We start from the raw sequence: 72,089 nt of genomic DNA on the forward strand, positions 1-72,089 counted from the left end.
GCCATGACCTAATCACAGTTTAATTAATTGCTTGTGTGTGTGTATGTGATGCATGCTAGAGTAGAGTAATTAATTAGTGCCTTGATGATTAGATTAGATCTAAATCGTGTATATGATACACATCAACGATTATATTAGATCTTAATCGCGTCAACTCAAAATGTCTACCATGCTGTGATACCCATCACTACCTTGATCACATGTTGTTGTTGAATCTGCCAAAGCAGAGCAACGCATATTATCTTGGTAGGGTGCGGAGGGAGAATCTTGGTCCCACCTATCAATGCCTGGGTGAGTACAAACACAATCAGATTGAGTATAACTAGTTAACTCAATTGGATTGGGTATAACTATATCCAATGGTTGGAAGATAGAACAAAATCACATTTATATTAACTCTTGGGTAATTTAGCCAAAGCTAACTCAAGTTTTAATATAAATGCGGATCTTGATCCTATAAACAAGAGTTGCATAGAGATGTAATTGATAATTAGTTATCTACCGATCATAATAAGTCTTGGGCGATTTAGCCAAAGCTAACTCAAGGCGTAGTATGATGTGGATCTTGTCCCGTAAGAATTATAGCTAGTTGGTTAGAATCTAGTAGGTGTGGTTTGACCATATCCATGACTTGATTCTACAAAAGTTCTATAATTCAGTGGGAGCATCATTTAGTTAATGGCCTAATTAAATGATTAGTGGAATATGATATTTATTTTTTTCCCATTTTTTGTTGTAGATTGCCATGTCGTCAAACACGAACACCTTCTCCCTGCGTTCTGTCCTTGATAAGCACAAGCTCAATGGAGCTAACTTCCTGGACTGGTACAAGAACCTGAGAATTGTTCTCACACAAGAAGGAAAACTGTACGTCCTAGAGCAGCCCATTAGATGTGTCCTGTCTCATGCTCACAACCATGAACTCTGAGCTTCAGAAGCAACACGAATTGATGGGTGCTTATGATATGGTTGAACATCTTCGTCAACTATATCAAGGACAAGTAAGGCACGAGAGATTCAAGATCTCTAAGGCACTGTTTCAGTGCAAGATGCAAGACGGGACTCCCGTAGGTCCATATGTACTCATGATGATTGGGTACATAGAAAACCTAAAAAGGATGGGATTCCCACTTGGCCAAGAGCTGGCCACTGACTTGATCTTGTAATCCTTGCCGGATAGTTACAATCAATTTGTTCTAAATTACAACATGAATGAAATTGATAAACCCCTGCCTGTAACGCCCCACCCCACCTGCTAAGGCCACGGGGGTTACTTTACCCTACTTAACAACTTATTAACTTATTACAGCGGAAGTCTTACTTGTAAATTTTTGAAACATAGAATCCATATGTCATACCTTACATTATTTCAAGACATATAAGAACTAACATGATAAATGTCATGGAGTTACAATCATAAAAATATCAAACAAGCATAACTCATATTTAACGAAAGCAGGTCTTTTCTTCTTTATCCAGTCACTACCACACACATCCTGCTAGCCCCTCCTGCTGCTCCCCTAGTCCATCCAAACTTTGCCCTTATCTGTGGTACAAGAAAGTAAGCTGTGAGCACTCATGGCTCAGTAAGTTCCTTTCCTACTCACAAAATCCGTATATCATGTCAAGAATCACAAAGCATATATCAAAGCATAAAGTATCATAGCATATCATACATGATCATCATATATATCATGAGCACAATCATAGATATCATGGCATAATCATGGTATAAACACAAGGTAGCATGGCATATCATAACATGATCATCATATATATCATGAGCACAATCATAGATATCATGGCATAATCATGGCATAAACACAAGGTAGCATGGCATATTATAACATGATCATCATATATATATCATGACATATTCATAAAGCATATGAAAGGTGAACTTTTAAAACATGCATCATGAGTTTTTAAAACGTATAGCATAGATACTTAAACATAATCTCAACATAAGGGGATCCCGGCTTGTACCACGTACATAAATGCGCGCGTCCTAGTAGGTCCAAGGTATCAAGTCTTGAACCCTACAAGGCATATACTAGGCCCGTTTCTTAGTCCATCGACCTAGGGGAACTTAGGAGCCCATCCCTAACGAGGCCCGTTTCTTAGTCCATCGACCTCGGGGCTCTTATGGAGCCCACCCTTGGTACAAGCCTTAAAAGTAAAATAGCATGTCATATTTACATAGTCCATATCACTCATGTCATATTCATGTCATGAAGAGTGCTCTTGATCCCACTTATAGGGAAGCAACTCTTTTAGGCATAGCTTAAAGCATGTATAATTGAGCACACAGCATATCATGATTTTGAGCCCACAGCATATCATGAACACATGCATAATTAAGCATACAACCTATCATGATCTTAAGCACACAGCATATCATGAACTTGAGCACATAGCATATCATGAGTTTAAGCACATATCATATCATGAGTTTGAGTACTTAGCATATCATGAGTTTAAGCACACAGCATATCATGAACTTGAGCACATAGCATATCATGAAATTTAGCACACAACATATCATAGACTTGAGCACATAGCATTTCATGAAATTTAGCACACAGCATATCATAAAAATAAGCACATAACATATCATGAAACTTAGCACACAGCATATCATGAATAGGACCTAAAATATATAAATGAACCTCACAGCATGTCATACTCTCCACATATCATAAAGCATTGCATGTGAAGTTCATGGAAGAACACAAAATTAGGCCTCTATCCCTAGTGACAAGTGGTGGCCGAAACATATAGAGGTGGTTTAGGTTATCAAGCAACAAAAGAACATGTGAACCCTAAACATCTATCATTTCTTATGACATAAGAGGCATCTTAAGCATGTTAGGTATAGGTTCCAAGCTTTCTAGGTCCCTTTTCATAACCTGGCCAAAGCTTATTAAGCCTCCTTTTGGGTTATTAACAACATATAAGCATGAACAACCTTAACAATTTTCATATCATATTCCATAAGAAACCACTTGAACATATTTGATTTAGGTTCCAAGTTCTCTAAGCCTTTAACCCTAACATGGCCGAAACCCTAGCAACATGTTTCTAGGTTACAAGCAACATGAAAAGGTTAAACATCATACTAACATATCAATACATATCATGAGAATCACCATAAGTACATTTAGTCTAAGTTCCAAGCTTCTCAAGCCTTTTAATCTAATGTGGCCGAATCTTGTAAGCATGGGTATTAAGTTCCTAGTGGCATATTAGCATGAAGACCATAAGAACTTTCCTAGCATTCATTTCAAAGATTAACATGGACCACTTAGTTTAGAAATTTAAGCATCCTAGGTCAAAAAAGACAATTGTGGCCGAATACTAAAGAACAAGAATTCAAGTTTCAAGCAACATGTGAACATTAAATTATTTCATATCTCTTCATCAAGTAGAGCATAAGTATCTTAGACTTGATTTAAACCTTCCTAGGGTTCAAGTCTTGAAATGGCCGAACCATCATTTATAAGAAATATTGTTCAACTTAACCAAAGATCATGGCATGTCACATTAGCTTCATATCTTGTCTTATAAGAATCATAGCATGCTTAAATTTTTAGGTTTAAAGCCCTTCTAGGCTCTCAACTCTATCTTGGCCGAATATACATGAATATGGAATCAAGTTTAAATTGACTTACAAGTGGGGAAAAACATCAACAACACCACTTATCATTAGGTACATATCATAAAAACAAGGTAGCATGCTTGGTTTAGATTTAGAGCTCTTCTAGCTCTTTTGTTCCTTCTATGCCGAAAATCCAAGTTCATAAATTTATGTTCTAGCCAAACATTCTAGCATGAAAATATTAGTTTATCTCTCCTACCATAAGGTACATAACATAAGCAAAAATCATGAACATATTTTAGTTGGTTTTCAAGGTTCTTTAAACTCTCTTTTTTTTTCTTTGTTTGGCCAAAACCCTTATGAATTAACCATAGGTTTTTAAGCAATATTTTTCATAACAAACATATAGCTATTGTACCACAGGTGAGGGGAACTTACATCCTTTTGCTTGTAGTTTTTCTTAAGGAGGAAAGTGTTCTAGTTGTTAAGGAAGGGAGAAGTTTCTTCCTCTTGTGCCTCCTTTGATTTCCTTTGCTTGGGGAGGCTAGAACTTGAAGGTTTCTTCTTGAAAATTGGCTTCCTTGGAGAAGAACTTGACTTAGTGTTCGGATCAAGGAGTGGGTGGATCTCCTAGTCTCGGTGAAGAAAGAAAAGAAGGAAGGAGGAGGAAGAATGAGGAAAACGAGAGGTTTACTTCTCATTTTTTTCTATTTATTCATCATGATAGAAATTTATGTCCTCATTAATTTTTCCCTTTAATTCATCCATTATTCTTTCTCTTGATTCCCACGAAAAGAATGAGGAGAGGGAAGGGTGAGGAAAACAACTTGCTTCTTCTTATTCCTTCTCTTAATCAAGAGGGAGAAGAGGTGAGCAATTTGGTTTTCTCTTGCTCCTTGTTTTATTTTTCTTCTCTCCTTTAACTAATATTTGTATTCCTTCCTATGCATATGTTACTTTCTATCCTAGTGGTGATCATGCCATTAATCTTTCTCCATTATTGGTGGGAGGTTCAAGGTTCAATCCTTGGCCTCCACCTCTTACCTCTTATTTTTATTTTGTTTCTTACTCTTCTTTTTCTCTTATCCTTTTTATTTATTTCATGCTCTTAATGAGAATAATACCTATGTATTTATATAACAAAAATTCATGGGTGTTACAGTACCCCATACCTCATAGAAAGTTCGTCCTTGAACTTAGAATAGCGATATCATGTGGTGCCGGACTTTCTACTGAGTGCATCGGCTACCTTGTTTACTTTTCCCGGATGATACAAGATTTCGCAATCGTAGTCCTTGACTAACTCGAGCCATCTACGTTGCCTCATATTTAGGCCTTTCTGCGTGAAGAAATACTTCAGGCTCTGATGGTCTGTATAAATTTTGCACTGGGCTCCATATAAATAATGTCTCCATGTTTTCAGTGCGAAAACCACCGCTGCTAGTTCTAAATCATAAATGGGATAATTCCTTTCATGTTCTTTGAGTTGTCTAGAGGCATAGGCGATGACTCTGCCATCTTGCATGAGTACCGCTCCAAGCCCTAGTAAGGAAGCATCGCTATACATATCAAAGCCTTTGTTACTTTCCGGAAGAGTAAGGATCAGAGCACTGGTCAGTCTCCGTTTTAGTTCCGTAAAACTCCTCTCGCAGTCATCTGTCCATTCGTACTTTTTGTTTTTCTTGGTAAGACTCGTCATAGGGGCTGCAATTTTAGAAAAACCTTCTACGAACTTCCTGTAGTAGCCTGCTAATCCCAGAAAACTTTTGATTTCGCTGGCATTCTTTGGTCTGTCCCAGTTACTTACGGCTTCGATCTTGCTTGGGTCTACCATGACTCCATTTTTGGAGATGACATGACCCAGGAATACTACTTGATCTAACCAGAACTCGTACTTGGAAAATTTTACATACAGTTGTTTCTCTCGGAGAATCTGTAGTACAATATTCAGATATTCAGCATGTTCCTCCTGGGTTCTTGAGTAGATGAGGATATCGTCAATGAAGACTATCACACATTTATCAAGATATGCTGCAAATACCCGATTCATCAAATCCATGAATACCGCAGGGGCATTTGTTACTCCGAAGGGCATAACTACGAACTCATAGTGTCCGTATCTTGTTCGGAAGGCTGTCTTGGGTATATCATCTTGTTTCACTTTCACTTGATGATAGTCGGACCTTAGGTCAATCTTCGAGAAAACAGTTGCTCCCTTCAATTGGTCGAAAAAATCGTCGATTCATGGAAGAGGGTATCTGTTCTTAATTGTTGCGTTGTTCAGCGCTCGATAGTCTATACACATTCGCATAGATCCATCCTTCTTTTTCACAAACAGTACCGGAGCTCCCCATGGAGAGTGACTAGGTCGGATAAGTCCTTTGTCGAGTAACTCCTGTAGTTGTTCTTGAAGTTCCTTCAATTCAGTTGGTGCCATCCGGTAGGGTGCTTTGGAGATTGGTTTAGTACCCGGAACTAGCTCAATCGTAAACTCTACTTCTCTATCGGGTGCTAGTCCTAGTAGTTCATCAGGAAATACTTCCGGATAGTTGCATACTACTCTGACCTCTTCTAGCTTTTGGCTCCCGGTTTGTCTTGCATCAACCACGTGTGCTAGAAATCCAGCACACCCTTCGTCTAACATTCTCTATGCCTTTATAGCTGATAAGAATCCTTCAATTTCCTTCCCAGATTCCCCAATAAATTCAAACATTGGTTCAGCTTCAGGTCGGAAAACTACTTTCTTCTTACGGCACTCGATTGAGGCACCGTACTTGCTCAGGAAATCCATGCCTAATATAATGTCATAGTCCCGCATATCGAGTATTATCATATTACTGTAAAATTCCCTGTCTGCGATCCGGATAGGTACGGTCCGCAGCATATGATCTGATAGCATAACTTCCCCGGAAGGTAAGGTTGTTAAGAATGTGATATCCAGTGTCTGGGGTGGTATGTCTAGTCTCTTGGTAAATGATGCCGAGACGAACGAGTGTGTCGCCCCTGTATCAAACAATACTAAAGCATACTAACTGAAAATAGGCAGCTGACCTGTAACGACAGTAGAGGCGTTTGCCACATCCTCCTTAGTGAGCAAGAAAACCCTGGCATTTGTCGTCGCTGGCGGGGCTTCCAATCTTCCTTGGCTGATTGATGTCCCTTCTATCGCAGTTTGCATCTGGTGTAGTTGTGGAGGGGCACTCCTGTTCTGGTTATTCTGCTGGGGTGGCGCTTGAACTCGGTTGGTGCAATCTCTAGCCAGATGTCCTTCCCCTCCGCAATTATAGCACTTCCTTGAACCCTTGTGACATATTCCGGGATGCAGCTTTCCGTAAATAGTGCACTGGGGGTATCTCGGTTGCTTATTCGTTGGGCCACCTTTAGCATTGTCCCATTGTTTCCTTTTTCCGGTAGAGGTCCCCTTCCAGTTTGTCTTGCTGCCTGAGGTTCTCTGTTCGTCTGTTCGGGACTGGCTCTTATTCTCGTTCATTGCTTTCTGATAGTGCTCCGTGATCAGGGCACTGCTGACTAGTTCCTCTGTAGTCTGCGGTCTATTAACTCCGCCAGCTACGTTCAGTGCTATCTCAGGTCGGAGTATTTTTAGCATCAGTCTGACCCTTTCCCTTTCTGTGCGAACCAACTCCGGACATAGCCGTGCCAATCGGTTGAAGCGTTTAACTGCCTCGTTCACTGATAGGTCACCTTGCCGAAACTCGGTGAACTCGTCATAGTGTCGATTCGTCACTTGCATATGGAAGAACTCCTCAAGGAACTCTGTCTCGAAGTCTGTCCAGGTCATCAGATTAATCTGTCTCTTTGCCTTACTCTTTTCCACCACATCCTTGCGTCTCCGAAAAAACAGAACGATACACATTTGATCTTCTCCGGTACAGGCCAGTCCAATAGCTCTACTATGCTTTCTACTGTCTTGAACCATGCAGGTGTCCATGGCTCATAGCACACGAAATTCTCGGTTTCAACCTTAGCGATGGATCGGTAGGTCTCCTGTCGGACTACCTACAATAGGGGTTATCGGTGTGTCTTGGTGCTCTCGAATAATGGGCATTACGTTCGATTCCGTGGCGGGATTTTCTTGTTCCCATTAAAGTCGTGATCACGTTGTTGCTCCGTGATCTGAGGTCGTGGAAGCATCCGATCGAACTCGTGTTTGATGCCAAAAGAATTTAAAGTTAAGATGTTTTTAGTCTAACAAGTCTACTTGAGGATTTCAGGAAAGTCCAAGCTGCGTTAGCAAGGGAAAACCCTAGGGCGGTAACCCTAGGTCATAGGGGTGGTAACCCTGTCGGAAAGTCTTGGCGGTCGATGGCCGAGTGCAAAGTCCTGGGGGTGGTAACCTAGGTGAAAAGAGTTCCGTGTCGTCGCATGACCGGGTGAAGATGACTGGGAAGCGGATGTCCGTGAGAAGGAAGCTCCGTGTCTTGAGAGTCAGTCCGTCTGGTGCGACAGTAGCGAATAAATCTCTGAGTAGTAGGTGAGGGAGCCGTTTCCCGTAGAGGGAGGCGTCGGTCGACCTAGGGCTTCGGTGGAAAATCCAAAGTCGGACACGATCAGAAGGCATCAATTATTATTACTATGTTTTATCAGATTCTAACATTGTCTGCAGGGTATTTTGCTCGGACTAACCTTTGTTTGCGGTGAGGAGCCTTGGAAAAACCGTCCGGGCGGGATGGATCAGGCGCCGGAGCAGTCCGGCGCGGGACCAAACTTTATCCTGCGACTTCGCCACGTGGAGCATCGGTTGGTTGGCCCACGTCACACTCCGCCGGAAGGATCAACCGCATATAAAAGGAGGTTGAGGTGCACTTGAAATACTACAATTATCAAAGTAATCTCCTTGCGACAATGCGCTATCAATAAGTGCTACAATGACACCCGACAACCTGGAGCTTGGTTTAATCTTTTGTTGTTGGTATAATCTTTTACAGCTTTGAATTGTAATTAGTTTGTAATACTCTTAACGAACTTATAGTTGTTGCCCACGAAGCGATCAAGGATCGCGGGCATTCAGTAGGAATCGTCAGGCTCCAACGAAGTAAATCCATGTTTATCGCTTGTATTTCTTTCATTTCACTGCGTTTTACTCGAGTGTTTCGATTTCGATAATCGAGCGAAATAGCCACGGCTATTCACCCCCCTCTAGCTTCTCGATCCAACAATTGGTATCGGAGCGGGGTCTTTAGTGCAACCACTTTCGAGACAAGTTTTTCGTGGTTTTGTTGGAATCGATTAGAATTTAGCCTCATAGCTATATTCTAATCTCTTTTCCGAATCGATTTTCTGCTCAAAGTGGTCAATACCACTTGATCCTGTTATTTTTCCTTCCTCACTACTAATCCAAGACTTAGTCTTGGAATAGATCTTGTTGCTTTTTTTTAGATCTAAATGGCCCAACAAGAAGGATTTAGCACTCGTCCCCATTATTTTCCGGAGAAGACTTTGGATATTGGAAGGCGAATGGAAATTATCTAAAGATCGATTCGACACGGATGATCGTGAAACAGTTGCAACTACCATTGACGGTAAGCCTATATCACATGAAAGCGGGATTTATCAAAAGGTGGAAGAGCGAAAGCCACCGCACAATCCGGCGGCCTTACCAACAAGAGCTCAGCAGTCGGTCCATTCTCCTCCATAAAGGAACTATGAGAGAAATTGATCGAACTACAAGGCACCTCTGAAACTAAGGTGAGTAAGCGTGATTTGTTACTAAATAAACTATATAATTTGAAAATGCAGGAAGGCGAGGCGGCAAGTTCTTTGCACGCCCGAATTCAAGATATTCTGAATTCTCTACATGGAATCGGACGGAAGGTAGAAAACAGAGATATAATAAGGTATGCCCTTAACTCATTTCCTAGGAGTACACTATGGGCATCAATGGTAGATGCCTATAAAGTCTCTAAGGATTTGTCCTCCATGAAATTAGACGAATTATTTAGCGAATTCGAACTCCATGAACAAACTAATGCACCATCCGAGAAAGGATTGCTTTGGTTGCGAGAGCAACGAACACGGGAATCAAGAGGGCGGTGAAAAATTGAATCGAATCGGAAGATGAACCGACTCGGAAGATTGGAAGATGGTGAACTTTTGAATCTTGTAAAGAAGCTCTACAAGAAGGAGGACTACAAGAAAGATCTAAAAGAGGCTCAATCGTGGAGGCCCAACAAAACTCCAAGGTGAAGTTGAAGTCACATGTTACGTGTAAGGAAAGGGCATATCAAGGCCATTGTCCCAACCAAAGGAGGCCAAAAGCAAAGAAGAAAGAAGGCCCTAAAGGCAACACAGGACGAATCTTCTTGGAGGGCGAGCAGACGAACTCGACCAAACGAGTTTACTGCATTGATGGGGACCGGGACCCGAATCATCGAGCGGTCGGAGCAGGTCGACCCGACACCACGGATCCGCATCCGTTTCGAAGGGAGACTCCCTAAGTATTCCTAGGCTTAATAATTTAGTCAATTATTTACTTCGCAAATTAGCCAAGTCAAATTTGAAAATTAAGTCACTTTTAAAAGAAGTAACCATTCTTAAAGGAGTAACTAACTCAAAATCTTTAACTGAAGACTCAAATTAAGTACAACAACTTGAGAAAGAAAATTCAAATCTGAAAAATCAGTTAAATGATTTAAAAATTACTTTAGAAAAGTTCTCTCTGAGCTCCAAGAATTTGGATCTAATTCTTGGGACACAAAGAGCCATCTACAATAAGACTGGGCTAGGATATAAAAGTAAAAAGAAATATAAATCGTATTTATCCTTAATAAACAAACAAAGTAGTAAATCAGTCCAAGCATGGGTCCCCAAGTCCAAATTGATAAATCAAAGTGGACTTGGCTAATCTGGGTTCGAAGATCAAATATACTTCCTCGACAGACCATATCGAGGCCGTGATCCAGGGAAAGCTAAAATGAAAACGATCAAAATTCAAAATTCGAAATTAAATTAAAAATCTAAGATCAAAATTCAAAAGTCGAAATTAAATTAAAAATCTAAAATCAAATTCAAAATTTGAAATTAAATTTAAAATCTAAAATCAAATTATAAATTTAAAATTTGAAATTAAAAATCAAAATTATAAATGAAAAATAGAAGGAGGGTCCAAACTAGCTGGCACCTCCAACTGAACCACACGTGGATGTGAACCTAATTTACTGGGTAAGACGATAAGACAATAATACAATGATGGTATTTATTAGATTAGATAAGTTTAACTTGAACCACAGTATCGGTGAAGTTTTGGATGATAGTACGTTAGGGAAACTTGGGCATCGCATGTCTAGGAAGATATGGCTTCGACCTGGTGCATTTGGCCAAGTGGAACTGACCGAAGCTACCCTTAAATGGATCCTAACTAGTTAGACCAAGTTTTAGTATTAAGTTCAATGGGTAGGACTATTTGGAAAACCTCAAAGGCATGGTTACTTTAATGAGCTCCTTGTGACTCACCATAGCCCAGAAGTTTATCCAAAAAATGCTTACTTGTTGAATCCAAAGCTAAACCTGAATCTAACACAAGACTAAACAAAACCCTTAAATTGAACCTCAATTCATCTCACAAAAATTATAGGATTCCCTGATTGAGAAATTAGATCTGGTGAGATGACTAAGTAATTTCAAAATTATTTTAAAAACTTCTAAAAAACTTAAATTTCAAAATAATTTAAAAACTTAAATTTCAAAATTATTTTAAAAACTTAAATTTCAAAATTATTTTAAAAACTTAAATTTCAAAATTATTTTAAAAACTTAAATTCCAAAATTATTTTAAAAACTTAAATTTCAAAATTATTTTAAAAACTTAAATTTCAAAATTATTTTAAAAACTTAAATTTGAAAATTATTTTAAAAACTTAAATTTCAAAAATTATTTTAAAAACTTAAATTTCAAGATTATTTTAAAAACTTAAATTTCAAAATTATTTTAAAAAACTTAAATTTCAAGATTATTTTAAAAACTTAAATTTCAAAATTGTTTTAAAAACATAAATTTCAAAATTATTTTAAAAACTTAAATTTCAAATTTATTTTAAAAACTTAAATTTCAAAATTATTTTAAACTTAAATTTCAAAATAATTTTAATGCTTAAATTTCAAAATTATTTTAAAACCAAAATTTCAAAATTGTTGTTATCTTGAATACAATAGAATAGAAAATTTAAGGAGACAATAAACATAGTGTCTGCTTCAATCACGCTATCTTTAAATCCATTAAAAAGAAACCAATTCAACTACTTCATGTGTAGGAATTGGATCAATGGATGTTGGATAGTGGATTCTTCAGACATATGACTGGAGACAAGTTGAAGTTTACCAAACTCAAGTACAAGAGTCTAGGATCAGTTGCATTCGGCAACAACGGTAAACTTAAAGTAATCGGAAAAGGTAATATTGAACTTAGTTCCGATTTCGTTATTCGAAATGTTTTATTGGTTGACAATTTTAACTTTAATTTACTAAGTATAAGTCAATTGTGTGACAGTGAATATCTAGTTAATTTCGATAAATCCGGATGTCTAGTTAAAAATATTGAAAATCCAGAAATTAAACTTAAGGGACTTAGAAAAAATAACATCTACATAATTAATTTATCAATATTCTCTATAAAGTGTCTTCTGACACAACAAGAGGAAACCCAACTGTGGCACAGAAGGCTGGGTCACACACACACAAGACTTATTTCAAGAATAAGTCAAAATGGTCTAGTTAGAGGTTTGCCCAAATTAAAATTTATTGAAAATTCAATCTGTGATTCATGTCAAAAAGGAAAACAAACCAAGTCAACCCATAAGTCAACTAACCTAGAGAGATCCAACACCATACTTGAGCTCCTTCACCTTGATCTATTTGATTCACATGGAGCCAAATCACTAAACAAGAACCAATATTGCTTAGTAATAATTGATGACTACTCCTGGTACACTTGGGTAAAATTTCTAAAAACAAAAGATGAAACCTATGAAATATTTAGTAATTTTTGCAACTTAACGGAAAATGAAAAAGATACTAAAATTAAAAGAATAAGAAGTGATCACGGAGGGGAATTTGAAAATCATAAGATCACCCAATTTTATAAAATAAATGGATACCAACATGAATTCTCATGTCCTAGAATCCCCCAACAAAATAGACTAGTAGAACGTAAAAATAGGACACTACAAGAAGCCGCTAGGACAATGTTAAACGAATATGAGTTAAGTCACCAATTTTGGGCTGAAGCAATAAATACAGCAAATTATATTCAAAACAGAATTTTAATAAACAAATATCACAACAAAACACCGTATGAACTCTACTATCATAAAATTCCCAATCTAAATTATTTAAAAGTATTTGGTTGTAAAGTTCACATTTTAAATACTAAAGATTACTTAGGAAAATTTACACCCAAATCTAACCAAGGAATCTTCTTAGGATACTCCTCTACCATAGAGCCTTTAGAGTATATAATCAAAATACATTGAAAGTTGAAGAAACAACTAATGTAATATTTGATGAAGAAAACAACTTACCTAATATAAATGCAAATATTAACACTAATCCAAGAGATGTAGATGATGATGAAATCCAAACTAATCTTAATGAGTCTGAAGAACCAGTTTCTGACTTACAAATAAGACCAACTAGAACAAACACCTCTCACCCACCTGACCAAATTTTGGGTGACCCAAACCTAGGAGTCAGAACTAGATCGTCCTATAGAAACCTTAGTCAGATTGCTCTAATTTCAAAAATTGAACCTAAAACTATAGAAAAAGCCCTGCCTGATCCAAACTGGATCATTGCAATGCAGGAAGAATTAGCCCAATTTGAGAGAAACCAAGTCTGGGACCTTGTACCTAAACCCATAGATAAATCAATAATAGATACTAAATGGGTCTTTAGGAATAAGTTAGATGATCACGGTGATATAGTAAGAAACAAGGCAAGATTAGTAGCAAAAGGGTTTAGTCAAGTTGAAGGCCTAGATTATGATGAAACCTATGCTCCAGTAGCTAGACTCGAGCCCATTAGGATGTTATTAGCTTATGCAGCCAATAAAGGATTCAAATTGTACCAAATGGATGTTAAGTCAGCCTTTTTAAATGGTTTTATCAAGGAAGAAGTCTACGTAAGCCAACCTCCAGGGTTTGAAGACATAGACTATCCTAATCACGTTTTTAAATTAAAAAAGGCACTATATGGACTAAAAAAAGCTCCTAGAGCATGGTATGAAAGATTATCTAATTACTTAATATCCAAAGAATTTAACCAAGGACAAATTGATCCTACTTTGTTCGTGAAAACTATAGGAAAAGACATCTTTATAGCCCAAATCTATGTTGATGACATAACTTTTGGCTCAACTAACTCAAAATTTCTAAAAGAATTTATTAAGTTAATGGAAAGTGAATTTGAAATGAGCATGGTTGGGGAACTCAACTTTTTCTTAGGCTTACAAATAAAACAAACGAAAGATGGAATTTACATTTATCAAACTAAGTATGCTAAGGAGTTAATCAAAAAATTCAGCATGGAAAACTCAAAAATTATAACTACTCCAATGGCAACCAACATAAACATTGACTCTGACCCTGAAGGAAAACCTGTAGACCCAAAATACTATAGGAGTGCCATAGGGAGTTTACTTTATCTAACTGCAAGTCGACCTGACATACTGTTTGCAGTAGGTATGTGTGCAAGATACCAATCCTGTGAAAAAGAGTCACACCTAACATATGTTAAAAGAATACTGAGGTATATTAAAGAACTCTAAATGTAGGACTTTGGTATCCAAAAACTTGCACTTTTGACCTTTATGGCTATTCTGATTCAGACTATGCCGGGTGCAAGCTAGACAGAAAAAGTACAAGTGGTAGCAGTTGGTCAAGCAGAAAGCAACATTGTGTTGCTCTATCCACTACAGAAGCTGAATACATAGCTCTAGGAGAATGTGCATCCCAATTGTTATGGATGATGCATACACTAAAAGACTATCAACTAGACTATAAAAATACTAAAATCTTTATTGATAATATCAGTTCAATTAATCTGACCAAAAATCCTATACACCACTCTAGGACCAAACACATAGAGGTAAAACATCACTTTGTAAGGGATCATGTAGCTAAAGGTGAAATTGCACTCAACCACGTTGAGTCCAAATCAAACCTAGCTGACATTTTTACTAAACCCTTACCTGAACTTGAGTTCAGTGGACTTAGAAGGAAAATAGGAATGTGTTGGGTAGAATAGATACCTTACTACTATTATTTTGTTAACTTCTAGGCAAAACAGTTTTCAAAACTCCAATTTTACTAGACTTTCAAAAGTTGGGTTTAGTCTAGAATTTCCCCCTAGATATCATGTTCCCCTAGAATTAAGCCAAAGCATCTCATAAAACACCTAGGTTTACCTTGATTATGGTTGAAAAACATAGAATGGCGTGAGATGCATAGGGTATAGCCTGGACTCAAGAATGCTTATATCTGTGCATCAATATGAGTCTGGGCGTTAAATATGCAATAAACATTAATCAAGTTAAAGTTCTCCAACTCTAGTCAAGTCTATCTGGACCTAAATAACTTAACTTGACTAACCTGGTAAAAGCTATTGTCCTATAGACAATCAGCAAGTAGCTAAAGGTTAGACAGTTGGCAAAGGATACTCAATTTCTTTTTTTAAAAGAATGTTTTGTTCTCTATGGCTCAGATACCTAATATATAAACATGACTTGTGCTTGGACTTAAGGACCAACTGAACTTAAAAGAATAATCTTGTTCTAAAAACTTAAATTCCAATTAACCTTGAACTTCCAAACTCTGTTGAATATTGCTAACTTTAATCATGTACAAATCTTTACACATTGCCCATTTTTTTAATTATGGCAAAGGGGGAGAGTAGCAAAAAGTATACATACATAAAAATTTCAAATTAAGGGGGAGCAAAAATTAAGGGGGAGCCAAAGTTAAGGGGGAGTATATAGGGCAAAATTTACTTTAGTTACCTTGTTCATCTATAATAAGCAAATTTTGCCTGTGTTTAAAATGACTATCTATTCGCTTGTTTACTTAACTTCGAATTCGTGTTGCCATAATCAAAAAGGGGGAGATTGTTGGTGCGGGAAGCATCCGACGATCGAACTCGTGTTTTGATAACGGCAAAGAATTCAAAGTTAAGATGTTTTTTAGTCTAACAAGTCTACTTGAGGATTTCAGGAAAGTCCAAGCTGCAGTTAGGCAAAGGGAAAACCCTAGGGGGCGGTAACCCTAGGTCATAGGTGGTGGTAACCCTATGCGGAAAGTCCTGGCAGGTCGATGGCTTCAGGCAAAAGTCCTAGGGGGTGGTAACCCTAGGTAAAAACAGTGTGGGTGAAAGATGGACTAGCCGGAAGCGGATGTCCAAAAAAAGTCCGAAGCATCAGTCTGAGCAAAGTCGATCGATCTGGAGGATCTCACCGCAAATCTCAGTGGAGTAGGTGAGGACGCGTTCCCCGCAGAGGGAACAATAGGCGTCGGGTCGACCTAGGGCTTCCGGTGGGAAATCCAAAGTCAGACTCGGATAGTCCGAAGACTGTCAATTATTATTTACTATGTTTTATCATATTCTAACACTGTCTTGCAGGGTATTTTGCTCGGACTAACCTTTGTTTGCAGGTGAGGAGCCTGCTGGAAAAAGGCCGTCCAGGCGCCCGGGATGGATCCGGGCGCCCGGGACCAAACTTTATTCCTGCCGCGACTTCGCCACGTGGAGCATCCCAGTTGGTTGGCCACGTCACACTCCAGGCGCCCGGAAGGTATCCAGGTGCCCGGAACCGCATATAAAAGGAGGGTTGAGGTGCAGCTTCGAAATACAACAATTATCTAAGCAATCTCCTTGCGACAAGCAGCTAACGACTCAATCCAGAAGTGCTGCAACGACACCCCGACAACCCGGAGCTTCGGATTTAATCTTTTTGTTGTCGGTATAATCTTTTTACAGCTTTGAATTGTAATTAGTTTGTAATACTCTTAACGAACTTATAGTTGTTGCCCACCGAAAGCGATTAAGGATCGCGGGCCTTCGAGTAGGAGTCGTCACAGGCTCCGAACGAAGTAAATCCACTGTGTTCATCTGCTTGTATTTCTTTCATTTCCGCTGCGTTTTTACTCGAGTGTTTTACGATTTCGATAATCGAACGAAATAGCCATGAGCGCTATTCACCCCCCCTCTAGCGCTTCTCGATCCAACAGTAACTACCTGGGTCAGATCCGGTGGAGTCGCTGTCTCGTCAGCTCGAGTAGTGCGTCTCCTAGCCATGCTTATCTTCATTTAATGACAATAAATTATCATTATTTCTATCCAATTTAACATAAGGTCGTTAACATTCTTATTCTACCAGCATGCATTCCGATCCTAAACTTGTGACTATCATAATTAAACAGAATAAGTAAACATGCATAATCTTAAAGCATCATAATAAAAGAATTTAACTTAAACATATAAATTCTTACTTGGAACGGCAGGAGGAAGGCTTGACATGTTTGTAGTGAGAAGCTAACCTGGCTCTGATACCATACTGTAACGCCCCGCCCCTCCTGCTAAGGCCACGGGGGTTACTTTACCCTACTTAACAACTTATTAACTTATTACAGCGGAAGTCTTACTTGTAAATTTTTGAAACATAGAATCCATATGTCATACCTTACATTATTTCAAGACATATAGGAACTAACATGATAAATGTCATGGAGTTACAATCATAAAAATATCAAACAAGCATAACTCATATTTAACGAAAGCAGGTCTTTTCTTCTTTAGCCAGTCACTACCACACACATCCTGCTAGCCCCTCCTGCTGCTCCCCTAGTCCATCCAAACTTTGCCCTTATCTGTGGTACAAGAAAGTAAGCCGTGAGCACTCATGGCCCAGTATGTTCCTTTCCTACTCACAAAATCCGTATATCATGTCAACAATCACAAAGCATATATCAAAGCATAAAGTATCATAGCATATCATACATGATCATCATATATATCATGAGCACAATCATAGATATCATGGCATAATCATGGTATAAACACAAGGTAGCATGGCATATCATAACATGATCATCATATATATCATGAGCACAATCATAGATATCATGGCATAATCATGGCATAAACACAAGGTAGCATGGCATATCATAACATGATCATCATATATATATCATGACATATTCATAAAGCATATGCAAGGTGAACTTTTAAAACATGCATCATGAGTTTTTAAAACGTATAGCATAGATACTTAAACAAAATCTCAACATAAGGGGATCCCGGCTTGTACCACGTACATAAATGGGCGCGTCCTAGTAGGTCCAAGGTAGCAAGTATTGAACCCTACAAGGCATATACTAGGCCCGTTTCTTAGTCCATCGACCTAGGGGCACTTAGTAGCCCATCCCTAACGAGGCCCGTTTCTTAGTCCATCGACCCCGGGGCGCTTATGGAGCCCACCCTTGGTACAAGCCTTAAAAGTAAAATAGCATGTCATATTTACATAGTCCATATCACTCATGTCATATTCATATCATGAAGAGTGCTCTTGATCCCACTTATAGGGAAACAACTCTTTTAGGCATAGCTTAAAGCATGTATAATTGAGCACACAGCATATCATGATTTTGAGCACACAGCATATCATGAACACATGCATAATTAAGCATACAACCTATCATGATCTTAAGCACATAGCATATCATGAACTTGAGCACATAGCATATCATGAGTTTAAGCACATATCATATCATGAGTTTGAGTACTTAGCATATCATGAGTTTAAGCACACAGCATATCATGAACTTGAGCACATAGCATATCATGAAATTTAGCACACAGCATATCATAGACTTGAGCACATAGCATTTCATGAAATTTATCACACAGCATATCATAAAAATAAGCACATAACATATCATGAAACTTAGCACACAGCATATCATGAATAGGACCTAACATATATAAATGAACCTCACAGCATGTCATACTCTCCACATATCATAAAGCATTGCATGTGAAGTTCATTGAAGAACACAAAATTAGGCCTCTATCCCTAGTGACAAGTGGTGGCCGAAACATATAGAGGTGGTTTAGGTTATCAAGCAACAAAAGAACATGTGAACCCTAAACATCTATCATTTCTTATGACATAAGAGGCATCTTAAGCATGTTAGGTATAGGTTACAAGCTTTTTAGGTCCCTTTTCATAACCTGGCCGAAACTTATTAAGCCTCCTTTTGGGTTATTAACAACATATAAGCATGAACAACCTTAACAATTTTCATATCATATTCCATAAGAAACCACTTGAACATATTTGATTTAGGTTCCAAGTTCTCTAAGCCTTTAACCCTAACATGGCCGAAACCCTAGCAACATGTTTCTTGGTTACAAGCAACATGAAAAGGTTAAACTTCATACTAACATATCAATACATATCATGAGAATCACCATAAGTACATTTAGTCTAAGTTCCAAGCTTCTCAAGCCTTTTAATCTAATGTGACCGAATCTTGTAAGCATGGGTATTAAGTTCCTAGTGGCATATTAGCATGAAGACCATAAGAACTTTCCTAGCATTCAATTCAAAGATTAACATGGACCACTTAGTTTAGAAATTTAAGCATCATAGGTCAAAAAAGACAATTGTGGCCGAATACTATAGAACAAGAATTCAAGTTTCAAGCAACATGTGAACATTAATTTATTTCATATCTCTTCATCAAGTAGAGCATAAGTAAGTTAGACTTGATTTAAACCTTCCTAGGGTTCAAGTCTTGAAATGGCCGAACCATCATATATAAGAAATATTGTTCAACTTAACCTAAGATCATGGCATGTCACATTAGCTTCATATCTTGTCTTATAAGAATCATAGCATGCTTAAATTTTTAGGTTTAAAGCCCTTCTAGGCTCTCAACTCTATCTTGGCCAAATATACATGAATATGGAATCAAGTTTAAATTGACTTACAAGTGGGGAAAAACATTAACACCACCACTTATCATTAGGTACATATCATAAAAACAAGGTAGCATGCTTGGTTTAGATTTAGAGCTCTTCTAGCTCTTTTGTTCCTTCTATGCCGAAAATCCAAGTTCATAAATCTATGTTCTAGCCAAACATTCTAGCATGAAAATATTAGTTTATCTCTCCTACCATAAGGTACATAACATAAGCAAAAATCATGAACATATCTTTGTTGGTTTTCAAGGTTCTTTAAACTCTCTTTTTTTTTCTTTGTTTGGCCGAAACCCTTATGAATTAACCATTGGTTTTTAAGTAATATTTTTCATAACAAACATATAGCTATTGTACAACAGGTGAGGGGAACTTACATCCTTTCGCTTGTGGTTTTTCTTAAGGAGGAAAGTGTTCTAGTTGTTAAGGAAGGGAGAAGTTTCTTCCTCTTGTGCCTCCTTTGATTTCCTTTGCTTGGGGAGGCTAGAACTTGAAGGTTTCTCCTTGAAAATTGGCTTCCTTGGAGAAGAACTTGACTTAGTGTTCAGATCAAGGAGTGGGTGGATCTCCTAGTCTCGGTGAAGAAAGAAAAGAAGGAAGGAGGAGGAAGAATGAGGAAAATGAGAGGTTTACTTCTCATTTTTTTCTATTTATTCATCATGAGAGAAATTTATGTCCTCATTAATTTTTCCCTTTAATTCATCCATTATTCTTTCTCTTGATTCCCACGAAAAGAATGAGGAGAGGGAAGGGTGAGGAAAACAACTTGCTTCTTCTTATTCCTTTTCTTAATCAAGAGGGAGAAGAGGTGAGCAATTTAGTTTTCTCTTGCTCCTTGTTTTATTTTTCTTCTCTCCTTTAACTAATATTTTTATTCGTTCCTATGCATATGTTTCTCTTACTTCTTATTTTTATTTTGTTTCTTACTCTTCTTTTTCTCTTATCCTTTTTATTTATTTCTTGCTCTAAATGAGAATAATACCTATGTATTTATATAACAAAAATACATGGGTGTTACACTGCCCGAGCTGCTAAGCATGTTAAGAACTGCTCAGCTCAACCTTAAGAAGGTAAAACCCAACTCCATTTTGATGGTACAAAGGCATAAGGGCAAGGGTAAGCCTAAAGGCAAAGGAAAGTCCCAAGCCAAGGGAAAAGGCAAGGTACTGAAACCCAAAGGAGGGGTTGCCAAGGATGTTACCTGCTTCCACTGCGGTCAGACCGGGCATTGGAAGAGGAACTGCAAAGTGTACCTAAAAGATCTTAAAAAGAAGAGAAGTGAGACTTCTATTTCAGGTATATATGTTATAAAAGTTAATCTCTCTATTTATTCATCATGGGTATTAGATACCGGATGTGCTTCTCACATTTGAACTAATGTGTAGACATTGAGAAATAGCAGGGTGATATGGGTTAGGTTTTATGGGTTTCCAGATAAGGAAAGAAAAGGAAGAAAAAATCAAAGAAGGTAAGCCAATATCGGTCGATACATGTCTGCCGAATGAAGGTGGGCCAATATCGGTCGATACATGCCGGTCGTACGAAGGTAAGTCAATATTGGTCGGGACATACCTTCAGAGCAAAGATAGACCAATATCGGTCGATACATGCCTGCCATATGAAGGTAAGCCAATATCGGTGGAGACATACCTTCGGAGCAAAGACAGACTAATATCGGTCGATACATACCTGCCGTATGAAGGTAAGCCAATATCGGTCGGGACATACCTTCAGAGAAAAGATAGGCCAATATCGGTCAAGAGGGTTCTTTCGAGCAAAGAACCCACACAGTTGCTTCAATAAATACCTTAGAAACATGTTGAATAAAATATTATTTTTTGGACAAGACAAAAGTCGCAGGAAGAAGAATCATGCATGAATATATCGAATAGAATAATTCATGATAGAGAATATATATTTTGGCGGGAAATATGCTTTCAGATTGTCTTGCAGGCGTTAAACGACAACGAAGGTACATCTGGGGTACAAAAAAGATTCCTTAAAAATCATTTTCCCCAAGTACGCAGCTGATGTCATAACGAACTTTAACAAACCGGGGTCCACTTCATGACTGCGAAGGTTATATGAAGTGGTATAAAAGGGGGAATCCTTTCCGTTGGCTAGGTAAGTTCACATCATTGTGTACTTTCACAACCCTAATTTTCTGGCTACTGTTCATCTTCTTTCTTCTTCCTTCCTTGACATCAAGAGGGATCACTAACTTGAGCGTCGGAGGGCCTAGCCAGGGATTCCCACCCCGGTCTTAGGTCACTGACGATAGCGTTGGTTGGTCTCTTGTGCGCAAGGAGCCTCGGGAGCTTGGGAGTTCGACTTTCTCCTATCTGGACGGGAATTTCTTCCTACTTATCAGATTTGCTTCGGTGACTCTGGTTTTCTTCCGATCCGCTTTGGGTTTCTCGGGTCGAGGTTCTACCGGCATTATTCTTCATCAGTACGGTGGGTTTCCTTCTTCCGGATCTCCTTCACGGTCAGCTTTTCAGACAAGATCAAATTTGGCGCCGTCTGTGGGAACTTCACCTGAATCTGAGACTACGTGATGGAAGAAGCTTGGAAGTCGAACCTACTTACTATCAGTCGCGAGGATTTGGATCTCCTCATTAATTCTCATGTTCAGAAAGCCCTACAACAACAGCAGCAACAACTGCAAGCTCATACTGGGGCCACTCTGCCGACGGCTCATCATCCGGCGATATCAACTACTGAACCTCGGAAAGGAAAGGAGATAGAAGAAGAAGAACATTTGTATTTTCCTCCAGCTACTGTTTCTCCAACCATGCATCCACAAGCCTTCCTTCGCACTCCCTTAGATCCAAGGGGTAAGAAGCCTGTGTTCCAAGAGTCCTCTGGCGAGGTACCGGACAGAGAGAAGCGTAAAGTCAAAATGATAACTAGCGATAGTTCACCAGAAAAGGTCATCTCCCCATTTTCACAAAGTGTATTAGATGACCCACTTCCTAAGCGATATCAGAATCTTCAAATTGGAGAATATACCGGAACCACAGATCCGGAAGATCACTTGTTGAAATTTGAGAATGTAGCCTTGTTGCAACAATTCTCTGATGGGATGAAGTGTCGGATGTTTCTCACTACTCTTGGAGGAGCAGCACAACGCTGGTTCAAAAGATTACCTGGAAAGTCTATTCGAAAATTTAAAGATTTCAAGAAAGTCTTTCTACATCATTTCTCCAGCAACAAAAGGTATCATAAGACCCCGTGGAGCCTATTCTCAATTAAGCAAACATCTAAAGAATCTATCCGGGCATATATTAAAAGGTTCAATCATGTAGCTATAGATGTACCTAATGCTACTACTGAAATATTAGTAAGTGCTTTATCTCAGGGTCTAAATGATAATGATTTCTTTAAAGATTTGGTAAGAAATCCTCCTGTTAATTTTGATTTCTTGATTGAGCGGGCTACTGAGTTCATTAACGTAGAAGAAGCCCAAGCTGCTCGTAGGAAAGAAGGTGTTCCCTCTTCTCCTACTCATGCTAAGGAGAAAGCTCCGACCCAGTACCCCCACCAAGAGGGCCTAGAATAACTCATCCACCTCATCGACAACCAGATTATCGTCCACAAGCTGTACAACATGTAGAGATGCAGCCGGAGACTGTTTTGTTTTGAGAAATAGACGAGTCAATAAAGAGCGATATCAGAGACAGAACTATTACCGGCAACCGTACCCTAGGAAGCAGAGTCCGCTCAAGCCGAAATATCGCCCGGATGGAACCCGTCAAGAAGGAATACCGGTCCCGGCGGGTACTAGCCAAGTATCCGAGAAAGCACCTTCTGAAACCACAATAACCCGTCAGGAAGAGAATAAAAACAATGCTGCTAGGGGCAATATCAACATGATTACGGGCGGACCCACTGATGGGGATTCTAACAGAGCCAGAAAAGCACATGCCCGAAGATTGGAGATTCATGTTGTAGGGTGCAGCATGGAAAAGAGCGGCCGGTCCTGAAATAAGCTTCGGGCCCAAAGATCTGGAGGGGGTAGAGATACCTCATGATGACGCATTAATCATCAAAGCTGTGATAGCTAACTACGCCATCGCTCATACCTTCATAGACACGGGCAGCTCTGTCAACATTATATTCAAAAAGGCTTTTGATCAGCTACAAATTGATCCAATGGAACTTCAACAGATTGCAACTCCTCTGTATGGATTCACAGGCAATGAAGTGTAACCTCTGGGGGAGGAACCCCTGATGAGAACCAGGAGATCTTATTTTATGGTGGTAGATGCTCCATCTTCTTATAATGTGATATTGGGTTGGCCTGCCCTGAATGAGTTCAGGGCGGTCATTTCTACTTTCTGTCAGAAGATTAAGTTTCCTGTGGAGGATCAGGTCGGAGAAGTACGGGGCGATCAAAAGACAGCCCAGAAATGTTATGTAGAAATCATTCGGACCGAGGCTAACACCGCCCGGAAAATTCAAAGAATGGAAGTTAATGCCATTCGGGAAAAGCAGCCCGTCCTGGTTTATGAAGAAAAGGAAGAAGTTCAGATCCAGACCGAGCGGCCAGAAGCTACCACCTATGTTGCAGCCGACCTTGATCCTGATCTTAAAGCTGAGTTGGTGCAATGTTTGAAGAAGAACAATGATGTGTTTGCCTGGACTCCCAAAGAAGTTTCGGGCATTTCTCCTACTGTCATGGAACATTCCTTGCATGTCTTCCCGGATGCCCACCCAGTCATGCAAAGAAAGAGAAGTTTTAGTGCGGAACAGAATCAGATTATCAAGGAAGAAATAGCCAAGCTTATGGTGGCCGAATACATCAGGGAAGTTCAATTCCCAAACTAGTTGGCCAATGTGGTATTAGTCTCTAAACCCGGGAATAAATGGCGAGTGTGCATTGACTTCCGGGATCTCAACAAAGCTTACCCAAAGGACTATTATCCACTACCCAGAATCGATCAACTGGTTGACTCCACTGCCGGATGCGAATATATCTCTATGTTGGATGCGTATCAAGGTTATCATCAAGTCCCCTTGGCCAAAGAAGATCAAGAAAAGGTTAGTTTTATAACATCTGAAGGCACTTATTGCTATAATGTTATGCCCTTTGGACTAAAAAATGCAGGAGCAACCTATCAGAGGCTTATGAATAAGGTCTTTCAGAAGCAGATTGGTAGGAATATGGTCTCTTCAAGCTACTAATCTGTGCAGGGATGTGGAAGAAACTTGCAAGACATTAAGATAGTATGGGCTCAAATTAAATCCAAACAAATGCTTGTTCGGCGCGAAGGGAGGAAAATTCTTGGGATATATGGTGTCCGAGAGGGGGATAGAAGCCAACCCGAGCAAAGTCAAGGCACTATAGATCATGGAGCCACCTCGCAACATGAGGGAAGCTCAAAGATTGACAGGCCGAATCACAGCCTTGTCTAGATTTATTTCTAGATCAGCCGATCGTAGTTTCCATTTCTTTAAAATACTCAGAAAGGCTAATAAGTTTCAATGGAATGAAGAATGTGATAAGGCTTTCCAAGAATTGAAAGATTATTTGGCTACCCTCCCTGTATTGGCTAAACCTATAGCAGGAGAAACTCTGTGGGTGTATTTGTCGGCTAATGAAAACGCCGTGGGTTCTGTATTAGTCAGGCAGGAAGGAAAAGAGCAACAACTTGTATATTTTTCTAGTCATTTATTAAAGGGAGCTGAGTGTAGATACACAACACTAGAAAAATTAGCTTATGCTCTAATATTGACTGCTCAGAGGTTGCGCCCATATTTCTTAGCACATGAGATTATTGTCTTAACCAATAGCACTCTTGGATGGGTATTACTCAACCCCGAGGCGTCGGGATGCTTAATTAAATGGACAACCGAGCTTGGGGAATATGACATTCAATATCAACCCCGCTCAGCCATCAAGGCGCAAGCTCTAGCAGATTTCATCATAAAGGTTCAAGGCCCAGAAGAAGAAGATACCTAGAAGGTTTATGTGGATGGCTCTGCAACTAGACAGGGCAGTGGAATTGGTATTCTCCTTATATCCCCGAAAGAAGATAGACTCCAACTTTCCATCAGGTTGAACTATAGAGCTACCAACAATGAGGCAGAATATGAAGCTTTAATAGCTGGCTTACAAGCTGCTCGGCATGTAGGGGCAGCTCGAGTCCTTATATATTCTGATTCTCAGCTAGCAGCTCAACAATTATCAGGTAATTTTGAAATCAATAATGACAGGCTTAAGTTATATGCTGAAGCATTGGATAAGTTGAAGTCTCAATTCCAAGACGTAAACATACAAAAAATTCCTCGATCTGAGAATCAGGTGGCAAATGAATTAGCTAAACTAGCCTCTGCTGTAGTGCCATGGAGTCTTGATCGACCAGTGGAACAGACTCTGTTAATTTCCTATATTGAGAGACAAATCGATATAGAAATTCAGGTTGATTGGCGAACTCAAATCATATTATATTTACAGCAAGGTCTTCTTCCGAAAGATACAGAACAAGCCAGGGTATTCAAGAAACGAGCTGCTCAAAATACTATGGTGGGGGAGCAATTATATAAAAGGGCTTTTTCCAGACCCTTGCTCAAGTGTGTGGGCACAGAAGATACACAATTAGTTTTACAGGAGGTGCATCAAGGTTCTTGTGGTAGTCATATAGGAGGAAGATCTTTGGCTTGTAAAATCCTCTTAGCGGGATATTTCTGGCCTACTCTACATGAAGATGCCGCTAAACTGGTAAGAACTTGTATTTCTTGTCAAAAGCATCAGAATATATTACATCACCCTACCCAGTTATTGAGAACCTCTATAGTCTCGTGTCCCTTTGATCAGTGGGGTATGGACATAGTGGGTTTATTTCCTATGGCTGCTGCACAGAGGAGGTTCTTGTTGGTGGCTGTGGATTATTTCTCTAAATGGGTGGAGGCAGAACCACTTGCTAGGATTACAGAAGACCCGGTCATTAAATTCTTATGGAAAAATATAATCTGCAGGTTCGGCATTCCTCATAAGTTGGTCTCTGATAATGGAAGGCAGTTTCAAGGCGATAGAATCCTAGACTGGTGTCAAAGTTATGGGATTACCTAGGCCTTCACCTCTGTAGCTTACCCGCAGAGCAATGGTCAAGCAGAAGTAACTAATAGGGAGATTATTAGAGGACTGAAAACCAAGCTAGATCATATCGGAGGTAGCTGGGTAGACGAGTTACCCAGTGTTCTCTGGGCATATCGTACTACACCTCGTGAAGCTACAGGAATCACTCCTTTCCAGTTAGTCTATGGAGGAGAAGCAGTAATCCCCATTGAGGTAGGAGTAGAGTCTGACAGAAGACAATTGTATGATGAGGATAATAGAGATCGACGACTTATGGAGCTGGACCTGATCGAGGAAATAAGAGATAAAGCTGCTATTCGTCTTATATCTTATCGACAGTGGATGAGACAGAATTATAACAAACGAGTCATCCCCAGATTCTTCCAAGTAGGGGATTTGGTTTGGAAACGAGTTAAGCCTGTGGGAGATGTCAGTAAGTTGGCACCACAATGGGGAGGGCCTTATAAAGTGATAGAAAAGCTCGCGTCAGGCTCATACTATCTCCAAGATGCCGAAGGAAGAATGTTGGAACGCCCTTGGAGCGCTAATCATTTGCAACCCTATCGAACTTGATTTGATCCTACTGCTTTAAATATGTTCACAGTGGTGAATTGAGATACTTGCAGTTTATGTACTTTGTTTCTTTTGATGAAAGCCAAGCAAGATAAATATTGACACAGGAAATAAATGTGGTTCATACAAATTGATAAGTATCAAGAGAAGCCTCCTTTCTATTTTTCAAGCAGTAAAATAAGGGGAAATCCTAAAGGCCTATTCAGCTCCCCTCAAGGAATTACGATCCAACATGAGGTTAGCCCAAATATTATACTTTCGTATAAACCAAAGTCAATCGGAAAAATTCTATGAAGTAACCCGGACGGGACTTCATAGGAAGAACCGGAGACTATAAACCAAAGTCGATCGGGAAAATTCTATGAAGTAACTCGGACGGGTCTTCATAGGAGAAACCGGAGACTATAAACCAAGATGAAGCAAAAGTCGATCGGGAAATTCTGTGAAGTAATTCGGTCGGGTCTTTGATGTGCGTAGATTATATACTTTGAGCATGCTTGATCTATGCATTTTTATACTTCCAGCTTTCCTTTTAGCATATTTACTCTTTTGGTTTCCGAGATCTGCTTTTTGTGCATTTTCTGTACACAGGAGTCGAAATTGGTGAAGATTATGCATCCTCGGGCAAGCTTGGAAGTAATTAAAGGGAGAGAACATCAGGCCGTGTACCACACATGGCCGTGTAGTCTTAACAGGAAGGGAAGAGGACATGGCCGTGTGAATCTCACACGGCCGTGTGAGGTTTCCAGAGGCCAAGCAGGTGGTGGCCGTGTGCATCACACGGCCGTGTGAAGTTTCTAGAGACCAAGCAGGTGGTGGCCGTGTGCACCACATGGCCGTGTAGCATTTCCAGAGATCAGAAGGGTCTTGGCCGTGTGAACCACACGGCCGTGCAGCTTTAGCAGAGAAGGAACTCGACATGGCCGTGTAAATCTCACACGGCCGTGTCGTGGTCTATTTAAACCTTCCTTCATGAATTGAAAGGGGATCTCTCCCCCTTTGGGAGAAGGCAAGATTTGGTGGTTTCCTCCCATTCTTGGGAGGATTTCTGGGCGATTCTAAGGGAGTTCTTGACAATTTCGACTCCGGAGCGAGGATTGGATCCGAAGACGAGGCTTCTTCGTAGATAAGTTTTCTCCTTCCCCTTTTCTTGGTTTCTTGGATTGGGGATTTAAGAAATGCTTGTAATCTTTATTTCTTCGGGTATTCTTCCTCGATTCATGGAGTAGATCTTGTATTCTAGGATTAAGGGAGTATTTGTATGATGGATTGATGTAATCTCATATGGATTTGCCATTTTCTTGTTTCAATGACATTGTCTTGCTTGTATCAATTAGATCTTGAATGATTAATGGTGATTTGTACTTAATTCTCATTCTTGATTGATTGTTTGGATTTCTTTGTGGACTTTGTAAAGATAAACTCTCACTCGATCATCCGAGGGATCCACGTGACAGGTGCAAGCCCGTGTAAGGACGTTTGAGAGATAATCTTGGAGAGGGAATAGGAATATTCAAGAGAGTAGGATGGATTTTGTGATTAGTTTCTTGTATCTTGATAGATTAATAAGTTGTGGGCTTCTATGTTGATATCCGAGGAAGGCATAGTAATAGGTGTGCTTCTGTGTAAGGACAACGTAGGTTCACGTCTAATTGATCATATTTAGATACATTTCTCAGTCCTTAGCCGGTTATCTATTGCAAGAGAGAACCGACAACTTTCTACAAGTGTTTGGCAATTGAGAACCATTTACATTCAAGAAACCTTACAAAGAAACCGAAACTCCTAGAATCTCCCTTTATCATAACCCAAAACACTAAACTCTTGTTTGTTGATCTTTAATATTAGATTTGTTTACCTTCACTTTGCATTTGAACCGATTGGATAGTTGTTTAGCTAATTCGCATTGAGACATTTCTAGTGCTTATTCCAGTCCCTGTGGATACGATAATCTTTTATATTACTTGCGACATTTCCGTACACTTGCGGAGCGTAACAAGTTTTTGGCGCAAGTGTGTAACACTTAATGGTAATGTAATATAATGTGCAAATTCGCAAATCATTGATTATTCTGTCCTTAGGCAACTGTGAGGAAAGATGCTAATTACATCAACACTGGTCAGCCATCAGTTGTCTCGGCGATTGTGTGGTGTTGCAATCCATATGGATTCCATCGTCGTCTCTATCTGGATGGATCAATCCTGTCCGGCTTCTCCTCAGAAACGGTGTCAGCGAATAAAGGAGGGGTCGGGCGCGTCTGACCACCACTGAGCGGCGGGTGTGTGACCCTGCTGCAGGTGATGCAGACCACTGCGGTTGTCTGCAGGATTTGCTGTGCTGACTCTGACTTCACTAATTTCGCCTCCTGAGAGTAAATATGCTAAAAGGAAGATGGAAGTATAAAAATGCATAGATCAAGCATGCTCAAAGTATGTAAATGTGCGTAAAACATGCATAAAAGAGTATATAATCCACATCACACCCCAGACTTAAACCTTTGCTTGTCCTCAAGCAAAATGCTGCGGTCTAAATTCATATGTTCTACAACACATTCATAAAACCTAGTGCACTTTCCTAATTCTATCAAAAAGTTTCATTAACAAGCATGATCATGGAAACAAGTAAAGTATGGTTCAAGCATAAGAATCTTGTGCACAGTGTAAAAGTAACTCAACACCCTTCAAGTTTCAATCCATGTCCTAGTCAAGTCGTCATCAAATTTGAATTCCTAATGTTTCCAGTGAAAGACAAGTAACCAGTGATAGGCACTTACTCACCATTCACTTGGTTCATATTTCTCAACTAACCCAAGGTCTCAAAGGTGTGCTCAATCTCAAGGGAAGCTAAGCAGTCATTTCCCCAGTAACCTAACTCGGTCTCAAAGGGGTGACTTGCTAGATTCCACTCATGACAACTGTTTTTTATATCCTTTTTTTTTTTTTATAAGTGTTTGCATTGTGCAAAACTTATTCACAAATGTACTTTTAGCACACATGTTGGGATATTTTGATTTTTCCAAATGAGCTTTAATGATTTGAGCCTCATCCAGTAACCAAAATGAAAGTTGAGAAATCACCATGGAAACCAAGTACTAAGCAAACAAGATGAATCATGACTATTTCAATGACATCAACTATTCAAGCATCAAGCACAAGTGTAGTGAAGATAAAATCCTTAAGGTTGAACCAAAACTAAAACTCATCACCATAAGATTCTTAGCTTATTAATGCTTCCCAAGATAGAAAAAAAAACTACACAAAATTTACTACTAGCATCATTCGAACATCATGAATCAAGACAATAATCGTGCTAACATTTCACTTAAATCCAAGAAAGCATATAAGTGAAGATTTGATGTTCTAAAAAAAATTTTTTTGCCATGATTATTTCAAAAACAAGCAAAATAAGGCAACAAGCAATGAAAATAAGAACCAACATGAAAAACTAACAAAAACTAAAAACTGAAAACCAAAAACATGAAAAACTAACAAAAACTAAAAACTGAAAACCAAACTAAACAGTACATGACACCATACATGACACCCCCCCAGACTTAAACTTTTCATCGTCCCGATGAAATCAATATGGTGGAGGAGGTGGAGGTGGACGAGGAAAAGGGGGTCTACGACGTGGTTGGCCAATAGGAAAACTAGGAAAACCTGGAATCTCACCCAAGGATCTATGATACTCATATAAAGCATCTACTTGTTGGCTAGTAAGTGTCATGCTCTGCATAAAATCTCTCATCCTAGCCTGATCAGTATCATAATCCTGCACAAACTCAGCCACTTGACCTTGAAAATTCCTCGTAAATTGAAAATGATTTTGTACCTCCCTAAACTGATCATCAGATAAAGAGAAGCGACCCTCCAACATTTTTCGTTGGGCATCTTGCTTCTCATGAAGTGATTCTAGAGACGTACGAAAATCTGAAAAATCAAACCTAGAAGATCCCGTGCCATATGCAAAAGAATGCCTAACAGGCTCCATAAAACTAGAAGGCTGCGGATGTCCAAATGACGAGGGCTCATGATGTGGCTCAGTGTCTCTAGGTATAGAAGGGTTATCCTCAAAATCTAACTCAGAAATTACCCAATTAGCCGGGTTACGAATAGTAGTTCGTTCAGGAAAAGGAAGGGGTAAAGGAGAACCACTCCTCCTAGGAAACGCGAAACCATTCTCATCCCGAACGATCATTTTCATAGCAAGACATGCATCAATGTCAATCATGTCATTACCATGAATTATTTCCAACCCATCAACATCAAGATTTAAATTATAAGCTATTCGGGTAATCAAACCACCAAAAATAATTGATCCCAATGATTCCCTAGCAGATCTTAATAAGGTTTGAACAAAATGAAAACCAGAATCAAATTCAACCTTATAAAGCATAGCCCATAAAGCATAAAGCTCTATCTTTTTAACTACCCCATCACTCTCTCCCCTACCAAAAATTGTTTTACTCATGACTCTATGTAGATACCTAAAGATGGGGTTTTGCATATTGGAGGCCTTAGCTCTTGAAGGCTCATAAGGTTGATCTAACCCAGTTATTGCATTCCAAAAATGATTCCAATTAAACCTTGGATCAAACCTACGAGGGCTCCTGGTGGTTAATCCAAAACAAGAATTAAAGTCACTAAATGTCCATAGAAATTCTTGATTCATTAGTCTAAATGAGATTTTTCCAAAATAATCATCTTCATTAGTAAAATGGACATCCAATGAACTTAAAAATTCCAAAACATGACGAGGATATGTAGGCAAATGTGTGTGCATAATATCACTCCAATCCAAAAACCCAATCATCAAATCTACATCTTCCCTAATTCCAAGCATATCAAGAACAGTTGGGTCCATATATCTAGTACACACTATCTTTCTATTGACAAGAATTGCAAATCTAGTTACTTGATCATCATTTCTAAACACAATATTGAATTCATTGTCATTACCTTCGTTGCATGAAGTCCTTTTGCCTTTTCCCTTCACTGGTTGTTTTCCTTTGTCCCTTGATGGCTCCTCCTCTTTGTCCCCACTGGATCCACCACCTCTTTTGCGAAGTTTCTTCAAAATGTTGGACATCTTAATGAGTTTAGATAGGGGAAGAATTATCTAGGGTTGGAAGAATGAAACTCAAAGAACAAAACTTCAAAGAGCAAAGATCTTAGGTTAGGAGAATGAAAAGTCCAAGTCTTAGAGAGGAAGAGAATCCAGATCTAAGAGATCTTGAGAGATTAGAGAGGAGTTTTTAAGAGATTGGGAGAGAAAGAGATGTTTTGGAGAGTTGGGGGTGTGCGGAACACGGCCAAGATCTGGCCGTGTGAGGTAATAAGAAGACTTTAATAGCTCCCCTACACGGGCCGTGCAGATCCACACGGCCTCCCCCTCTTCCTTCTCTGGATTCCAGACACGGGCCGTGCAGATCCACACGGCCTCCCCCTCTTCTTTCATTGGTTTCCTCGCACGGCCGTGTCTGGGACACGGCCTCTCCATCTTTCTTCTCGGGATTCTTTACATGGCCATATTTGAGATACGGCCTAGGCCCTTTTCTCCTCGGGAAATCCTACACGGCCGTGTCTGGATGACACGGCCCAAGCACTTCCCTTCTCTACAACTTTTGCCTGGCCGTATATAGCACACGGCCGGGCTCTGTTTTGCACCTAACCTGAAAACAAAATCAAAAGAATGCATCAAACTAAAAGAAATTAAAATACAAATCAAAACTAACTAAAAGAACCCTTGGGTTGCCTCCCAAGAAGCGCTTGTTTAAGGTCTTTAGCTCGACCAAACTTGATCATTCGCTTCTTTTCCTCGCCCTTGGAGGACAGATATACTTTTCGTTTTTGTTGGGAGATCTTCTCCCAACATCTTCCACCACATTGTCTCCTTCGTTTGGTGGCCTTCCATGAGGATGGCAATTCCATTCCTCAAGTTTATAAATGCTTGTCCTGCTACAAGCATTTAAAAGAGACGAGACATGGTTAGAGATATTAGATAAATCATATTACAACCTTTCCTTACCAATTACCAAAGAAAGCTTATGATTTTTGACATCAATTATAGCTCCAGCTGTAGCAAGGAAAGGTCTTCCTAATATGATAGGAATCCTAGGGTCCTCTTCCATATCCAACATGACAAAATCTATGGGAATAACATTCCCATCCACCTCTACTGGCACATCTTCTATAATACCCAAAGGGTACCTGCAGGAATGATCGGCAAGTTGAAGTGCCATAGTAGTAAGTTTAATATTTTTGAGACCTAATTTATTACAAATTGAATAGGGAATGAGGCTAACACTTGCCCCCAAATCACAAAAAGATTTTTAAAAAAATTCTTTTCCTATGCTGCAAGGAATATAAAAGCTCCCTAGGTCCTTTAGTTTTGGGGAAGTGTTCTTCTCAAAAATAGCACTACATTCCTCACTAAGCGCAATGGTCTCAACCTCTCCTCTTCTTCTCTTATTTGACATGAGATCCTTCAGGAATTTGGCAAATCTAGGCATTTGAAGAATAACATCAATAAGAGGTACCTCTACACAAATTTCCTTAACTTTTTCTAAAAACTTGCCAAATGTAAACGCCCACCCTTCTTACCCAACCAAAGGTGGCGCTACGTTCTTATACTACTTACGTACATGCTTTAGTTATAACAGCGGAAGAATAAAAACTTTAAAGAATTTAATTTATTAAGCATAATATCACATATTCTGATTTGTTCAAATGTGCATATATTGAACTTATAACTAAAAATATTAATTTGTCCGAATCGTCCTAGCCGAGCCACCACCACACACATCATTATCTGCTCCTCCTGCTGCTCCGTTGTACATCCAGCTTTCTCTTTTATCTGCGGTACAAGGAAAGTAAGCTATGAGCACTCATGGCTCAGTAAGTTCCTTTCCTACTCACTAAAACCGAGAATCATCGTATATCAAGAATGGATCAACATATCATCGTCTCAACTAATCATAACATAACATATCATTCTATTCAAACATATCATGCATATTTCTTATTCACATATCATTTCATAGAAGCATGAATATCATATCATAAAACAAATAAATCACAAGCATGAGACATACAAGGGCATCATATTCATATCATAATATCACATGACATTATATCATATCATCATATAATTCAAGCACATATGAATGTAGGCAATGCATCGTGAATTTGAAAACTTATACTTAATAGTACTTGAAATTAATATCATCATCATTTGGGATCCCGGTTTGTACCACATACTTAATGCGTAGGTCCAAGGTAGCAAGTCTTGAGCCCTACCATGCATACATACTAGGCCCGAGTCTTACTCCATCGACCTAGGGCACTCAAAGGCCCATTACTGATGAGGCCCGAGTCTTACTCCATCGACCCCGGTTTACGGAGCCCACCCTTGGTACAAACCATAAAAATAACTTATCATGCATAACTATCATATCATGTCCTTAACAATCTTTCATGCATTTATTCTTTTCATTTCTTTTCATTATGTATAGCATTTTCTATGCTATCACATATCATAACATAACTTCATTTCTTTTCATTATGTATAGCATTTTCTATGCTATAACACATCATGGCATATTTCATAATATAACTTCATTATGCATATCATTTCGTAACTAAAGCAATCATGCATTCTAACTTATTATCATATCATTTTCATACAGCATGGCATAGACATATTTAATTTTTGTTCTAGGGTTTCTAGGGCATCTATCCCTTCATGGCCGAACACATAATGATTCATTTAGGTCATACAAACATGTATCACATTCACACATTATCAAGTTTTCATAAGAAGTACTTTTAACCCCTTAGGTTTCATTTCCAAGGCCTCTAGGTCCTTTAAACCTTACTTGGCCGAAATTCATAGAATATAAACTTCCTTTAAGTGGCCTAAAGCATGGGAAACCTAAGTAATTTCATAGCAAGATTTACTAAGAACATCATACACAAGGTTGGATCATAAACAAGCTAGGACTCTTGTGATCTTACATGTCATAAATCATGTAACTAATTTTCTACATTCCAATTAAACATGAGAGCATTAATCGTCTTTCATAACATAATATCACAGAGGTCATTGAGCATATTAGAATTTTGTTTAAGCTTCTCTAAACTATCACCTTACCATGGCCGAAATATTAAGAGTAAGGTTCATGAGTTTCTTTCAACATACAAGTATACAACTCTTAAGAACTTTATATCATGTCATATAAGCATAGTTATTTTAAATTCAAGGTCCTCCTAACCCTAAATTCTTTCTTGGCCGAAACATGAGAGTGGGGTTCTTTTGGTTCCAATCAACTTCCAAGCAAGAAAACCATAGGAAGGTCCTTAGCATTTCATAGAGGGAAACTTGCACTAGTTTGGTTAGACAATAATTTTCCTAACCTATTTACAATATTTTTGATTGAAATTCTAGGGTTACATACACCTCTGATCATGCATCATATATGTATACAAACATAGGGGAAAACTTTCTTTCAAGGCATAGAAAAAGAATCCGAAAATCACATGAAAGCCTTGTACCGCAGGTGAGGGGAAGCTTACCTTCTTTGCTTAAGTTTCCTAGAGTTGAGAACTTGCTTGTGGACCTTTCTTCCTTGCTTGCTTTGCTCGGCACCAATGGAGGAAGCTAGGTCTTTTGGTGGAGAGGGGGAGGAAGAAGAGGCTTCTTCCTCTTGTGTTGCTCGGCAACAAAAAGAAAGAAGGGGGAGAGTTGTTGCTCTCGGCAACAAGAGGAAAGAGGGAGGGAGAGTGCTCGGCACAAATGGAGGAGAGGAGGAGAGTGAGTTGAGGATGAAGCCCCCCCCCCCCCATGCCTATTTATACTAAAGTGAGGGGAGGAAAACTTGACTTGATTCATCCTCCTCATTTACTTCTCCTCTTAATGAGAAAGAATATGCTAGAGAAATGCTTCTTGAGTTTCTCTCTTTTCTTTCTCTTAATTTCTCTCCTTTCTTTCCTTTAATTATAATTCCCATCTCTCCTTTTACAATATTCACTCCTATCACACTTGGTTAACACATGCATGCATCCACAAGAGAACCAAGGATCAAATCCTTCTCCTAACATATTTTTGTACAAAATAATTCATGTATATGCATTATGCATAAATATTTCATACATGCATATATAATATCTCATATCTCTTTTGTTTACATTAATTCCTTGCATTATAAATCATGTATAGAACTTTATATTCTCAACTTTATTTTCTTTCATAAAGTTTTTAATCATCTAAATCCTTCCCATCGTAACATTCAACGTAGACTATCTACACATTCTTTTCATTACATTCGTACTCTGATTGCCCTTACTTTATCTAGGCTTTCTAGGGGTGTTACACCAAATTCTTCATCTTTCTTGAGCATTGTAAGTCTCTGAGGAAAAGGGACAGCTTTGCTCTGATGGTTCAGTGGAAGAGTCTTTGCAACCTCAATGGTACCCTCCTCATTAGCTTGAATCTGATTTGGTATAAGAGGAGAGAGCTGTTCTTCTTTTTGTATCCCTTTTGGAGCAGTCACTTGGGAGTCTCCCAAGGTCCGTTCGCTCCTAAGCTAAATTCTATTGCAATGCTCCATAGGATTCACATCAGGTTTTCCTAGAAGTTGTCCTGGTGCTCTGGATGATGAGGAAGCTAGTTGGGTAATTTGACTATCCTGGATCTTTTGATGCTTTTCAGAATTATCCATTCTCTGAATGAGCTTTGCTAAATCTTGCTTCATTTCATTCTGACCTGAGATAATTTCTTCAAGCATCTTTTCAATATTTGACTTTGGTAAGCCTTGAGAAGATAGATGTTGAAAATTTTGTTGCCCAGCTTGAAAATTTGGTCTTGCCCCCATAGATGGTCCTTGATCTTGATTATTTCTATAAGAAAAATTGGGATGGCTCTTCCATCCAGGGTTATAAGTATTTGAGTATGGGTTGTTCTGCCTTTGATTGTAACTCATGATTGCATCACATTGTTCCAGTTGATTGATTTGTGCAGTGATAGCTCCCAATGGACATGAGTCATTTGAATGCTCTGAACTCCCACATACTTCACAAGATGTACTAATAGCATTGACCATATTAGCACTAGTCCCCATATTCTCAAATTTCTTTGTAAGAGCGTCCAATTTTGCAGACAAAAGAGTGACCGCATCTACATCAAACTTCCCTGATGCTTTAATTGTTGGGTTTACAGAAGAATAGCCACCACTTCTTTTATTTGCCCATTGATGATGATTTTGTGCTACACTGTCAATAATTTCTTCAGCTTCATCTAAACTTTTGTTCATAAGTGCCCCTCCCGCAGCTGAATCAAGGGACACTTTGGTATGATAGTTGATACCATTATAAAAAGTGTGCAACACTAACCATCTTTCCAACCCATGATGTGGGCATTGTCTGAGCATACTATTATATCTATCCCATGCTTCAAAAAGAGATTCTGAGTCAGTCTGCTTGAAGCTTGCAATTAAATTCCTCATATGAGCTGTTTTGCTTGGTGGATAGAATTTATCAAGAAACTATTGTTCACACTGCTCTCAAGTGGTGATGCTATTAGGGTCCAAAGAATTCAGCCATTACTTTGCCCTATCTCTTAGAGAAAACCCAAATAATAATAATCTAACTGCATCTGAAGGAACTCCATTCATTTTCATGGTACCACATATTTCATAAAAGACCTCTAAGTGTTGATTGGGGTCTTCATGAGGTCCTCCACCAAATTGGTTCTGCTGCACCATAGATATAATTGCGGGTTTGATCTCAAAGTTATTAGCTTCCACTGAAGGTCTTGAAATACTAGATCGAAAACCTCTTGCATAAGGTGGTGCATAATCCTTGAGTGGTCTATTCGCCATGTTGAAATGTTCCTGTTCTTCAATTTGCCTTTGCAGAATTCTTCTTTTATGGAAAGTTCTGTCAATCTCAGGGTCAAAAGGAAAGAATTCCCCTCCAAAGTTAGATCTTCGCATACACAAGAACAAGATAGAAAATGACAATTCAACAGAAAAAGAAAAATAAAAGAATCAAAAATGCAGAATTGAATTTGTACAAAAAGAATTAACAAGAAGTAAAAGTTATACAAGAGAGTAAAAATAGAAATCTAATGATTAGTTACAACTATGCAATATCAAAGGAAAACAAATGTTATGTTTAGTCTAACTCAATTGATAATTCCTAATGTTATAGCGCAGTCCCCGACAATGGCGCCAAAAACTTGTTACGCTCCGCAAGTGTACGGAAATGTCGCAAGTAATATAAAAGATTATCGTATCCACAGTGACTGGAATTAGCACTAGAAATGTCTCAATGCGAATTAGCTAAACAACTATCCAATCGTTTCAAATGCAAAGTGAAGGTAAACAAATCTAATATTAAAGATCAACAAACAAGAGATTAGTATTTTGGGTTATGATAAAGGGAGATTCTAGGAGTTTCGGCTTCTTTGTAAGGTTTCTTGAATGTAAATGGTTCACAAATTCTTATCCCTCAATTGCCAAACACTTGTAGAAAGTTGTTGGTTCTCTCTTGCAATAGATAACCGGCTAAGGACTGAGAAATGTATCTAAATATGATCAATTAGACGTGAACCTACGTTGTCCTTACACAGAAGCGCACCTATTACTATGCCTTCCTCAGATATCAACATAGAAGCCCACAACTTATTAATCTATCAAGATACAAGAAACTAATCACAAAATCCATCCTACTCTCTTGAATATTCCTATTCCCTCTTCAAGATTATCTCTCAAACGTCCTTACACGGGCTTGCACCTGTCCCGTGGATCCCTCGGATGATCGAGTGAGAGTTTATCTTTACAAAGTCCACAAGAAATCCAAACAATCAATCAAGAATGAGAATTAAACACAAATCACCATTAATCATTCAAGATCTAATTGATACAAGCAAGACAATGTCATTGAAACAAGAAAATGGCAAATCCATATGAGATTACATCAATCCATCATACAAATACTCCCTTAATCCTAGAATACAAGATCTACTCCATGAATCGAGGAAGAATACCCGAAGAAATAAAGATTACAAGCATTTCTTAAATCCCCAATCCAAGAAACCAAGAAAAGGGGAAGGAGAAAACTTATCTACGAAGAAGCCTCGTCTTCGGATCCAATCCTCCCTCCGGAGTCGAAATCGTCAAGAACTCCCATAGAATCGCCCAGCAATCCTCCCAAGAATGGGAGGAAACCACCAAATCTTGCCTTCTCCCAAAGGGGGAGAGATTCCCTTTCAATTCATGAAGGAAGGTTTAAATAGAGGAGGAAATCGGGCGCCACACGGGCCCACGACACGGTCGTGTGAGATTCACATGGCCATGCCCAGTTCCTTCTCTGCCAAAGCTGCACGGCCGTGTGGTTCACACAGCCAAGACCCTTCTGCTCTCTGGAAATGCTACACGGTCATGTGGTGCACACGGCCACCACCTGCTTGGTCTCTGGAAACTTCACACGGCCGTGTGATGCACACGGCCACCACCTGCTTGGCCTCTGGAAACCTCACACGGCCGTGTTGATCCACACGGCCATGTAAGGCATCTGCTCTGATTTCTTCAAATCAAGACACGGCCGTGTGAGATTCACATGGCCATGTCCTCTTCCCTTCCTGTTAAGACTACACGGCCATGTGTGGTACACGGCCTGATGCTATCTCCCTTCAATTACTTCCAAGCTTGCCCGAGGACGCATAATCTTCACCAATTTCGACTCCTGTGTACAGAAAATGAACAAAAAGCAGATCTCCGAACCAAAAGAGTAAATATGCTAAAAGGAAAGCTGGAAGTATAAAAATGCATAGATCAAGCATGCTCAAAGTATGTAAATGTGCATAAAAACATGCATAAAAGAGTATATAATCTACGCACATCAGTCTTCATAGGAGGAACCGAAGACTCTAAACTATTTCAGACCAAAGTCGATCGGGAAATTCTATGAAGTAACCCGGACGGGTCTTCATAGTAGAAACCGGAGACTATAAACCAAGATGAAGCAAAAGTCGATCGGGAAATTCAATGAAGTAATTCGGTCGGGTCTTCATAGGAGGAACCGGAGACTCTAAACTATTTCAGACCAAAGTCGATTGGGAAATTCTATGAAGTAACCCGGACGGGCCTTCATAGGAAGAACCGGAGACTCTAAACTATTTCAGAGCAAAGTTGATCGGGAACACTCTATGAAGTAACCAGGACGGAACTTCATAGGAGAAACCGGAGACTATAAACCAGTATAAACCAGTATAAACCAAAGTCGATCGGGAAATTCTATGAAGTAATTCGGTCGGGTCTTCATAGGAGGAACCGGAGACTCTAAACTATTTCAGAGCAAAGTCGATCGGGAACACTCTATGAACTAACCCGGACGGAACTTCATAGGAGAAACGGGAGACTATAAACCAGTATAAACCAAAGTCGATCGGGAAATTCTATGAAGTAACCCGGACAGGCCTTCATTGGAAGAACCGGAGACTCTAAACTATTCCATAGAAAAAGTCGATCGGGAAATTCTATGAAGTAATTCGGTTGGGTCTTCATAGGAGGAACCGGAGACTCTAAACTATTTCAGAGCAAAGTCGATCGGGAAATTCTATGAAGTAATTCGGTCGGGTCTTCATAGGAGGAACCGGAGACTATAAACTAAAGTCGATCGGGAAATTCTATGAAGTAATTCGGTCGAGTCTCCATAGGAGGAACCGGAGACTATAAACCAGAGCCGATCGGGAAATTCTATGAAATACATCATGCAGGTTTTCATAGAAGAAATCAGAGATTTCAAACTAGCGCAAGGCATAATTAATCAGGGAATCTCCTGGCTTCGAAGCCTAATTAAGCAGGAATTGAGAAGGGATTCTATACGGGAGCCCAGATATATGAAAGTCTTTATTCAAAATCCGGTTGGGATATTATACTTAGCCTGAAGATCAATAATTTTATACAATTCTGTATCCAGTCTCAACTAAGATCATTCATCCTCGGGGAGATACAAAGCATACCGGATGTTACTTAAGGAAGAATCCATCAAGACAAGGCTTAACTCTGAAAGATGAACAAGGGATTTTCTAATAAAGTTTATATTTAGCAATCAAAAGCATGTCAGGAAGGGGTATTCTTAAACTAGCATAAATAAGAAGCAAGTAAGTGTTAAAGTTTTCTTACACCTTGCAAGTACTTAATTACTCAGTATCAACTGCACTTTTTCCCACTGTCAGTTCTTACTTTACAAGTTTTTATGAATAATTTCCTTAAACATTTGGAAAAGGGCCTTTCAAATCTGAGGGTAGTTCTTCATTAAGCCTGCGGCGATTTATGAAAGAAAGGGGAGGTTCCTTGGGTAGATATCCACCCTCTTTTAGCTGTTGGAGAACTCCCGATACGGAATGATTTAGTGCACCCACTATCCTGCGAACAAATTCCCGGGCAAATGCTGGGGACTGTAAGTAAGCTTGCCGCCATTCTTCCCACCAAATCTTTTCCTGCTCCTTATAATTCTGGAAATCAGCTTGCAGCTTTGTGCTTTGTTCTTTTAAAACATCCTTCTCCGATCTTAGCTGTTCCAATTCCTTCTGGAGCAGTGATAATTCGTTATCTTGAGCTTTCCTCAGCTCTTGTTCCTGTAGAATAGTGAAATCATGAGAAGCCAGGTCCTGAGCTTGGTCAGAAAGACAGGCATTATGAAGCTTCTCTACTTTCTCTAAGATAAGACTTTTCTGAGAAGCATCTAAGAGAGCTTTCTCTTTTAGAGCGATCTCCAATCGAAGACCGGAATGCAGTCGATCCACCTATAATTCTAAGGTTTTTCTAGCCAGCTCTTTGTCTTTTAATAGTTGCTGGCATTCTTCCAACTCTTGTTTTAGGATCCCCAACTGTTGATCCTGTAAGGCCACCTTCTCTTGTAATTGAGGCAGGTCACTAGTAGAAGAAGGAGGCGCGGCCCTCAATGTTTCCAATTGAGTTTTTAACTTCTGGTTCTCCTGATCTTTAGCTACGAGTAGCTGGTCAATTTGTAAACTTGAGGCAAGTAACTAAACAAAAAGGCAAGGTAATTAAGAATCAGTAGACAAAATTGATAGCATGTAACCAGAAATGCTTACCCCTATTGCCTGGCGACTGTGACGATCAGCTCGATGAGGAAGACTGAGGCCCCTTAGCTGCTCTTGACCTTGTGATCAAGATTCAGCTAATAAGCCCTGTAGTTGTAACGAGCCATAGCTAGAAGGTTCAGAGGGTCGTCCCAATTGAGAAGGAAGACCCAAAGCTTGTCTGAACAAAGGTCGGGGAATGGAGGACACAGGAGGTAGAGAAGAAGAAGAAGACGCAATAGGAGGAAAAGCATAAACAAGAGGAGCAGAAAAAGAAGTAGATGGAATCGATGGTAAGACAAGGGAGAGGGATTCAACAGCTGAAGGACTAATATTTGGAGAAGATCTCCGACAAGGCGTCCGTTTAGCTCGAGACCTAGAGGCCAAGGGGGGCAAGGCCAATGCCAAAGGAGCAGAAAACGCAGGAGGAATATCATCCTTCACAGGAGCAGAAATCGGGGAAGCTGAAACAATAGAAGAAGAAGGGATAAGCAGACCAGGTCTCATCATCCTAAGAGCAGGATTAGAGATAAGATGAGTGGGAGCTGTCGGGGCCTTACCTCTCTCAAGAGAGATGGGTGTTGGGATAAGAGGAGTTTGCACAAAAGTACCAAAGAAGTCGCTAAAAGGAGAAGTCTTAGTACGATTTGGCTTCTGAACTAAGGTAACAAAAGGCTCTTCTTCTTCCTCTTCGGCAAGTGAGGCAGCCTCTGCCCATGGTTCTTCCTCTGAAAGCAATCCCAGAGTAGAGGGATTAGGATCGGATCGGCGGGTATGTAACCATTCTTCCCCAAGGCTATTGATAAAAGACTTAGTCATAACAGAATTTTTATACATGAAGGCTGGAAGAAGAGCATCAGCTGCAATATAGATAGCAAACACCATTATCAAAAAGGATACGCTAATTAGTATAGGCAAGACAAAATAATTATACCTACCAAAGGAACTATCCAAGGGAGTGTCAATGTGGCCTATCCCGAAAGGAAACATCAAACCCTCTTCGATCAGATGCGGCAAACTGAACTTTGCCCCTCGCAATTTAGGTAGAGCAGACGCGACAGAGGGATCATTGAGAAGACCATGAGTGTCAGGAAGCGGGGGTAGGTCATGTATCCATTGAATAGGAAATGGAGGAGGAGAGGGAAGATGCATATAAAAAAAAAATTTATACCATTCACCTTGAGGGGGAATGCGATTAAATAGAATGGCCTTGGGACGAGACTGAAACTTAAAAACACCAACATCTACCCGACGAGGGATGAAGAAGTGATGGAAAAGACGAGGAGACAACGGGAAATCTAACAGTTTGGATACTCCAACAAAGCCTATTAGAATGGAAAAGGATTGAGGGACGAACTGGTTGAGCGGGATAGCAAAATAACGGCTAACCTCACAAAAGAAAGGGTGAAGGGGAAATCTGAAACCTTGCAAGACTTGGTCCCTGAAGATGGAGATGCAGCCTAAGGGAGGAAGGTGAGGACCCTCATGAGGAGCAGGACGGATAATGTAAGAGGGAAAACCATAAGTTGCCTGTAGGTCTACTTCTTCTGTATCTATGAGGATGGAAGAACATGAGAGGAACCACGCCGGAGAAGAAACCGCCATAGAGACAAGGGGTTAAAAGAAAAGGAATTGAGAAGTGAAAAGATGAACAGAAGGAAGCAGAAGAAGACTCCGTAAACCCTTGTCCCTCTTCTAGTCCTGTGCTAAAACCTCTAAACAGAAGAGACGAAAGGGAAAAGGAGAATAAAAGGTTCTTAGAATGTCAATCGTCATAAATAGGTAATAATATTAGAGAATAAAATCAAGGGAAAGAGATGAAGTCAAATAAACTTCCTCGGAAAAGGTGTAAAGTTTCCTTAGAAGTAATTTTTGAAGAGACTTCATAAAGACAAAGCCAAAATTAGTATTATAAACATAGGCTCAAAGCATGGGTGTAGTATAATATAAGTTGAGCATCGGATATTTGAAACTGGGTTAAATCGAACCATCCTGATAAATCGACCGGGACAAAAAGTAACCCAGATCCGTTGACTAAAGACTCAGTATAAGCCATCGCATAGGATGTGTAATGTTAATACCCATAAGACCTGACAAGGAGGTAAATCGGTCGATTAAGATAAATCGACCGATATCAGAAGTCTCATCGAAATATCGGGCGGTACTTATATATCGGCCGGATTATTGGAGAATTAGTCGTAGGGAAAGATTGAGCATGGATAAGCCAAGTGGCATTTGGTACATTTACATGAAACCGACAAATTATCTAAAGATAAAGTAAGATTAGCAATCCAGAGATATCGTTCAGAACCACATAAGTTTGTCGGAGGATCATGGCAAAGTCTCGATCCCCCTTTTTTACAATAACCAAAAATTAAGTTAGAGTTAGTTTTGGGTACAAATCAGGAGGCCTTTCTTCAATGAGTCTGCGACGGTTCAGGAAATTGAGAGGAGGAACGCGCGCTAAGTAGCCCTCCTCTTCCAATTGTCGAATTGCTCCTTTGGCCCCTGCAGTAAAAGCAGACAAGATGGATCTCACAATTGGTCGGTTGAATTCATTAGACTCAATAATGGCAGTAGCTCGTTCTTTATAACGAACATCTTCATGCTCCTTATAGACCACTAACGCCATCTGAGAGGTTTTCAATTCATTTTCCCTAGTAGCAACCTCGACTTTGGTTAAATCAAGGGAACTGTTTAGAGATGCCACCTCGTTTTCTTTCAATTGCAAGGCCTTCAACTTCTCACTCAACTCTGCTTCATAATTATCTTTTAACTCACCAAGTTTTGAGGTCAACTCTTGATTGAGGTCCATAACCAATTTGAATTGGGCTTCAAGACTCTCAATTTGAGTTTCAAGTTGCTTCTTGGTGGGAGCAGAAAATTCGGCAGAAGACAGTTCGGTAACTTGCTGTTGCAGCCTTTTGTTCTCCGATTTCAATTTTTCGTTCTCAGTGTATAAGATGTGTAATAGTCGGGAGAAACCCATGTTCTCTAGCCACCGCTGGGAGCATATTCCAAACTGTGAGATAGTATTTCAGAAACAGAAAGCAGGAGTATATAATCATACCTTATTCTCTTTATGAGAAAAGCGGTCAATCACTTCAGGGATGGAAAGCCCCTAAAAAAGGGGACGAACCTCATCCCAAGAATTAGCAAAAGAACCCCCCAGTAATATCGGGAGGACAGGAATGGTAGAAGAGCCAGCTGAGAAGGAAGAAGTAGGGATAGATGGTGGAGAAAAAACCAAGTAAGAAGAAGGCGAAGAGGGTAAAGATCCGGAAGTCGGAATAGACAAAGGAAAAGTAAAAGAAACGTCACCAGAAGTACTAGTTTTAGGAAAAGGAGAGGTAGTAAAATTCAAGGATAAAGTTTTGCTAATGTGGGCTCATCGAAAAGAAGACCAGTTGATACAAAATCTTCTGAAGCTAGCTCATCGGCAAAAAGAATGAGCCTTCTTTTTGGAGGAGGAGCCCTGGTTAGCTTGCGTCCCGGACGCTTGCCCGTAGAAATTTCAGTTATGGGTTTATCAGAGCTACCAGGGGATGTAAGCTCAATAAGAGGAATAAAGGCAGATGAGGAGACAGCAACAGCTACGGGAGATGGAATAGTGGAAGCAGGATCAGGGAGGATCTGCGCAGCAAGATCCCTAGAAGAACCTCCTGGAGCCTCATGAAGCCCCGACGAGCTAGGCACTTCGGCTAAAATAGTTGGCCCTTCACTTACAGGGGGAGGGGCCAAAGCAGTTAGGAATTCAGCCTCCTTAGCACGAAGTAGGTCCTCCTCCACGCGTAGTTCATCATTAATCAAAGCATCATAGAAGTTCTCCAGTGTATGAAAAGAAGAAACGGTTTAGGTAATTAAAAGCAGTAAAGAAGGGGCAAGATGTTACCTAAGGAAATGGGGGTATCAGGTTTGACGGGGCTTAAGCCAAATAGATACAGAAGTTCAACTTTCAACCATTTTGAAATAGAGAGCCGATGACCTAGTAGCTTCTCACAATAAACGGGAAAAGAGGGAAGCAGATGAAGCTCTCTAACATCGGGCAGAGGAGGTAAGAAGGATTTCTAAGCATGATACCAAGGGATGGGTCCGGGAAACTTTAAGAAGAAAAAACGGGATTTCCAGGCCTTGAGAGACGATGGCATATCACCAAAAAGAACCATTTTAGTTCGCGACTGGAACAAGAAAACACCAGGCTTAGAGAGTTTGGGGTAGGAAAACATGAAGAAATTCTGAGGAGTAGGAGGAATGTCTCGTAAACGGAAAAGCATGTAAGTGCCACATAGATAACGAAAAGCATTAGGTGAAAATTGTTGCAGGGGAATGTCGAAATATTGACTTATTTCAATCAAGAAAGAGGGGATAGGGAACCTTAAACCCCCTATCAACTGATCTCTGAAAAAAGTCACCCAGTTATCAGGAGGATGATGAGGTCGATTATTCGGTGTTGGGATTATGATTCTATATTCCTTAGGAATTTCATATTGACGACGGATGGATAATCTAGCATTCTTATCAAAGATAGAAGACATATGGACATACCAAGGAGCAATTGCTTCCTCAGCCATGGATAAAGGTATAAGCTAGGGAAACAATAGATTACTTACTGGGGGCAATAAAGAGGAACGTCAAGAAGTAGCAGATACGAAGTTTTTTCGGTTGCAGATGGCAACAAGAGAATGGTGCCAGAGGAGAAATGAGGTTGAGAAGAACACGAAGGGTTTAGGGTTCGAGAAATATACCACTATAGACAAAATAAAATGCTTTCTAGTCCAACGGATGCTAAGGATCAGGGGAAAAGAGCGAGTGGTTCGCGCGACGTGGCGGCCGGAAAAGGTAAGTGTCAGGTCATTTACATCGGATGTGACAGACCAGATCGCAAGGGGGTTGGTAGTGCCTCGAACATTCTCTCACCCGAGGGAAAGCCAATCACTAATTAGAAAGTTTCGAAAGAAGACGTGAACGACTGGCATAATAAACTGAAAAAGACAGAACTTTTTGACCATACCCGAGCTAAAGACAAAAATATTTTAAGAGTAAAAGTTTAGAGGAGTGGCAAATTTTACTCTGTCCTTGTAGAATATGACTTAGTATTAATTGAAAATATTTTTTATATTAATGAGGGCAATTGTGGTTATATTAGATAAGTATGATATTGACGTTAGTCAATAAGATAACACCAGTTGATATAACATTGGTTATAATATCAAACTATAAGATAACCTCAGATAGAATAAATGACACATAGGATACATGAAGAAATGATGAACACAACACCACATTATAAATAATATAGGGATTCAGTAAAAGCCTTTGATTAGATACAAAAATTTGTCTTTACACTTAGAATCTGATCAAATACGTAGCATCACATTTCCTCAGGAACAGCAAACCTCAAATAGAAAACAAATATTACAAGAATAAACTCTTATAGCACTCAGAAAATTTCAATCACCACTGGATTCAAACTTACCATGGAGCGGAGATGGAAATAGTCCACTTCGTCCGAGCTTGCCAAGGCACATAAGAGGCAATATTTTGCCCTGGACGAAGAAAGCAACAAAAAACAAAAAAGCTCAAGGGCAACGAGACAGGGGAACATTGATTCATTCCATGATGGAAAACTAAATGTAAAAACCACTTCCCCTCTCAAGCCGTGTGAGCTCAGCGAGTGGAGCAATCAAGTTTAGCCCAAGGGTAACATGTGCTGTGCCCTTCACACAACACCCATGGGTCATTTGGTTGCCCCCCTATAAGTAGTAAAAATTTCTCTGAAGATTCTCGGGTCCTTCAGAGCACCTGCATCTTTGGATAAAAGATCTGGACTGTGAAGCTTCATCTCTTAAGACGATCCCTTGAACCCCTGGAGTAGCCGGAGCAAAAATCCCAATAAACTCATATATAGATCTCACCTGGTCCAACAAAAGTTGCCTCCAAAAAGGAGGATCCACGACCATGGCCTTAGCAACAAAAAGTGGCAAGGAAGAAAAGGAACTGAGAGGGGTTGTGGGTGAAGAGAAGGTTGTAGCCCTATTTAAAGAAGAAAAAGGCTCACAGGATTTCTATACTTAATTTATTAAATCTGTGAGGTCATTTCAAAATCTGGAGCAGAGTCACGTGTAGGAAAAGACAAGGCCATACTTATGTCTAGTCAGTCGTCTACACCTCCTTCGACTAGACTTAAGGGGAAGGCTAGTGATATGGGTTAGGTTTTATGGGTTTCCAGATAAGGAAAGAAAAGGAAGAAAGAATCAAAGAAGGTAAGCCAATATCGGTCGATACATGTCTGCCGAATGAAGGTGGGCCAATATCGGTCGATACATGCCGGTCGTACGAAGGTAAGCCAATATTGGTTGGGACATACCTTCAGAGCAAAGATAGACCAATATTGGTCGATACATGCCTGCCGTATGAAGGTAAGCCAATATCGGTCGGGACATACCTTCGGAGCAAAGACAGACCAATATCGGTCGATACATGCCTGCCGTATGAAGGTAAGCCAATATCAGTCGGGACATACCTTCAGAGCAAAGATAGGCCAATATCGGTCAAGAGGGTTCTTTCGAGCAAAGAGCCCACACAGTTCCTTCAATAAATACCTTAGAAACATGATGAATAAAATATTATTTTTTGGACAAGACGAAAGTCGCAGGAAGAAGAATCATGCATGAATATATCGAATAGAATAATTCATGATAAAAAATATATATTTTCGCGGGAAATATGCTTTCAGATTGTCTTGTAGGCGTTAAACGACAACGAAGGTACATCTGGGGTACAAAAAAGATTCCTTAAAAATCATTTTCCCCAAGTACGCAGCTGATGTCATAACAAACTCTAACAAACCAGGGTCCACTTCATGACTGCGGAGGTTATATGAAGTGGTATAAAAGGGGGAATCCTCTCCGTTGGCTAGGTAAGTTCACATCATTGTGTACTTTCACAACCCTAATTTCCTGGCTACTGTTCATCTTCTTTCTTCTTCCTTCCTTGACATCAAGAGGGATCACTAACTCGAGCGTCGGAGGGCCTAGCCAGGGATTCCCACCCCGGTCTTAGGTCACTGACGATAGTGTTGGTTGGTCTCTTGTGCGCAGGGAGCCTCGGGAGCTTGGGAGTTCAACTTTCTCCTATCTGGACGGGGATTTCTTCCTACTTATCAGATTTCCTTCGGTGACTCTGGTTTTCTTCCGATCCGCTTTGGGTTTCTCAGGTTGAGGTTCTACCGGCATTATTCTTCATCAGTACGGTGGGTTTTCTTCTTCCGGATCTCCTTCACGGTCAGCTTCTCAGACAGGATCACAGGGCATTGACGAAGGGCGAGGTGGACCTACGATTAAGCAATGGAGCACGGGTTGCTACTGTTGCTATAGGGACTTACTATCTATCTCTTCCCTCTGGGCTTGTATTAGAACTAGATGAATGTTGTTATGTGTCTGCTCTTACTAAGAACATAATTTCAGTTTCTTATTTGGACAAGAAAGGAAATTCATTTATAATAAAGAACAAATGTTGTTCAGTTTATTTAAATGATATCTTCTATTGTAGTGCACCTCTGATGAACGGACTCTACATTCTAGACTTAGAGAACCCCATCTATAACATAAATACCAAGAAGTTCAAATCAAATGAAATGAACCAAACCTATCTCTGGTATTATCGCTTAGGTCTTATAAATGACAAACGTTTATCCCAGCTCCATAAATATGGTTTGCTAGACTCATTTGATTTTGAATCATATGAGACATGCGAGTCATGCCTACTAGGCAAGATGACCAAGACTCCCTTTAGTGGACACAGCGAGGATATGTACATAACATAACCTGAGGGTTTTATAGATCCACATCATTCTGACAGAGTATGCAAGATGTATAGGTCCATTTATGGACTAAAGCAAGCTTTCTCGGAGCTGGAATCTTTGATTCGATGATGCAATCAAATAGTTTGGTTTCATCAAGAATGAAGATGAACCCTGTGTCTACAAGAAGGTTGTTAAGAACACAGTTGTCTTCCTTGTATTGTATGTGGATGACATATTACTCATTGGGAACGACACCCTTTACTATAGTCTGTAAAGACTCGGCTAGGGAATTATTTCTCAATGAAGGACTTAGGTGAAGCAGCCGGTATTCTAGGCATAAAGATCTATAGAGATAGATCTAAGAGATTGCTTGGCCTAAGTCAGAGTACATATATTGATAAGGTATTACTATGGTTTGGCATGCAGAACTCCAAGAAGGGATTTCTGTCGATGTCACATGGTGTGAGTCTTTCGAAGACTCAAAGTCCCTCTTCTAGAGAGAAGAGAGACTGCATGGATATGATCCCTTATGCCTCAGCCATAGGATCTATCATGTACGTCATGCTATATACTCGTCCTAATGTCTCGTATGCTTTGAGCATGACAAACAGATACCAGTCAGATCCAGGTGAAATCACTGGATAGCAGTCAAGAATATTCTTAAGTACTTAAGAAGGACTAAATAATATTTCTTAATATATGGAGGTGATGACGAGCTAGCTGTAAAGGGTTACAGTGATGCCAGCTTCTAAACTGACCACGATGATTATAGATCACAGTCTGGGTTCGTGTTTTGCTTGAATGGTGGTGCTGTGAGCAGGAAGAGTTTGAAGCAGGACACAGTTGCTGATTTTACAACAGAGGCCGAGTATATTGTTGCATCCGAAGCAGCAAAGGAGGCAGTTTCGATCTGCAAGTTTATTACTGAGCTTGGGGTGGTTCCTAGCATAGCTGATCCTGTAGAGCTCTATTGTGACAACAATGGAGCAATTGCACAGGCTAGGAACCTCGCTCACACCAGCGGACCAAACGCATACTACGGCACTTCCATCTCATTCGAGAGATCATCGATAGAGGATATGTGACGATTAGAAGTGTACCCATAGAGGCTAACATAGTTGATCCCTTGACCAAGGCTTTGGCACAGAGAAAGCATGATGGTCACACTAGGACATTGGGGATTGGAGCCTACACAGATTGACACTAGAGCTAGTGGGAGATTGTTAGTTAGTGCCCTAGAGCCAATCATGTGATGATTGTTGTATAGACTCATTGTATCATATTCTTGTATATAAATAAAGGTATTTTATGGTTATTATACTTACTTGTATTGGTGCCAAATAACTAAGTATAATAGCGTCATTGAGTAGAAGGTTTTTATCTATATCAATCGATTGGTTGAATCGATAGTGAGATGATATAGAGAACACTACTCTTAATCATTCCTAGTCAAGTATTAACATTCAGGGATAATGTTAATGCGACGAGACTAGCATGAAGGTCAACTCGATGACTTGATCTCATAAGTCATGGATATAGAGATATCAAGTTAACACATGAGTATGCATTGGAGAATGTATACTGAATGACCCGCCATAAGAAAGTATCATGGATCGTTATATGAATGTCATATACTTTCTCATGTGGCTATTAGTATGACTATTAGTCCTTGAACCTGAAGTCACCATGGTTCCCTACATAAGGAGTTGCATAATTTGGCTTCGTCAAACATCACCCGTAACTGGGTGGACTATAAAGGTGATTACTGGGTATGTAACAAATTATGCGGAGGGATGTGAGTGATGTAGATGGGATCTATCCCTCCTATATAACGGGAGTGACATCGTTATTCTTGATAGAATGAGACCACTAAGTGCATGGTCATGCGCAAATGAGTCTACTTGGAGTTCAAGATTTAGATTGATTATAGTATAACACGGTCTATGCCTCACATTGATCAATCTAGATGTCAAGGATAGAAGGACATTGTCATATATTGTGAAGAGTCACAATTAGTAGTCACAAGGCGATGTTGGATCTCAACATTCTTGTAACTTGGGTAGTAATGATGTGTTGCTAGATACCGCTTATTACTTATGCTTCTAAATGGGTTTAGGAGCATTGCCAACGTTACTGTTAGAGTGTATACTAAAAGCCTAGCTTTTGGTATAAACATTTATCTGGAAATAAGAATCACATTGGTCAAATGTCTACATTTATGATAAATGTAGTTGCTCAATTAATTTATATTGTAGATAACATGGTGTGTCGTGTCACACATAGAAGATCATGTTATCGGTTCCTTATAAATTATAAACAGTAGCTCACGACTAAGATGGAAAGGAACAAACCATTGGAAGGTCGTAGTGTAATTAGGTGTTAGTTTATCTTAACTATATAATTACACTAGTACACTTAGAGTGTATTGAGTAGGACCATTTGAGGTCGTTCTTTTTATACTGACTTTATAAAGGAAAAAAGACCTCAGTTATTATGGAAGTGTGTGCTCTTAATCCTAATATAATAACAAGCACATATATTTGATATTTATTTCTTTAATTTATCAATGGGTGAGATTTAGTTCGATGAATCAATAAGCCCGATAAGTTGGGAAATGATATCACTTATAGTGTGTTGTTGATTATAGAAGGAAGCGTGTCCTAGTGATACTAGGTTGATAATGTCCTCAAGAGGAGCTCATAAGGATTGTCATGTTAAACCCTGCAGGTGGACATAGTCCGACATGATAATAAGGTTGAGTGGTACTACTCTTGGACTAAGAAATTAATTAAATGAGTTGTCAGTAACTCACTTAATTAGTGGACATTCGATATCTTAAACACAGGGAGACTAACACACTCATAATAAGAAGGAGCCCAAAAATGTAATTTGGGATTGGTGCGGTAGTTCAATGATAGTTCTCTAGTGGAATGAATTATCATTGATAAAATTAAGTTGTGTGTTCGGGGCGAACATGGGATGCTTAATTTTATCGGGAGACCAAAACCAATTCCTCCTCTCGGTCCCTATCGTAGCCTCTTATTTATAGAGTACTATACCCACATATACCCACCTTCTATACCCACCTAAAGGGGCCGGCCAAGCTAGCTTGGGAACCAAGCTAGGGCCGGCCTAAGCAGACCCTAGCTTGAACCCAAGCTAGTAAGGCCGGCCATAATTAATTAAAAAGAAAATTTAATTTTAATGTTTATTATTATGTGGAAGATTTAATTTAAAGAGAATTAAAATTAAAATATCTCTCTTGTAAAAGATTTACAAAGATTAAAGAAAGAGATTATATCTCTTTCCTTATTTATAGATTGGAGAGATGTTTTATTTTCTCTTTAAAATTATTCACATGTTAATAAAATTAAAATTATAGATATTTCCTTTTATTAACCATGAAGAGATTTTAAAGAGAAATTTTATTTTTAAAATTTTCGGAAACAAATAAGGAAAGTTTTAATTGTTGATTGAAACTTGTCCAATTTGCTTCCTATTGATTTGGCCGACCATCATTGTTTAATTGGGGAAATATTATTTTATTTTCTCAATTAAATCATGTCAAGGAAATTAAGGAAAATTTATTGTAATTAAATTTCCTAATTTACCTAGGCCAAGGAATATAAAAGAAGGGGTGAGGGTGCCTTCACAAGACACAACATCTATTATTCCTCTCCCTCTTTTGTTCCTTGGTGTGGCCGGCCATCATCTCCTTCTCTTCCTCTTGTGGTGGCCGAACCTCTCCCTCTCCCTTGGAGTTCTTGTGGTGGCCGGATACTACTCGGAGAAGAAGAAGAAGAAGGAGAGAAAGCTAGCATCTCTTGGAGCTTGGTTAGTATTTTGGTTTTTCTCCTTGGTAAAGCTTTTCTTTTGTGGCCGAACCTTGCTTGGAGGAGAAGAAGGTGCTTGGTGGTTTCTCATCTCGGAAGATCGTTGCCCACACAACGTCCGAGGTTAGAAGAGGAATACGGTAGAAGATCAAGAGGTTTTTCTACAAGGTATAACTAGTAATTTTTCTTTCCGCATCATGCTAGTTATTTATGGAAATAATACCAAATACAAGAGGCTTGTAACGACCCAATTTTCCCTATTTCAAGTTCTAAAAGTCCATAAAAATATTTGGAAATACTTTTAAAATATTCTAGAGATTTTTAGGAATTTTTAGAGTATTTTTACGTAATTTTTGGAGGTCGTTTAGTAGGGTTACAAAAAGAAAGAAGTTTTTAAAAAAAAATGTTGAAGGTGAGATTCGAACCCACGATCTCGGGTCGGACTGACCCAAGCAAAACCGGCCCAACCAGCTGAGCTACACGGTTTTTGTTAACCTTATATGGAGAGAAATAGATTTAAGCTATAGTCGGAACAAATAAAATAAAAGAGAAGAAAAATAAGTTTTTAGAAGCAGGGGTTCGAACCCAGCTCCTCGGCCCAAGCAAAAACCGGCCCAACCAGCTGAGCTACGCGGGTTTTGTTAACTAGGTATGTAGCGAAATATATTTAAGCTATAGTTGGAACGTTTAAAATAAATTGGAATTAAAAGTGCGCGGCTGAGGGTTCGAAGCCGAGACCTGTGGCTTCGAGCAAAACCCAACTGACCAGCTGCGCTAGCGGTCGGTGTTAATCAAATATGCAGCGACATATATATAATCTATAGTTATAATCGAAACCCTAGTTTTAAAAGGATCTAATTCCTTTTCTCCCGAGCCGAAAACCCTTTTCTTCTTCTCACGCGACGGCGCGACTCTTCTGCTCGGGCGAAACAGAGCCGTGTTAGGGTTTCGTCTCCGGCGCTTGAAAAAGGGCTCTCTCCGGCCGGTCTTCACCCAACTGTGATCTTCTCGTCGTGGAGAGCACGAGGACCTGAAGGAGACGGCGAGACCTTCACCTATCCGAAACCTTAGCAGCCATCTTCTCGGTTGTAAGTCCAAGGAAACATGTGAGTTGCTTCTCACCTGCAATAGGAGTAGTTCCCCGATATTGATCTTCTCTTTTTGTTTGGTTTCGAAACTTGCTATTGTATTTGGATTTACTGCCGTGAACCTGAATTGATTTCCTTTGCTTTTAGTTGTAACCTGCCTAAGGATTTCGATATTTCTGTGAGGATTGATGGGTTAAAGGGTTCTGCCGTGAGGTTGAAAGGAAGAAGATGGAGAAGGAAAATTAAGGGAGAAGTGTGATGGGCATTTAGCTCCTTTTTGGTAACCTGCCGTGCCTCAAAAAAAAAAAAAAATTCCGGGAGGAATTGTATGCTGTGATCTTATGGATTAGGGCAATGGGCAGAAACGATTTACATGTTTAATAGCAGTAATTAGTTTTCCTTGCTGCAGGTATCACAATTCAATGTGTTGGACTGGGAAAAAAATGAAAGAATTAATTAGATTGGCATGTGGCAATTGTTTTTCTTCTTCACTGCTGTAGCACGTGATAGGAGGAATAATTGTCGTAGTAATTGGTTCTTTTTGTCTTCTTGATGTGGTACCGATCATGAAAAGATTTAGTTTCGTTTGAGCTTATAGCTTAATAAGTATGCACTGCCGGGTGATTTAGAAATTCTATTTTTATCACTTAGCAAGCATGAACAACCTCTTAATTATGGAGTTCAGCTTTTATAATAAAGCTTACAATTTGCCCTGCCATGGAACAAAATTGTCCAGTACATTAAGCTTGCAGATTTCTAGTTCTTTATGTTATTAAATGTGCATGAGTAGCATTTCTTCGAAGCAATCAGTTTCTAGTTTCTTTTTTATAGCATGCAGATTTTTAATAAGCAGATTTTCATAAGTACTGCTTGCAGATTTTGATAAGTATTGCATGCAGAACCTCAATCTTAGAACAGATTTTTACTAAGCTTAATATGCAGATTTTTATTAAGCATTAGTGTGCAGATTTTTATTAATCATTAGTGTGCAGATTTTTATTAAGTATTAGTGCAGATTTCTGTTGAGCATTAATATTGCAGAATTTTTATTAGTTCAGTATGCAGATTTTTGGTTTAAGCATTTCAAAGTTAGAATTTGCTTAAACATTTCAGTTTCTTTTAAAAGAAGTATTCTTTTAGAAGTATTAACAAGTATAAGAAAGCTAAAGAAAAGAAAGAAAAGGCCAAGGCCTTAAGTAGATCCTAAAGTCAAGACTTTAGGGATTTTGGCACACAAGGTGCTTAAATAAATGCCAAGGCATTTTATTATAAGAAGTATTTAAAGATAAAAAGTATTTTACTTTTAAAGGGCATGTACCGGACACAAGGTCCAAGGGATGGGCTCCAAGTTGCCCCTAGGCACAAGGCCTAGAAGTATCTTAGTAGTTTCGGGATTAGCTACCTCGATTCTTATTAAGAATGCGCGCAAAGTGGTACAATGCCGGGCCCAAAAGAAGTTTATTATTATTTTGAAGTATTAAAGTATAAGTTTTGAAATAAATGAAACAAGCTTCAAATATGTTTAGAATTAGAAAGTTTAGTTCTTGATGTTTGAAGCATTCAGTAGTAGTTTTATTTGTTTCTTGCTACTAGATTATTCAGCATGTTTAGTTTTATTTGCTTTCAGCATGCTGTTATAGTTTTAGTCTTATGAGCATGTTTAGTTTTACATGTTTAGAAGTTTTACATGTTTAGTAGTTTTACATGTTTAGAAGTTTTACATGTTTAGTAGTTTTACATGTTTAGTAGTTTTACATGTTTAGTAGCTTTACATGTTTAGTAGCTTTACATGTTTAGTATGCTTCTTTTATAGTTTCATTCTTATGAGCATGATTAGCTATACATGTTTAGTATTTCAGTTAGCATGATTTCCTTTGCTATATATGAGCATGAGTAGTTTTATATGTTAGCATTCAGTTTTAGCATGTTTTTATTTATATACATGCATATCGAGTTTTTGTGAGTAGATAGCGCTCACTAAGCTTTATGCTTATAGACTGCACTTCCTCCTACTGCAGATAAAGGGAAGGAAAAGATTTAGCAAGGAAGGCGACAAGGTGGTGGTGATGAAGGTGTGTGATGGCTGGACTATGGAGAGATCCAGAATGAGCTGGCAAATTGCCAAGACTTTTCTGTTTAGTTATTTTAGTTCTCTTTTAATGCTATGATGAAGTTGAGATTGTAATTGAGTCTATTCCGCACTTGTAGTTTGGTATGTCTTATCGTTGGAGTTCTATTTGTTTACTATTGCTAGAATAGTTTCCTTTTAGTTATTGTGATATTATTACTGCGTGGTTGTGAAGTATTTATACCAGCCGCATGTGGCTGATGGTTTATTATTTGTTTGTATTATGGGAAATGGTCACCGGTACAGGGGAGACTCTGTCGAAATTTTTCGGTAGGGTTTTTCCTAGAGATTTTTAATAAACCGGTTAAGTAGAGTTAGTAGATAAGTAACGGTCACTCTTAGAGAGTAGTAGTAGTAGTAAGAAGGGTGGTCGTTACAGTTGGTATCAGAGCAGTTTCCATTCTCCAGCATCACACACACATCAGCATCATCCTTGCCGTCTCCAAGTAAGAAAGTATTTAAATTCTTTCTTTATTCTGCTTTCCTTATTATTAAACTGCAGTACAGAGTAAATTGCTTATGAGTACTTAAGTAAGATAGAAGTTATTGTTTCTACTTTCTTGATCCATATATATATATGTATGTTTAGGAAAGATAGAGAAGATAGCAAGTATCTTTCTTTGCATAATTAGATGGCAAGAAGAGAACATCCTCGTACTGTTCGTACCGAGAACCAAGATCAGGAGAACGAAGAGCCCAGAACCCCTGGGCCTATTCTCCCTGAAGTTGTTACTCAACTTCAGAGACAAGTAGCGAGCAACAGCAAGTGATTGCCAATCTAATGGCCAATCAGAAGCTAGCTCCTCCCACTCTCCCAACCATTAATGTGGAGACCCCAGTGGTGACTAAAGTCCCATCAGCTGCCCTGGAAGTCGCCACAGCATCTAAAAGACAAGAAGCATATTTCATCCAGTGGCTGAAGCTGAAACCAGAAAGCTTCTCAGGAACGACTGAGCCCTGGGATGCCCAGGCTTGGTTCAAGACATTTGAGAGCACAATGGAGCTTCTTGACTGACCAGAAGTCGAGAAGGTTGATACCATTAAGTGTGCCTCTTTCTGCCTATCTGGAGATGCTTGGATGTAGTGGGAGCGAGTTAAGAGTAAGTGAGCAGTCAACCAGATGAGCTGGGTTGACTTCGAGACAAGGTGACCTACCAATAGAAGAAGCGGTTAAAAGATTTAACAGGCTAGCTCACCTTTACTTAGAGTTAGTAAGTACAGTGAAAGAACGAGTCAGACTGATGCTCCTAATGCTGAGACCAGAAATAACATCTATTGTGAGTAGTGAAACTCACCGACCATAGATTGGTGAAGAGCTGGTCAGCAAGGCATTAGTGAGCACTATCTGAACAGCATCAAGGCACAACAAACGCAACACAAGTCAGTCAAGATCGAAGACAAGACAGTGGGGAAATAGAGACCCCAGTCAAGTAATCAGAACTGAAGGACAAAGATAACAAGAAAGACCCAACAGGAAGATGTTCGGGTAGTTTGTGAGTATCCAGAGGTATTCCCAGAAGAGCTACTTGGACTATCTCCCAACAGAGAAGTGGAGCCAATTTCAAAAGCTCTGTACCGAATATCTCAAGCAGAGCTAAACGAGTTACAAGAACAATTTCAGGAGCTACTTGGCAAGGGTTACATCCGCCCTAGTCATTCACTTTGGGGAGCTCCTGTGTTGTTCGTTAAGAAGAAAGACGGATCCATGCTAATGTGCATAGATTTTAGAGCGCTGAGCAAAGTAGCAGTTAGGGACAAGTACCCTCATTCCAGAATAGATGATCTATATGATCAGCTAAAAAGGGCAATAGTGTTCTCAAAGATAGACCTGCGCTCTGAGTACCATCAGCTAAAAGTGAAGGAAAGAGACATAACCAGAACGACTTTCAGGACCAGATACGGATACTACGAATTCGTAGTCATGCCTTTTGGTGTGACTAATGCACCTGCAGTTTTCATGGACCTGATGAACAGAGTGTTTAGAGAATACCTTGATAAATTTGTCATTGTGTTCATCGATGACATTCTAATCTATTCCAGAACCCCAGAGGAGCATGACACGCACTTGAGAATAGTCCTGCAGACTCTACAGCAGAAACAACTTTATGCTAAGTTCTCAAAGTGCGGATTCTGGTTAGATCAGGTGGTATTTCTAGGCCACATAATTTCTAAAGAAAGTATCCAAGTGGATCCAGCCAAAATAGAAGCAGTCAACAACTGGAGTAGACCCAAGAATGCCAGGGAGATCAGAAGCTTCCTTGGTTTAGCTGGGTACTACCGGAAATTCGTGGAAGACTTTTCCAGAATAGCCTCTCCACTTACAGCCCTCACCAGAAAGAACAAGAAGTTTGAATGGTCAGATAAATGTGAGTAGAGTTTCCAAGAGTTGAAGAAGAGACTGACCAGTACTCCCATTCTGACAGTCCCAGAAAGTGACAAGAGTTTTGACATCTAAAGTGATGCTTCCAAGATGGGTCTAGGAGCTGTACTCATGCAAGAAGGAAAAAAAATTATAGCTTATGCTTCCAAGCAAAGCTAATAAAGTGGCAGATGCACTAAGCAGAAAATCCAGTGCATCCCTGATGTCCCTGTCATCATTAGCCCTGCCACAACAGAAGGAGTTATCAGATTTCGGACTTGAAATTATTTATGGGCAATTCTCTGCATTGACCTTAGAGTCAACCCTACTCGAGGATATACAGAGAAAGCAAAGTGAAGATCCTGATATCCAAAAGATCAAGCAAGGGATACAGGAAGAAGGAAATTCGGAGTTTCGAGTATCAGACAGTGGAATTCTTTATCAGGGGAGTCGCCTTTGTGTTCCCAATGATGAAGAGCTGAGAAAGAAAATTTTGGAAGAAGCTCATAGTACACCTTATTCCATGCATCCTGGTTCTACCAAGATGTATCAAGACGTGAAACAAAGATTCTGGTGGTCTGGACTCAAAAGAGATGTAGCTAAATATGTCAATACCTGCCTGACATGTCAGAGGGTCAAAGCAGAACACCAGAGACCGGGAGGAGTTCTACAACCTCTTCCAATACCAGAGTGGAAGTGGGAAGACATATCCATGGACTTTATAGTAGGTCTCCCAAGAACCACAAATGGATATGATGCGATATGGGTGATAGTGGATAGATTGACCAAGTCTGCTCATTTTCTAGCCATCAGGGTGTCTCACTCTATAGAGCAGTTGGCACAGCTGTATGTTAAAGAGGTGATCAGACTTCACGAAGTTCCTAAATCTATTGTTTCTGATAGAGATGGGCGCTTCACCTCTCACTTTTGGGAGTGTGTTCAGAATGCACTAGGCACCAAACTCAAGTTCAGCACAGCTTTCCATCCACAGACTGATGGACAGACAGAGCGAGTAAATCAGATTCTAGAAGATATGCTCAGATCTAGTGCACTAGATTTCAAGGGAAGTTGGTGCAAGTACCTGTGCTTAGCTGAATTTGCCTACAACAATAGCTATCAGGCCACCATCAAAATGGCACCATATGAAGCGTTGTATGGCAGGAAGTGCAGATCACCCATTTGCTGGCAAGAAGCAGGTGAAAGAAGAGAAATGGAAGTGGAGCTGGGCATTCAGACAGAACTGATAGATGAGACTACTCAGGCTATCCAGAAGATCAGACAAAGAATTGAGACTGCCCAGAGTAGACAGAAGAGCTATGCTGACACACGCCGTAGGCCACTTGAATTCCAAGTAGGGGATTCAGTCTTTCTCAAGGTCGCTCCTATGAAGGGAGTGATGAGATTTGGCAAGAAGGGCAAATTAAGTCCTCATTATGTAGGACCTTACCTGATCACAGAAAGGATTGGGAAAGTAGCTTACAAGCTGGATTTACCACAAGACATGTCAGCAATACACAATGTATTTCATGTCTCCATGCTAAAGAAGTGTCTCCATGACCCGAGCCAAGTGATTCAGCCTCAGTCAGTGCAGATCCAAGAGGATCTTAGTTATGAGAACAGACCTGCACAGATAGTGGGCAGAGCGGTCAAGAGACTAAGAAATAAAGAAGTGCCACTAATGAAGGTTATCTGGCAGAACCAGAAGCACGAGGAAGTCACTTGGGAGCGGGAGGACAGTATGAGACAGAAGTATCAAGAGCTATTCTAAGTTCGGGGACGAACTTTTTATAAGGTATGGGGAATTGTAACGACCCAATTTTCCCTATTTCAAGTTCTAAAAGTCCATAAAAATATTTGGAAATACTTTTAAAATATTCTAGAGATTTTTAGGAATTTTTAGAGTATTTTTACGTAATTTTTGGAGGTCGTTTAGTAGGGTTACAAAAAGAAAGAAGTTTTAAAAAAAAAATGTTGAAGGTGAGATTCGAACCCACGATCTCGGGTCAGACTGACCCAAGCAAAACCGGCCCAACCAGCTGAGCTACACGGTTTTTGTTAACCTTATATGGAGAGAAATAGATTTAAGCTATAGTCGGAACAAATAAAATAAAAGAGAAGAAAAATAAGTTTGTAGAAGCAGGGGTTCGAACCCAGCTCCTCGGCCCAAGCAGAAACCGGCCCAACCAGCTGAGCTACGTGGGTTTTGTTAACTAGGTATGTAGCGAAATATATTTAAGCTATAGTTGGAACGTTTAAAATAAATTGGAATTAAAAGTGCGCGGCTGAGGGTTCGAAGCCGAGACCTTTGGCTTCGAGCAAAACCCAACTGACCAGCTGCGCTAGCGGTCGGTGTTAATCAAATATGCAGCGACATATATATAATCTATAGTTATAATCGAAACCCTAGTTTTAAAAAGATCTAATTCCTTTTCTCCCGAGCCGAAAACCCTTTTCTTCTTCTCACGCGACGGCGCGACTCTTCTGCTCGGGCGAAACAGAGCCGTGTTAGGGTTTCGTCTCCGGCGCTTGAAAAAGGGCTCTCTCCGGCCGGTCTTCACCCAACTGTGATCTTCTCGTCGTGGAGAGCACGAGGACCTGAAGGAGACGCCGAGACCTTCACCTATCCGAAATCTTAGCAGCCATCTTCTCGGTTGTAAGTCCAAGGAAACAAGTGAGTTGCTTCTCACCTGCAGTAGGAGTAGTTCCCCGATATTGATCTTCTCTTTTTGTTTGGTTTCGGAACTTGCTATTGTATTTGGATTTACTGCCGTGAACCTGAATTGATTTCCTTTGCTTTTAGTTGTAACCTGCCTAAGGATTTCGATATTTCTGTGTGGATTGATGGGTTAAAGGGTTCTGCCGTGAGGTTGAAAGGAAGAAGATGGAGAAGGAAAATTAAGGGAGAAGTGTGATGGGCATTCAGCTCCTTTTTGGTAACCTGCCGTGCCTCAAAAAAAAAAAAATTCCGGGAGGAATTGTATGCTGTGATCTTATGGATTAGGGCAATGGGCAGAAACGATTTACATGTTTAATAGCAGTAATTAGTTTTCCTTGCTGCAGGTATCACAATTCAATGTGTTGGACTGGGAAAAAAATGAAAGAATTAATTAGATTGGCATGTGGCAATTGTTTTTCTTCTTCACTGCTGTAGCACGTGATAGGAGGAATAATTGTCGTAGTAATTGGTTCTTTTTGTCTTCTTGATGTGGTACCGATCATGAAAAGATTTAGTTTCGTTTGAGCTTATAGCTTAATAAGTATGCACTGCCGGGTGATTTAGAAATTCTGTTTTTATCACTTAGCAAGCATGAACAACCTCTTAATTATGGAGTTCAGCTTTTATAATAAAGCTTACAATTTGCCCTGCCATGGAACAAAATTGTCCAGTACATTAAGCTTGCAGATTTCTAGTTCTTTATGTTATTAAATGTGCATGAGTAGCATTTCTTCAAAGCAATCAGTTTCTAGTTTCTTTTTTTATAGCATGCAGATTTTTTAATAAGCAGATTTTCATAAGTACTGCTTGCAAATTTTGATAAGTATTGCATGCAGAACCTCAATCTTAGAACAGATTTTTACTAAGCTTAATATGCAGATTTTTATTAAGCATTAGTGTGCAGATTTTTATTAATCATTAGTGTGCAGATTTTTATTAAGTATTAGTGCAGATTTCTGTTGAGCATTAATATTGCAGAATTTTTATTAGTTCAGTATGCAGATTTTTGGTTTAAGTATTTCAAAGTTAGAATTTGCTTAAACATTTCAGTTTCTTTTAAAAGAAGTATTCTTTTAGAAGTATTAACAAGTATAAGAAAGCTAAAGAAAAGAAAAAAAAGGCCAAGGCCTTAAGTAGATCCTAACGTCAAGACTTTAGGGATTTTGGCACACAAGGTGCTTAAATAAATGCCAAGGCATTTTATTATAAGAAGTATTTAAAGATAAAAAGTATTTTACTTTTAAAGGGCATGTACCGGACACAAGGTCCAAGGGATGGGCTCCAAGTTGCCCCTAGGCACAAGGCCTAGAAGTATCTTAGTAGTTTCGGGATTAGCTACCTCGATTCTTATTAAGAATGCGCGCAAAGTGGTACAATGCCGGGCCCAAAAGAAGTTTATTATTATTTTGAAGTATTAAAGTATAAGTTTTGAAATAAATGAAACAAGCTTCAAATATGTTTAGAATTAGAAAGTTTAGTTCTTGATGTCTGAAGCATTCAGTAGTAGTTTTATTTGTTTCTTGCTACTAGATTATTCAGCATGTTTAGTTTTATTTGCTTTCAGCATGCTGTTATAGTTTTAGTCTTATGAGCATGTTTAGTTTTACATGTTTAAAAGTTTTACATGTTTAGTAGTTTTACAAGTTTAGAAGTTTTACATGTTTAGTAGTTTTACATGTTTAATAGTTTTACATGTTTAGTAGCTTTACATGTTTAGTAGCTTTACATGTTTAGTATGCTTCTTTTATAGTTTCATTCTTATGAGCATGATTAGCTATACATGTTTAGTATTTCAGTTAGCATGATTTCCTTTGCTATATATGAGCATGAGTAGTTTTATATGTTAGCATTCAGTTTTAGCATGTTTTTATTTATATACATGCATATCGAGTTTTTGTGAGTAGATAGCGCTCACTAAGCTTTATGCTTATAGACTGCACTTCCTCCACTGCAGATAAAGGGAAGGAAAAGATTTAGCAAGGAAGGCGACAAGGTGGTGGTGATGAAGGTGTGTGATGGCTGGACTATGGAGAGATCCAGAATGAGCTGGCAAATTGCCAAGACTTTTCTGTTTAGTTATTTTAGTTCTCTTTTAATGCTATGATGAAGTTGAGATTGTAATTGAGTCTATTCCGCACTTGTAGTTTGGTATGTCTTATCGTTGGAGTTCTATTTGTTTACTATTGCTAGAATAGTTTCCTTTTAGTTATTGTGATATTATTACTGCGTGGTTGTGAAGTATTTATACCAGCCGCATGTGGCTGATGGTTTATTATTTGTTTGTATTATGGGAAATGGTCACCGGTACAGGGGAGACTCTGCTGAAATTTTTCGGTAGGGTTTTTCCTAGAGATTTTTAATAAACCGGTTAAGTAGAGTTAGTAGATAAGTAACGGTCACTCTTAGAGAGTAGTAGTAGTAGTAAGAAGGGTGGTCGTTACAAGGCTTACGTTCTAGTATTTCGAATATGTTTTTCGAAGTTGTGTTCTTTTGTTTTCTTTCTTTTCCTTGTGATTTGATTGTTCTCTTTGGTTAACCTAAAGTTATTTTAGGAAATTAAATATTAGCTTTCTATTAAAGGTTTTGTCTAGTCGGTGGTGGTTGCTCCCATATCCAAGAAGGCCATGTGCCTCGCCACGTCAGTACTGGGAACCTTTTATGGAAATTAATATTTAATGGAATTAATAACTTAAGGAGACTTGGGTCGAACGTGTTAAGTTCCGCAGGAGATCCAAGTCAAAACCTAAAAGAACAAATAGATTAAGTTTTGGATCAAACGTGTTAAGTTCCGCAGGCGATCCAAAATTTAATTTAAAAGAACACATGGTAGCTAGGAAAAGGTTCAGACCTTTGTACAAATTTTTTGTACAGTGGAACCTCTAGGTTTTCCGAGTAGCAACCAACAATTGGTATCAGAGCTAGGGTTTTGCCTCTGTGTATTTGGTATTAGTTTAATTATGCACATGTCATACATAATTTAGGCAGGATAATAGTAGGATGTGCTAACTTTGTGGATGCAGGATCCAACTATTATGGCTTATAGTTTTATGTGTGTGATTGGACCCTTGGACATGTCAAGGGCATTTATATGTGTGTGCATGATTGTATTATAAAATACAGCAGGAGCTGTATTTAGATTTATTAGGATTTTATTTTGATCTAGATACATGTACATTCCTTTTATGGAATATAGGATCAAAATTGTAAAATTCTATTTATGTCGCGGATCGAATCTTGCAAAGCGTGGAACCTTCTAAGGACTAGAGGCGCAGCGGAACAAGGAGCAAGATGGATGCGACTGGACACAGTGGCGGTGGCCAAATATGGCAGCAGCTTGGGATGACAACACACGGAGGACAACTAGAGATAAAAGCCATAATAGTTGAAAATTAGATTTTCTATTTATTGCTTTTATATTGTGCTGTGTGTGCATGTTAGTTTACAAGTTTAGTAGGCTAGCATAGTTAAAATTCCTCATTAATAAATAACTAAGTGGGAGAGGATTTTTAAGTAAGTCCCATGGTCTCCATTATTGGTTTGTAAGTGATGCAAACAAGCTTGCGCGTTGGCTCGAGTGCCTTCCTCCATAACGGATGAGCTTGTTTGCGGATCACTAGAACAGACTTCCATTTTTGGATGACTATAGGAAGTTAATTAAGAGCGTGTGATCTTCCCCAACGGAAGGGGCATAATCTTATTAATGGACTTAGTGTCAAGTAATGGTATACACTTAGACACATCTAATAGTATCCTCCCCATCGGAGTCACTGCTATTATTTGTGTGACCAAATGAAACCAACTATTAATTTGTCATAAAACTAGGTTGACAAGATAATAAAATTAAAGGGTTAAAACCCCTCTTACAAATGATTGATTTTGTATACGTCCACACTAACGTGGCATACAAAATTAACGGTGTTGAGATAATTTTATTTGTCATAAAGTTACGTTGACAAGATAGTTAATGGGTAAAACCCTCCTCTTACAAATGTTGATTTTGTATACGTCCACACTAACGTGGCATGCAAAATTCACGGTGTTTTGAGGTGTTGGTAAAATAGTATTGTTAGAGGAATCAATATTATTTTAAATTTAGAGTCTTGACCAAATATTTGATTAAAGATAGACCAACTATTAATTTTATTCGTCATAAAGTAAGGTTGACGAGATAATAAAATTAAATGATAAAATTTCCTCTTTGAATTTGTATACGTCCACACTAACGTGGCATACAAAATTCATGGGGATTTTTAAGGAGTTGGTCTTAACCAAATATTTTTGTGATTCTTAGGAAGATGGTCAATCCCTAGCTGATATACTTTAGGATAGACTTAGTGGTCCCAATTATAATTGATTGGAAATAGAATTTGGACATTAAGGTAGACTGTCCTCTTAGAACTAAGAACAATATAGGTGTATTTTATTCATTAGTTGATACATGTTTAGTGGAGTTATCTACCGGTACCTGGTGTGTAGATATGGGAGTCACTGATCATGTCTGCAATTCATTGCAGGGTTCCAGGAAACCCGACAACTAAATGAAAATAAAAAACACCGTCCACATGGGCACTACTGCAAAAGTAGCAGTTGTTGCAGTGGGAGAGGTTTATTCTCTAATAGGAATAAAATTTGGATTATTAGGAATTGTCTTTACATACTAAGTTTAGAAAGAACCTGATTTCAGTTTCTAAACTATTATAGAATAGATATTGTGTCTATTTTGATAACAAAGTTGTTATCAAGAAAAATAGGCAAGTTATCTATTCTGGTATGTTGGTTGACAATTTATAATCCAATAACTCCCATAATGCAACAAATGGAAATTAATAACACATCTTCTAACTTAAGAGAAAGCAACCTTCATGAACCAATTATATCTTTGACATCTAAGGCTAGGTTATATTAACTTAAGTAGGATTCATTGGTAGCTGATGAACTTTTGGGTTCATTAGTAGTGGAAATCTTTCCAACCTACGAGTCTTACTTGGAAGGAAAATAACCAAGAAGCTTTTAAGTCCAAGGGGTATGGAGTCAAAGATATGTTGAAATCGGTTCATTCTGATTTATGTGATCCTATGACTATCCAGACAAGAGGTAGTATTGAATATTTCATCTATTTTATAGACAACTATTCAAGATACAAATAAATTTACTTAATGTACCATAAGACTAAGTACTTTGATTAGTTCAAAGAGTACAAGGCTGATGCGGAGAAATGTTAAAGTAAATGTCACTATGGTAAGATCATAGTGGCAAGTACCTCTTGAGAGATTTTAGGAGTCACTTATCAGTAGTTGGATTTCAACCCCAACTAACTGCACCTGGTACACCCCAACAAGGATGGTGTAGTAGAAAGAAGGTAAAAGACTCTTATGAAATAATTAGATAGATGATGAGTTATTCAGAAAATTACCAAATTTGTTTTAAGGATAAACTCTGATAACGAAAGTGAACATAGTACCTTCCAAGTTAGAACTCTCTACTCATATAGAATTGCTGAATAGGTGAAAACCTATTTTGAAGCATATTCCGATTCGGGTAATCCATCACATATGTTAAAGAGAGACAATGATAAGTTGGATAGGAGTTCACTTGTTTGTAAGTTATCCTAGATAAACAAAAGTAGGTTTATAGTCTTAAAAATCAGAAGGTCATTGTTAGCATCAATGACTGATTTTGAAAAGACTATATAATGAACCACGTGCTCATAAGTAAATTTGTTCTTAAGGAAATAATAAAGGACATGTCTAACCTAGTACCAACTGTACAAGATGAGATACCACAAGAAAACTGCAACACGTATCACAAATTGATACACAATTACAGAAAGTGTCTTGTTGTAGTGGGAGGGTTGTTATGCAACCTAAATAGGTTCATGTTTTGGGAGAGTTTTTGGACTCGATCCCTGGAGGACATGAACCTGATCTCCGGTCATATGATGAAGCACTCCAAGATAAAGATGCAGCATCTTGGCAAAGAGTAATGAATAAAAGAATTAGAATATATGTATTCTAATAAAATCTGGAAGCTTGTAGAATCACCAAATGGTGTAAAAGCCGTTGGGTGTAAAAAGGTCTATAATAGGAAAAGAGGATAGCAGGAAGGTAGTAACTTTCAAAGCAAGGCTTGATGAAAAGGAAACTTTTAACGGTAGTCATGCTTAAGTCTATCCGGATTCTTTTATCTATTTGGCAAGTGGATGTCAAGACATTCCTTAATGGAAGTCTTGAAGAAAACATCCATATAAAGCAACGAAGGGTTCATTGCAAAGGGCTAAGAGCATCTTGTGTAAGCTCAATCAGTCTAGTGAGGCAAAGCTTCAAGGTCTTGGAATATCCGGTTTATCAAAGTAATCCAGATCTATGGATTTAGTAACCGGATAAGTCTTGTGTATACAAAAGATGTGATGGAAACGTGGTGGTATTTTTTGTACTATACTTAGATAACATTTTTGGTAGTTAGAAACAATATCAAAATGTTGTTAGAAGTAAGGGTATGGTTGTCCAAACAATTCGATATAAAGGACTTGGGAGAATGTATATATTCTTGAGATCAAAGTAATAAGGGATCGCAAGAAAAGAATATTTTACTTATCCCAAGCTTCATACATCGGAAAAATCCTTGTTCGTTTTAAGCATACAAAACTCCAAGAAAGGTTTCTTACCTTTTCAGGATGGAGTAACTTTATCTAAAGATATGTCTCTGTAGACATCAAAGGAGATAAAGGAAATATAGGCAGTTCTTTATGCTACGGCTGTTGAAAGCCTAATGTATGCTATGCACGAGATCAGAAATCTGTTTTGCCAAAGGCATAGTTAGCAGATATCAAAGTAACCCTGGACAAGGACAGTGGACTGCAGTAAAGCATATATTGTAGTACCTTAGAGGCACTAGAGATTATATGCTAGCTTACAAGGCAGTTAATTTAGTCCTTGTGGGTTGCATGGATTTTGACTTCCAATCGGATAGGGACAATAATAAGTCGACCTCGGGGTTTTGTGTTTACTTTAGGAGGTAAAGTCATAACTATGGAAGAGTGATAAGCATAGGTGTTTTTCTGGACTCCACCATAGAAGCTTAGTATATGACAAGCCTCTGAGGTAGCCATAAAAGCTGAATGACTCAATAACCTCAAGATAGACTTAGATATGATTTCTAGTTTGTCCAAAGATTATTACAATTTATTGTAATAATATTGGTGCAGTAGCAAACTCGAAGAAACCATAAGTCTATAAAGGCAAGTAAACAAAATAGAGCGCAAGTACCACCCAATACGAGAAATCGTATAAACGAGGAGAAGTTGTTGCTACCTAGATTGCATCAGGTGATGACCTATAGATCCTTCCACCGAGGTCCTTAAGGCAAGAGCTTTTGATGGACATGTTGAAGGGTTAGGAATCAGATGTATGGCAGCAGATATAGCAGCTTAGTCTTTTAGTATAAGTGGGAGATTGTTAGAGTGTATACTAAAAGCCTAGCTTTTGGTATAAACATTTATCTAGAAATAAGAATCACATTGGTCAAATGTCTACATTTATGATAAATGTAGTTGCTCAATTAATTTATATTGTAGATAACATGGTGTGTGGTGTCACACACAGAAGATCATGTTATCGGTTCCTTATAAATTATAAACAGTAGCTCACGACTAAGATGGAAAGGAACAAACCATTGGAAGGTCGTAGTGTAATTAGGTGTTAGTTTATCTTAACTATATAATTACACTAGTACACTTAGAGTGTATTGAGTAGGACCATTTGAGGTCGTTCTTTTTATACTGACTTTATAAAGGAACAAAGACCTCAGTTATTATGGAAGTGTGTGCTCTTAATCCTAATATAATAACAAGCACATATATTTGATATTTATTTCTTTAATTTATCAATGGGTGAGATTTAGTTCGATGAATCAATAAGCCCGATAAGTTGGGAAATGATATCACTTATAGTGTGTGTTGTTGATTATAGAAGGAAACTGTGTCCTAGTGATACTAGGTTGATAATGTCCTCAAGAGGAGCTCATAAGGATTGTCATGTTAAACCCTGCAGGTGGACATAGTCCGACATGATAATAAGGTTGAGTGGTACTACTCTTGGACTAAGAAATTAATTAAATGAGTTGTCAGTAACTCACTTAATTAGTGGACATTCGATATCTTAAACACAGGGAGACTAACACACTCATAATAAGAAGGAGCCCAAAAATGTAATTTGGGATTGGTGCGGTAGTTCAATGATAGTTCTCTAGTGGAATGAATTATCATTGATAAAATTAAGTTGTGTGTTCGGGGCGAACATGGGATGCTTAATTTTATCGGGAGACCAAAACCAATTCCTCCTCTCGGTCCCTATCGTAGCCTCTTATTTATAGAGTACTATACCCACATATACCCACCTTCTATACCCACCTAAAGGGGGCCGGCCAAGCTAGCTTGGGAACCAAGCTAGGGCCGGCCTAAGCTTGGGTTTAAGGTGGCCGGCCCTAGCTTGAACCCAAGCTAGTAGGGCCGGCCATAATTAATTAAAAAGAAAATTTAATTTTAATGTTTATTATTATGTGGAAGATTTAATTAAAAGAGAATTAAAATTAAAATATCTCTCTTGTAAAAGATTTACAAAAGATTAAAGAAAGAGATTAGATCTCTTTCCTTATTTGTAGATTGGAGAGATGTTTTATTTTCTCTTTAAAATTATTCACATGTTAATAAAATTAAAATTATAGATATTTCCTTTTATTAACCATGAAGAGATTTTTAAAGAGAAATTTTATTTTTAAAATTTCCGGAAACAAATAAGGAAAGTTTTAATTGTTGATTGAAACTTGTCCAATTTGCTTCCTATTGATTTGGCCGGCCATCATTGTTTAATTGGGGAAATATTATTTTATTTTTCTCAATTAAATCATGTCAAGGAAATTAAGGAAAATTTATTGTAATTAAATTTCCTAATTTACCTAGGCCAAGGAATATAAAAGAAGGGGTGAGGGTGCCTTCACAAGATACAACATCTATTATTCCTCTCCCTCTTTTGTTCCTTGGTGTGGCCGGCCATCATCTCGTTCTCTTCCTCTTGTGGTGGCCGAACCTCTCCCTCTCCCTTGGAGTTCTTGTGGTGGCCGGATACTACTCGGAGAAGAAGAAGAAGAAGGAGAGAAAGCTAGTATCTCTTGGAGCTTGGTTAGTATTTTGATTTTTCTCCTTGGTAAAGCTTTTCTTTTGTGGCCGAACCTTGCTTGGAGGAGAAGAAGGTGCTTGGTGGTTTCTCATCTCGGAAGATCGTTGCCCACACAACGTCCGAGGTTAGAAGAGGAATACGGTAGAAGATCAAGAGGTTTTTCTACAAGGTATAACTAGTAATTTTTCTTTCCGCATCATGCTAGTTATTTATGGAAATAATACCAAATACAAGAGGCTTACGTTCTAGTATTTCGAATATGTTTTTCGAAGTTGTGTTCTTTTGTTTTCTTTCTTTTCCTTGTGATTTGATTGTTCTCTTTGGTTAACCTAAAGTTATTTTAGGAAATTAAATATTAGCTTTCTATTAAAGGTTTTGTCTAGTCGGTGGTGGTTGCTCCCATATCCAAGAAGGCCATGTGCCTCGCCACGTCAGTACTGGGAACCTTTTATGGAAATTAATATTTAATGGAATTAATAACTTAAGGAGACTTGGGTCGAACGTGTTAAGTTCCGCAGGAGATCCAAGTCAAAACCTAAAAGAACAAATAGATTAAGTTTTGGATCAAACGTGTTAACTTCCGCATGCGATCCAAAATTTAATTTAAAAGAACACATGGTAGCTAGGAAAAGGTTCAGACCTTT

General features: G+C 39.0%; 1 non-coding gene across 1 annotated transcript; it reads left to right on the top strand.

Annotated features, from left to right (window-relative positions):
• Positions 1-37,633: 37,633 nt before the first annotated feature.
• Positions 37,634-37,739, top strand: LOC122022101. Its single transcript, XR_006122841.1, has one exon. It is a non-coding gene; the product is annotated as a small nucleolar RNA R71 (small nucleolar RNA).
• Positions 37,740-72,089: the final 34,350 nt, after the last annotated feature.

The sequence above is a fragment of the Zingiber officinale genome, chromosome 9A (assembly GCF_018446385.1).
Source record: "Zingiber officinale cultivar Zhangliang chromosome 9A, Zo_v1.1, whole genome shotgun sequence".
NCBI lineage: Eukaryota > Viridiplantae > Streptophyta > Magnoliopsida > Zingiberales > Zingiberaceae > Zingiber > Zingiber officinale.